We start from the raw sequence: 72,089 nt of genomic DNA, 5'->3' as shown, positions 1-72,089 counted from the left end.
CAAAGCCTAACTTTCAGGTTTATTCTGTCTCCCGTACCACGGTATAGGTGATCCGTATTCATCAAACGCGATATAGAAGATACCAATCCACACTTATCTAAATGAATAGGGCGTAAGAATAACTTAGGTTAATGCATTGATCATCCCGACACCCTAAGTTTCATCGAGCATGGATCATTGCCACAAAATGGGCACGCCTTTTTGCCCTAGTGCTTCGTACTTATCATATTTCATTCCAAAGACGTCATCAGAGTGGGACCAGCTTCCAGCAGCTGTAGTTGATACTAACAAGTTAAAAGAATTCAAAAAGTGACTGCGCGCCAACTTCGAAGTAGAGGCTGCTGACTAGTTCCTTGCTTTGCACTGTTCTCGTTGTGTATATCTTTAGAGTTTTTTGTACGGTTGGAGTGCCTGACTGCTGTATGCTGGTTATGAAAAGTTGTTACCTTCTATCTTGTCCTTGAATAATGTTAGATAACGCCGCTACCTTTCTTGCGTTTAATTCGTATCTATAAAGAAACCCGCTAAACATGGTTCTCTGCTAAGAATGTACGCTGTACCACTGCCTTCTCGAAGCGCCTTTGGGTTATGAGGGTACTGAAATAAATAAATAAATAAGAGACAGCAAAGAATTCACTTTGGAAAATAAAACTTGACAACTGCTCGGACTTGAACCAAGGGTGTTTGTGCCATAAACCAAGACTCTACCCCTGCGTGCGCCACGAACAGGGTTATGTTCACAGGGCTATGTTCAGTTTGAGGCATAACCGCAGGGTTATGTTCAAAGACAACATAACCCAGTGGAATGTCCCACAGAATAAACCTTTACGTTATTCTGTGGTATGATCCACAGTATAAGGCAGTGCGATTTTTCATTACGCAAGTGCGCCCTTCTCCACAAACTAAATGAAATTGAGGAATCCGGTCTCCACATTAAAGTTCAGGAGGGCCGGTATGGGGAACCGTGGACGCAGCGCCGAAGGTCAGGCGGTCGTCCTGTGGGGTACCCGAGGGCAGTCATGTGGCGAACTCGTCGCTTCAGTGGCAGGGGCTGTAAAAAAGGAGTTGTTTCTGAATGTACTTGTGTCCTCCATGACTTTTAAATCCCCGAAGCGGGAACCCCTCGCGGCGGAATCAGTGCAGCATCAGGCCGCGCGCTGAGAAAAAGCTGAAGCAGCGGCAGCAGCGTCCTTACAAGAGCCATCGAAACACACGTCCGCTCTGTTGCCCGTCCGTGGTACTCGATACCGCTGTTCAAGTATAACGCTTTGGCACAGACGACTGCGCCACCCAAACATAGACTCTGGACTCCGCAGCAAGCCACAGCCGACTGCTGTCGCCAACCGACATCGCCCCATTTTGAGAATGTGTAAGTCGCACCCTTCCGTCCGACTGTTGATGTGTCGCCGCTTAATGCACACTCTTGTCGCTCGCATCAAGGATTCCTATTTTCATCCGGGCTACCATATACAGTTTTGAAGCGTTTTATTTGCGTAGAATATCTGCCCAGCAAGCACGAGGCAGTACCGATTACCGTAGGTAATTTTACGTTGATTGGCACTGCGTATTGGTTTGAGAATATTTATTGTTTTGAAATATTATCTCTACAGTGCCACTGTCCTTTGAATAGAGAAAAAATACCAACTTACGTCTCGTCTCCTGAGTTTCAGTCCAAAAGTGTTATCCTTTTGTTTCGTGTTAGCAGAAAATTTAACTCAAATATGCAAAATATATGCAGGTCAGATAATTTTCTAGCATTTTGCAAGAATTTTAGCGGCTCACCTTTATAACGAGTTTCGGATGGGCAGATTCCGATACGAGTACCCAAATATGTTGGGCTGCTTTAGAGTTTTTGATAAGTGTCCTTTATTTTTCTTGCCTTATATGTGTGAAAACATTAGTGATTACGCTTTTTCATGATCGCACAATGATTACACTATGAGAACACACATCGCATAGCTAATAATATGGACTCGCACATTCGTCTTTTCGCCGATGACTGTGTGGTCTACAGAAAAAAAATTAATCCGGGGCACGTGGTTAACACACTAATATCGCATAAAGTTAACAGACTGGTATCGCACATGGCCAGCGAAAATTAATACAGGTAAGATGAAATACGTAAAAGTTTGTACAAGTAGTGATCAGTCTCCTCTTAGATATACAATCAACCACCCGTTAGTTGAAACAGTTTTTCATTGAAGTGTTTAAGTAATATTTTCAATAGGAACTGTGTGGGAATTCTCATATCGAACTTATAACAAGGAAAGAACGGAAAATATTGAAGCCCTAAAGCATCGTTTCCGGCAGACTAGCTTCGTTACCAGATTTCGTGCTTATGTTTCATTAACTAGACTTTCATCAGAGTATGCGTCGCTAATATAACACCCCTGTCATATTAATCTTGAGAAGGTATTAGAGTCCGTCTAAAATAAAACTGCAAGGTTAATTTCATAGTATTACTGTCGGCAGAAAGTGTGTCTTTACTAAAAAATCCCCTTAACTTCCGCCCCTCGCCATGCGCAGAATGTTTTCCAGACTATCATACTTCCACTTCGTAGCACCCTCTCGTTTGCACGATCTCGCATACGCACCGCCCCCGATGTTTCATCTCGCCTTGAGCATGCACATAAATGTAACCCGATATTCGCCAGAACAGACAGTTATCAAAATTCAAAATTCCCCGCTCCAGTCCAGTATCGCCGAACGGATTTTGCTGCCATCACACGTAGCCACTTAACCGAGACGTCCTCATTTCAAACTGCCCTCTTGTCCTTCCTTGGAAATGAACTCTTTAGAAGCTTATTGACGTATTGCGGCTGTCTGTTTGTCTATTTTTGGTGTTTAAACCCTTGTCGGCTGTGTTGTTTTCCTTTTTTCTTTTTAATGTCATTTTCCGTGTTCGTATGACTTGTTTCTCAAGATATTGCGCGGAAGAAGTTTCTTTATTTATGCGTTTTAAGCTAATACCCGTTGAATTATGTACCCGGGCCTGCGGGGTACGTATATAAATAAATTTACGTAAGTAAAAGTGACCTGACTTCGCCAATTAAGTATTTTCCTGGGACGAAAGCCATATATTGTCGTACTTAATTTTCTCGGGACGGCGTGTGAGATATATATTTTTTTTCAGGGGCTTCATTCTGCTCTGTAATTTCTCCGATTTCAGGCAAATTGTGGTTTTGAAATTTCACCCGGATATTTATCTCAATGTGCCCGTCCGCTAGTAAGATGGGGTAAACTCGCCAATTCAAACTCTTTAGTGAAAAATGCAAAGCGGTACATGGTTGGCTCGTTTTTACGATATTGATTTTCTTATTTCCTTCAATCTTTTCTTTGCGGGAATTCGTTATTTTTGTCTTCGTTTTGTGGTGCACTTTAGTTATTTAGTTGGTTTATATTTTCACCGTATTACCTCCATTTTTTACAACATCGATTTTTAAAAAAAATTTCTGCGAACAACAACCTTTGTTCACGCATTATAATTCGGCTAAATGTTTTACTACGCAAATAATTAATTTTTGAGCAAATTCAGGGGGACTGGGTTGATCCTTCTTCCCGATTCCTCTCTATTTTCGCCGTTCTTGTTGCGCCTCTGTTTTTGCGTCAGCCTTGGTTGGGGGTGCGGGGTTATTGTTGAACAAACAGATCAGTTATTGTTTTATTTTATGTTTCGCTTTACAGTTTTTCACTTGTACTTTCTCGTTTTTAAATTGCCTTCGACCGGTTATTTCTATTGACGCTATTCAACAAAGAAATCTATTACTGAGCCAAGTAGGGATTTTTTTGCAAATCTTAGTCGTTGCCCGCTTGGTCAATGATCACTATTTTTCTTCGTTGTCCGGACGCTCACTCAGTCTGCTCGGCGTCGTAGATGCCCGCGCGGTAAGAAGCTGATTCGAGTGAAATACAGATGATACTTTCGCATGGAACTAGGCCAACAAAGACAGTCCTAGTTAAAGACGACTGAACGCAATTGTGCTCGCACGTTGCAAAGTTCTTAAGGAGTAATATGTTTGGCAAGATACTGCCAGCCAATACCGTAGGAGGATTGAAGCGCATTCAGCAATTTCTATTTACACCACCATTGGGAACTGACTTTCTGCATGACGTGATATTCTTCAATAAAATTCAATTGCTTTAAGGAATTTCAGCCTTTATCCTGCAGCATCGGCAGCCACAGCAGGTACGAGCCACCATGGTGTCCACAGCATGGCGCGCAGACTTAGTTTGGCATCGCTAGCTACGCCGGCGTATACAGAAGCGGAACGCGGCCTAATCAGGAGAAAAGTAAAAGGCGCGGATAATATTGTTAGCACATGCCATTCAACCAATGTTCTAATCGTTGTTGTCTTCGGGGTCCTCAACATAACCACTACCATCTTCTTCGTAATTACATTGGTCCCAGTCATCATTTTCATTGTCGCCATCACCCTCATTTTTATCATCATCGTCATCAACATTGTTATCATCATGAGTGTCATCGCCACGTGGAGCGAAAGAACAGAGGGAAGAGTGATTGTGGCACCTGGCCACGCGTTAAGACGAAGCTGAAGCAGCAGCAGCAGCACCGTCCTTTGAGGAGCCACCCGAAACCTCGGCCGCTGTGTTACCAGTCCTTTGGACTCGCCACCGCGGTTTACGTATCCTTCGTGTACACCCACCACTGCCGTAATCTTTCTTGACCCAGGACTCCCCAGCGAGTCACAGCCGACCACTGTTGCCAACCGAAATCGGCCCACTTGAGAAAGTGCCACCCACCTACCAGATGGTTCTACTGTCGCAGCTTATTGCACCCGCATTGCAGTATCAGTCGCATTAATGGAACCTTGCAACAGTTTTTTCAACTTTTTCCGAAATCCTAAATGCTTGCGGAACGTAGTCCCCCAACAAACCCAGTACTTACATTAGGGGGTCGCAAAGTACCTCAGCCAAAAATTACTGCTCTATGCGCATCAGATAACTTGTAAACTCGCTCAAAGCATTTCGACGGGCCGAATCACTAAGGCCACGTAGCGGTTGTTGGTCGGTTTTCCTTCAGTTGCAGCAATGAACGCTTTTCCAGCAACTTAAAAAAGCCTCAAAAAGAAAGCAGAAATGGAAGGCGTATCTCGTGCGACGAGCAAATGACGCAGTGCAGCTCGGTGCTGGCAATAAATATATAGCGTTCGTAGTGGTTCTAGACCCAAAGGAAACAGTGAAAACGTTTATCAGAAGTGTTGCAGGGTCCCTTTAATAACTATTGGTTTTCTATGGCCCACCGCAAGCGATTTCTTACGTAATGGTTATTTGAGGTCTCGGGCCAGGAGCGTGAGGCAATACCCTATAATTTAGCCCGGAACAGATGTTTTGCGCTGATTCCCACTAGGTGGTTTCTTCAGAATATTTATCCTGTTTTAACTAATACGTGGAAGGTATAGGCACCATTCTATGCAACAAACAAACTCTAATTCACGGTCAGTCAGCTGATTGGCAGTTATGAAATGAGAGCACTTTTTTCATGTAGGCATAGCACGATTGAGCACAGTAAAAATTCACGAAAGGTAGGCGAATTGTCTTGAGTAAGCATTTGTTGTGTAGGTTGCGGATTTTGCTAGCCAAATTTTCATACCAGTCCCCAAATACATTGGGTTACTTTATTATTTTATGATCGTCCTTCGTTTATTCTCTTCATACATGTCTGTTTGCACTATTACAATCATTATGTGCCTTAACTTCACCAAATTGGTATTTTCTGCAGAAGCAAGTCACTTATTTTCTTTTCCGTGTGCTCAGGGCCGCGTAAGGGGGGTATTTTGATTTGTTTAGTTCTGTCCTGTAATTTCTCGTATTTTCTGGGTAAGGATGTTTTAAAAATTCATCCAACTAATGATTGGATGAATTATCGTGGGCGATAATTATCGCCCGCTATAATTCATTATCGCGGGCGATAATGAAGAGATATGTTAACCACGCGGAATAATAAATTTTTTTTGTTCCTGCAGAACGTTGCACGCTGAATCCGTTGTCACGTTTTTTTTGTTTCCGTCGATCTGTGCGGGCATTCGCTACTTTTGCCTCCGTTATGGGGGGGCGATATTTAAAACTGATATTCTTAATTTTAAGTGCAGAGCACTTAGGGGCTCGCCTTGTCGTCGTAGCTCGCTCCCTGGACCCAAGTAGAGCTAGACGGCGTTCTTTCGCCGCGGCGTCCCTTAGAGGCTTCGAAAGCCAAGCGCTTTATACAGCCATAAGCGTTCGAAACTCGTGAACCCCAGTTTATTCAGGCAGTATTCTGTTTGGAGTAGAAATGCCATAGTGTCAAAATATTGGAACAGCAGTTTCGTGTCATCTACGTATATAAAAAATGTTGGTGTCACCCTAGTGATGTCAGTCAGATAAATGTTAAAGAGGAGAAGACCAAGGGTGCTTCATTGGGGAACACCACAACTCACTTCTTTAAATAATTAAATGAAACCACCTATCACTTTTTTGACATTGTAGATAAGTGGAGATAAGTTGTAGTGGTGTGCCCCTTATTTCATTCAGACCAAGTTTTCTTGGCTGTGTCTCGTGGTTCAGACAGTCGAAAGCCTCTGAAAAACCGACGTATACACCAGCTATCATTTGTTTGTCCTTAATGGCTTTTAAAATATCTTTGGTTTAATAAACAAGTTTCGCTGATTTGTCCTCACAAAAACAATGCGAATGACTATTATCTCCATAAATGTGCCGTAATTTTTTATCTGCTCCGCAATATAATACTTTTCTAAGCTTTTTTCGAACACTGGAAGGATGAAAATAGGGCGATAGTTAGAAACATTTCTGTTAACCCCTCCTTTGCACAAAAAAAAACGCTCTTACCTAGCTGCTCGCTTTAGTAAAGTTTCCAGTAGTAAAAACTAGGCCATAAAAATTTGAGCGGCATTTATATCGAGGGTGTACTTAAAGGAATCTAATAATTTCATTCGCATCCTAGCCGTTACTGTGTCTAGCTCGTTAACTGTCATTCTGACTTCAGTCTCTCTAGTACGGTTCGGAAATGTAGCATCTTGAGGCCTGTGGATTTCATCACCCGTGGCAGGATAATGGAAAAGCTTTAGTGGAAGAAAGGTATCACGCAAAGCTTCTGCCACCCCACGGCTATTCAGAAGCACATCTTTCACAGTTATTTCTGCTGCTCTGTGATCCATGAAAGAACAATTCAATAATATATTTATTCGTTTATGTCCTATGCCGGCCCTTGTTCTACATTTGCAGATGAAAAAGGCTACAGAAGTAGGTATTCCTTTTCGCAGTACGAAGGATGGCGTTTGATTTATTTCTGTGAAGTGTGGATAAATTCCAGTCATCAGGGCAAAAGTGTATGTAGGGTTGCTTAAAAGGATGTATATGTTTATATATATGAAGTAAACGTCCCAAATCCAAGATTTTGATAATCAGCTGGCCTTTTTGATAGCAAATAAATGGAAGCGCTCAAGGTAGGCCCTTATTAAACATAAAACATTATCATACGCCTGAGCAGAGGTGTCCGCATGACATATCGGGTCCCCATTTATCTTCTTCAGCATAAAGCGAAATGCTTCGAGTGTCGCTTGAATATTATAAATATTCCGCTTATGGGGAAGTTGGGCGCCATTTCTCTGGTGAGGGGACTTACTCAGTAGGATAATGGCGAAGGCGGCACTCACATGCGAGGCGAGAACACATTATATATTATATCATTATCATGCGTAGCCAAATTAGTAATAACAGGTAGAATAATGTGTATTTGTCCAACGCATTGCGTGTTGCCGTTCGGATTACTTAATGACAACCAGTCCTATTTAAAATCGTCCGGAACGTACACCGTAATATGGATGCCTCTGACTAATCAACCATAGCATGGCGGACGGGCTGAAAGGGCTTGCAACGACGGCGTATGCTGCAGCGGAAGGCTGGTTAATAATGTGTAAATCAAAACTCGCGGATATCCTCGTCCGCATATGGCGCTAAATGAATGTCGTAATTGTCGCCGTCGTCATCATCGTCATCATCCTCCCCACCTTCATCATCATCATCCTCAACGCCGCTGAGATCATTGTCATTGTTGCAACAACTTCAACTTTATCATCATCGCTTTTATTGTCATCGCCGCCACGAGTAGCATTAGAGGACAAAGAAGAACCATAGCAGCATCCGGCCGCGCGCTGAAGCAGCATCAGCGTCCGTAGAAGAGCCATCGAAACATCCGGCTCCTTTATTACCGGCCCACCCCACTCCGACAAGGCCTGAAGTATCGCGCGTCCACAGCGACGACTGCCATTCCCTCCGCCGACACAGGAGTCCGCAACGAGCCACAGCTGACTACCGTTGCCAAACGACATCGGCCCACTTGAGAATGTGTAAGCCGCACACTTCTGGCAGACGCTCGGTCGGTCGCTGCGTCTTGCGCCCGCGTTAAACTCGCATTAACAGTGCTTCATTTTCTTTGGCCTACCGTAGGCCATTTCCAACTTTTAAGTGCGAATGCACTTTATAAGCGACCCCAAACCTTCCACCGCCGGCGGCGGCGGCGGCGGCGGCGGCGTCCGCAGTCCTCCCCTCCCTAGCAACGGCGTGGAGCGGAGAGGAGCGTCGGTAGCAACGGCGCGGTGACGTCACTTCACCACGTGACCGCGCTCGCTCCGCCTCCTCGCCGTGGCTGCGCGGGTGCGCGCCGCTCCCCGCACCGCTCCTCGCGCCGTGACGTCATGGTATGACGTCACAGCGCGCCTCCTCTCCCCAGCAGCTGCCGCGCGCCTCTCTCTCCACCGTGACGTCGCACTCTCTCCTCTCCCCCTCGCTCGGCTGCAGCTGCCGTGCGCCGCTGTCCCTCTCCCCTTGCGCTCTCCTCCTCTCTCAGCCACCTGGCTCGGCGCGGTCGGCGCGGCGTACCCCCCTATATATGCAGCGATAAACTGCCAGACCTCCGTGGGTCGGCTCGCGCGCGCTCACGGGCGAATGCCAACGGATTTTAACTTTACTCCCCCTCATAGCATCACCCCGTGCATTCGCACTTAACCATGTTCACCCTCGGGGAAATGCTTGGGAGTTTTTTCTTGAGCAGGGTCTCCGCCCTGCAAGCTTGAGGCAGCGCCGATTAATGTAGAACTGAAAAGTTGTTTTACGTTGATTAGGTCTACGCAGTTGGTCGAGATCATTTATGCTGCTTTAGAATAGCTGCTCTAAGGTATGATTACCCTTCGAAGAAACACAACACCCCCAAATCGCGATCCGTCATCTATTTTGTACATTAGGGCTAAAAGATTTCTTATACGCAGGTTTCCATGAAATACCCAAAGAAGTTGAAATATTTTAATATTGTATGCTTTTCCATTCTTTCTTGCGCTTGCAGGCGCAAAGCGAGAACGCACGTGTGAGATTTTGGCGCCTGTTAATCCTCTCCGCATTGTCAAAATTACCCCGTAGCCCTCTACTACAACGCGCGCATTAGCCCAGCTGGCGGTTCAGCGAGGTAAACCCTCAGAATGTTTCTTGTTGTCGTATGTTTATTTAAGCAGTTATGGCGACTGCTTGCCTCAGCATCGCCAGTTATGCATTGTGCTTATTCAGGGCATTGTGAGGGCGGCGAATGGGAAAGATAATTTTTAATTTCCGTCATTAGCGTCGTCTGGATTATGGTTTTCTGAAATTTCATCCGAACAATTGCCAGCGTTTACCCATTTGAGGCGTTGCGCTGCTGAGCACGAGGTCGCGGGTTCGATTCCCGGCCGCGGCGGCCGCTTTTCTGATGGAGGCGAAAAGCAAAAACGCCCGTGTGTACGAGATTTCGGCGCACGATAAAAATCCCCAGGTGGTCAAAATTAATCCGGAGCCCTCCACTACGGCGCGCCTCATCGCCTGCGTTGCGTCGGCGCGTTAAACCCCACAATCAATCAATCAATCAATTTACCCATTTGCTCGATGAAATGTGCTTTGTCCGCAAATCTTTTTTTTTTTCGCAAAGGCAGGGCGTTACGTAGTAAGCTTTTCAGATATTTCCTCTGTGTTTATGTAGATCTTTTACTGGATTAGGGGATCTTAAGTTTCGTCTGTGTTTTTGGGGGTGGTGTATAAGATGCACATTTTTATTCATTACAGTTTCTTAATCCCTTTTTCTTTTTTTCTGTTGTTTGCTGTTTACCTCTTTTTTGTCTGGAGGCGAAAAAAAACACTATTTAAGCGACCAAATGTGTTAGTTTTGTGGATGCGCTGTATCAGTTACATATTTCAATATCCCTAAATTATTGTTATACTTTTCTACTTTACTGTTTTTCTTTTTAAAATCAGTGTGATTAATTATTCGCATCTACACTTTTCCAGCGATTAAGTGGGTTACGCCCATAAAAATTCCTTTCTACAAATATTCGAGTTACACAGTTCGTTTTTTTTACAGTTACTTTTTTTTGCGTCCGTCGCTCTTGTCAGGTTTTTGTCATTTCGCTATCGTTCTTTTAGGTGAGGGGAGCGTATGTATACGATGTAATTTTTTATTGCGTTCGTGATTATCATCATCAGCCTGCCTACGCCGCCTGTAGAGTGAAGGCTTCTCCCATAGATCTCCAATTATTCCGGTCCTGTGCTAACAGCGACCAATTTATCGCCGCCACTTTCTTGATGACATCTGCTCACCAAGTTTCTTCCGCCCCCTGCCACGCTTACCTTCTCTGGGGATCCACTCTGTTACCCCCAATGACCAACTGTTACTTCGCCTTCGCATTACATGCCCTGCCCACGTCTATTTCTTCTCCATAATTTCTATGTCCTTTGCACGCGTTTGTTCCCTGGCGCACTCCGCTGTCTTCGAGTCCTTTAATGTTACACCTATCATCTTCCGTTCCATTGCTCGCTGAGTCGTCCTCAATTCGAAGCTTCCAGCCTCTCACCGATGATGTCCGTACGAAAACGCACTGCAGAAACGCCAGCATTCTCTGACGATGATAGTGATCGTAGGTGAAGAATAGAAAGAGTAAAACACTTCCCTGCGAAGCTTGGTGGCACCTCAGGTAGGTCTCTCCGCTAAAGGTTGATGTGCAGCAGAAGGTGCCGCAGGCGTGCGACGGGCCGACGTATGTACGCCTAACGACATGTTCAGAACTTAACGACGGAAGTCGTTACGCACAGCTCAAGGTAGGATGAGAACGACGTTGCTCTATGCGGTAGGGCTGTTAGCGGCTGGACGTTAGGCGAACGTTCCATTTTGAGGTCTTACTTCATGACCCGGCACCCACTTGAAAAAGTACTCACTGTACGCCAAGCCGCACGGGCCGATTCACGACCTAGACTCAGAAACTCAAACATTATGTCTACGGAGCGCATATCTGAGAGTTGCTGCGATTATTCTTAAAAATTAGTGCGTGCCTCCTGAATAGCACATACTCAGTGTGGGATTGGCCAACTAAGGAATTGATAACCAGAAGGCTTAGTGTTCAACCATCGTCGTCATTAGATGGAGGGTGTGCTCGATTTTGGTATTCTCAGTTTTACGTACGGAGTACTTTATGGGCCATCGTATTCGAAAAGATACCCGCTTGTTCCTCGATTCAGCCGTCCGGCTGAAAGTTAAGCGGATACCTGAAAAAAGGTTTATATTGGAAGAACCGTTCGAAACTTGTGTAACGAGTGGCACTGGTCATGCATATCTCCATTATTGAACGAAAACTGCAGTTACATTTGAGGACGTCGCCAGGTTCATTTATTTAGGAATGCTCGTTGAGTTGGTTGTTACAAAATAAAGCGAAACAAAGTGGCCGGGGAAGAAAAAAAAGGACGCGTTCAAAACCGTACTGAGGTGCTCCACCACGTGCGAGATGAAAGCCAGTACCAAAAAATTCAGTACCAGTAAATTCAGTACCAGATGAAAATTCAGTACCAAAATATTCAGCACCAGATGAAAGCCAGTACCAAAATCTGCTCCTTTCGTTGCAAATGCCGTCAAAAGACGATAGCCTTTATCGGCTTTTGCGAAGTAAATGCCTCCCTTCGTTTTCCCGCTCACCTCTCATGTTCATCTTGCGTTGCGCTCCTCCCAAAGTGAAGACGCCAAAGGTTTGCTTAAATTTTATATTCCCCGCGTTCCACTGCACCAGACCGGGCGTCTCGATGCGAACGCTGCCGTACGGCGAATACGCGCGTTAATCGAGGCGCCCTACTTCAACGTTTACTGATCCGCCTTTCCCTACTCCACGTGCGTTGCAAGCAGAACGTGGAACCTATCTAGTGGAACCTTGCGAAACTGTTGCCGGTTGATTTCTTAAAATGGCGCCAGAAGCTATAGTGACGCAGGCGACAGCAGGCGACGGCGGACTGAATTCTTTTTCTGCAGTTGATGAAGTATTTAATTTCCGAAAAGTTCAGCATGTTTGATTTTTTTATAAAGGAACACTGCAAATATCACTTCTGCATTGATTTGTTGTCTCATATTTGTGTAATGTCTTGTTCTTCTTCAACAATGTTGTCAAGTATGAACATTACACCGGACATAGACGGGTAGATTTAGCTGTGACTATATAAGACTATTGCGCAGGCATTGTTTTGCTTTGGCTGGGTGGCTGAATCGAGTCACAGACAGACAGAGGGACAGATAGACAGACATACAGACAGACCAAAATTTCTTGGTGTAAGTAGCCCAAGAAAGACTATCGTCTTTAAAAGAACAGAACTCTCACTCGTGCTGCGCCAGGCAGAGCAACGAATAAAACATAAAGAATTCGATGTGAGCTACCCCAGGAGAAGGCGCGCGAGCACTGCGAAGGCGGGAAAATTGAAATTCATTGAACAAACCTCTGTTCAATTCATCAAAAGAGAGGAGTGAGACAGGGAGGGGAAGAGGGTGAGGGGTGGTCGCATAGAGCCGGAGAACGGGTACACTGTCGCTCTGGCGAATCCCTGCTCCGCACTTGACAGCACTCACGTTGCGTAAAGCTGCTTAAGTTTTAGATGCGCAGCATCTTGTGCTCGGGGCTGTGTTTCTCCCCCCTTGTCGTTGTCGTTGTTGTCCGCCGTCCGCACCCCACTGCGCATGCCTGGCCAGGCACCGCTGATGATGATCATGGTAGGATGTCCCTTGGGATTGGCCAACCAACGAATGCATCGCGAGATAGCTTCGCGTTCAACCACCGTCGTCATCTTCCCGTAGGGTAACCGCTGAAGAAGAAGGAGAAGAAGACAGCTGCGAAGAGGAGGGCGTGTACGTTGCTCTCAACCGGTGCACCAACGTCAACAACCTTTACCTCACCAACACTGACGGAGACTAGTGATTCTACCACAGAGACAACAACATCGACCAGAACATGATGAACGAGTTTCGGCGCCTCGCGAACCACTGCCTACTCACCGTCAAACAATAGTACTTGTGTGCCTTTGCCACCAGTGTTGACCCGGACGCGGAATACACTCAGGCACTACTAAACACCCCATCACTCAACATAACGGCAACACAATGGAACCACACGGAACCCCCATGATGCTTCGCATCCTCATCAGGATTCCCCACGGGAAGATGGTGTAATTTTTTGTCTTTGTTCTTGAGTATCTGCATTCACATTCGACTAATTGTCCCATTTTACTCTATTCCAGCCATTAAGTTAGATAAATCCGCCAAGTAGGAATATGTTAGCAGTTGTAGGTCTCTGAAGGGTTCTTTCGTTTCACGATATTTTATTAAAACGAGGTTAACAGGTTTTCACTCTCAATGTCCGCACGCGAAAACGCACCGTAGGAATGCCTACTTATTTGACGATGATGATGATCGTGGGTGAAGTGTACAAAGTGTGCAGCAGGTGAGGAGGTGGCGCAGGCATGCGACGGTAGTCGTATATAGGCCTAAAGTCATGTTTTCAAGTGAACCCACAGCTTTACGTACGATCAGAATGACTTTTTTCTGCACGCGGTACGGCTATTAGCTCGAGAACGTTAGGCCTAACGTTGAAATTGCAGTTGAGGATGTTAGGCATAACGTCACATTTTCAAGGGTAACACCTTGAACGCGCGCACTCAAAAATGTACTTACTGGATGCCAAGCAGCAGGTACTCACGTCATACACCCCAAAAGGCTACCGTTAGGTCTCGGGAATGCATACCCGAGTGTTTCAGCAATTTTTGTAAAAGAGTGGTGCATACCTTAGCGCATACTCGTTGTGTAAGATTGGCAACCAAGGAATCGCTCACGAGAAAGCTTCGCCTTAGATTCGTCGTCGTTAGACGAACGGGTGCATGCTTCTTTCTGTTTCCGTTATTTTTTATGGCTTCTCAACTTTCGTTTTGCTTTGGGTGAACACTGCATAAAATGCGTATTGTAAATTTCATTTGTTTCGTTTTACAGGTTTTTTTCATTGCGTACAATTTGAAATCTATGGGACCAGTTATCTGCCTTTAAGCAATCAGAGCTAAAAATGAGTGGCCTTCTACCTTTCCCTTACCGTGTGTACAAATGTTCCGTTTTGTACTAATGATGGCCGTACATAGTCGGTCCACTTTCAGAATTCTTTTTCTCTCTCCTTCCATCCCCGTTGTCGGGCCTTTTGTAAATTTGCCTTCGTTGTTTCTTGGTGGCAGGCTATACAACAAGTTGTTTTTTATTTCTTTGGAAAATTTGGTATTCGTATTTTTTTGTTTCTCGTTCTTTTTATTGCTTGCGAATAATTATCTCTATTTACTTTCCGACAGCTACTGATTGTGCCCAACACGCGACGCAGTATTTTTTGAGCCACCCGCCGCGGTGGCTCAGTGGCTAAGGCGTTGCGCTGCTGAGCACGAGGTCGCGGGTTCGATTCCCGGCCGCGGCGGCCGCTTTTCTGATGGAGGCGAAAAGCAAAAACGCCCGTGTGTACGAGATTTCGGCGCACGATAAAGATCCCCAGGTGGTCAAAATTAATCCGGAGCCCTCCACTACGGCGCGCCTCATCGCCTGCGTTGCGTCGGCGCGTTAAACCCTACAATCAATCAATTTTTTGAGGCAATCCGGGCTTCTGAGGATTGTTTCATTTCCACCATATTTCCTGCTCCGCAACAATATTTTATTTTTGTTTTCGGGCTTTTGCGGGGTTCTTTATTGTGCATTTGTTTTGTGGGGATGCTGAAGAAGAAGATGCATAGTTGTAATTTGAGTAGGTCATTTGGTAGTACTATTGCTTCTTGTTTTTTTAATATATTTTTTTTCCTCATTCAAATATAGCAATTTAGGCTATCATTACGATGAGACCACCGTTATAATCATATATCGATTTGTAATTGCAGGGTGTAACGCGGTTATGTTCGGAAGGTAATAGACAACAAACCCTGCGCTATATAAACAAAGCTACGTCGACCGCCCGGGACAGTTGCAGCGGTGATAATATTATCCCTTGTGTGGTCCGGTTATCTGTGTCAGAGGTATCGATCTGACTCATTCAAAAAAGAACTAAAAAAGAAGAGAAACTGCCGCGTTGCTGAAGCGTACTAGGCAGCACTGCGCATTTCACTAACCCCCTTGGCTGCGTCATCCTCTTAGGGGCTTTGAAAAAGCTTGTCTTGCGACAGCGCTTGTTGAGCGCTCGTCCCGTCGTTCTTCATTTGGGTCGTTGTCCAAGTCGCGCTCTATTTGAAGTTTGAAGTTTCTTGAAGGGTAAGCATACATATAAATGAACAGATAAGCGAAGTACATAATGCACCATAATGCACATAATGCAACATAATGCACCAACTTGGCCAACAGCTGGGTTCTCTTGCGACGTTCTACTCTACTGTGCTTGCCATGCGTCAACATTTGCATGTACCAGGGGTGCCAACTCGTAGAAATAGTGCTACCTATTTCGTCATAGAGACTCGTATGCATTAAAATGTCGAACGGATTTTACTCCTACATTTAATCCGTACAAAGTTCTTTTAAGTACCCAGCCCGTATGGGGAATGTGGATCTAAGAGGAAGTTGGGAAAGCATAGGAATTCCTTGCTATTTGTTGTACCCTTCGATTTATTTTTGTTGGCGAGTGTTTCGAGTACAAACGTGGTAAAACAATTGTTATGCCCTAAGATGCCCATGAAAATCGAGAGAGATTATTTGAAATCAGAGCACTAACAGATGGAAATTGGATAACCGGTAATATGAACGCCGAGCGTAACTGCTTGTTTTGGAGGCTTGAATAAATATTCACTATCTAGGTACTATATTGTGTACAACCTTTGCACTAACAGGAATTCTATCTAGTTTTAGGAGGTCAATATCCGTGAAAGTTTTTATAATACGTCCTTGAGAGTATGAAAAGTGCTAAACTTTTTTAGTGGTTCCCCATTACGTCGGAGGCTGGCTAGAATATTGAAGTATTTTTTCTCAAATTAGGTAAATATTTCGAATTTTATTAGCCTCTTTACGGGGTTTAAACCAACCCCAACAAATGGGAAATCCGGATTGCGAACACATTACATATCAGTACAGATTTTTGATAAGTACTCTACCCGATATCGTTATTTGGTTTGTGGTTACAAATTTTACACATTCAACAGTCCAACCTCAATTTTAGCATTTCTTCTAAAAAAACGTAAACTTAAAAACAGGATGTTTGACAGCCACTCCTCGCGAATTCATAATGGCTAAGGCGTAATACCAACACACAGTCTGAAGTTCCGGACCTAAATACTAGAATTATGGGAGCACATTTTCACCATGGCGTGGGAGCTCACTTCTGCACCGCGGTTCAATACAGCCATAACAGAGGAAAAACATTGCCTGGTACCCGCTTGCTTCGCTGAAAGTCTTAGCTACTATGGCCACATAACTCCCTCTCATTCATCTCCTTCCTACCACTCACGACCTTCCCTCGGAACTCGCTACTCACGTGATGAACAGACTTCGGGTATGTTTCATTCAATTGTAGATTCCCGCGTTAGCATAACCATGGCGCTATTTTGTGTGGCAGCACGCTTATAATTGGGGCTGTTTTTTTTGCGCGTTGGTTTTTGTGCTATCTTAAAACAAATCTACCGTGCAATGGTTTTTAAAGAACAGTGGTTCTTTCTCTCCTCTGGGTAGACAAAGGCAGACTATTCTTAAAACTTGCCCCCGATCCGTGGTGTGAACGTGATCGTAATGTGAGCCGAAAGAATGTGCGACACAAAACCTGACTGACATGGGTGCAGCACACACCGTTTCAAGAAACAAAATTCCAGAGTTTTTCATTTGGGATTTTCGTTTATTTTTCTGAATTGATTATCTAAAAGAAATGTGTAAACATAGCAGCGTTATCGTCACCAAATAACAACCTGCTGTTTTTTCGACGGTGGCATAGTGAAGCGGGTGGGATGGTTTAGAAGTGTGGTTTTCAGTTATTTGTTATAAACTTGACTGATAGACACAGTTTTTGTTGTGTCCCCCTCCCCCCCGGTGCAGTAGCCCCGATCCCGGCGATAGTATACGCCGTCCTGGCAAGACAACCGAAGCATCCTGTTTATGTGTTTATTTGCACTTATTTGTTTTGGGGCTATGGCAGGAGTAAGCATTCAAGGGAACAAATTACAATAGTAAATTAACAGAACAACGGAACAATACAACGAAACCACAGTTAAGACAAATCAGAAACGGCAAGTAGAAACGGCAAGGTTTCATCCGGTAAAGAAACCGGACTGCGTGCTATCGCACCCTAACCTAAATTGCGCTTGAACATCCCGCTGCATGCACACACTCCCAACAAGGGATCCCCTGAGTCGCGGGGGGCGTGATCCCGTTCGAGGCAAACAGTTATCGAACGATAAATGAGCCGAATACAGAGACATACCTTTCGCGGGCTTCGTTTAGACAAGAATGCGAGCATGCAATCACCGGCCGCCTGTGGCTGTTTGAAGGCGTATTCTTCAGGAAACAGTTCGCATTTCCCCGACCCGATCAGAGCAATTTTGTTTATGGGGGCTAACGGTTGATTTCTGTGGATCCTTACTGCTAGGATTTACAGTTGTATTAAATGCTTGCCAATTTTTTGCAGCCTCCTCCCCCGCGTCGTCCAGGAGCAGCAGTAAGTAATATTTCAGTTAAACGCTGCCATGGACGGGGGTGGGCTGTCGCAGTTTGCGAGGCGAGGTCTTCTTCAAAACACGTCTAAGAAGAATCTTGTTCTACAGACCGAAGCTGCGCAGATTCACGCAGACGAATGCCAACCGCTTGCCTAATATATATAGTGACTTTATATTGCCACACGTAGTCAAGACAGAAGAGGAGCCATGATGGATAAGGCGATGCTTTGATGGGCGGCCATGACTGCGCGTACACCTAGAGTATGTGCAGTACGGTTTCTCGTCTTCTGTGTATACCGGGAAGCATAGCGCACAAAATACTCTAGCTGTAACTCTAACAATGATGACTGACCACCTCCGCAGACCGATGTTCTTTATTCTTCTAGTTGCAAGAGATGGTCACAAACTAAACACCTTCCGACCTCCGGTGTATTGAAGGGCTATATGCTTACGAGCCATGTTAGTCGCTGAACATACCTGAAGAAATCCGTTGACCTTATTGAAATCTGTGCTTCTTTTCAGGCAGCAGCGGGCAAACGGCGGTAAGTGCAGCTCGGAGGGTGGGTTTTTGCTTTTGCATCGCAACGACCTCACAATACTGCCGTCTGCCTGAATTCGCTTCGCTGTGGAAAATCTGCTTTCCAACAAAAAAGTCGATTTGCCTGATTCTCACAGTACTAAAAAATTACCTCATGTTCACAATGAAAAGAATCATGATGGTGTAAATGTGACCATGTTAAATTCCCGTGGGATCTGTAATTAAGCACGCGTGTTAGTATTTTCAAAAATGATCTCTTCGGCACTTTAGGTGAAAAACTGGCAGACAAGATTGATGCCATGGGGTTTAATTGTGCGAGTATATTTATACTGTGTGCTTAAATGATCGGGAGGTGAGCCGTCTTACTGGATAACAACCAGCCCAAACTGTTCTTTACTTTGCTCTTCAAATGCCACGTGTTTAACCTTACTGAATTGAGGAATTCCAATGCACTTCTTAAGACACTACCGGGAAAGGGGAAACAAAATGTCTTCTCGCCAGCTCTTGTTCCTAGTCATGAGTGAAGATGCATTCTCATTGCACACGCAAGCAATTGAAAAGGCGAATGTTTCCTTCTATATCGTGTAACATCAGCGCAATAGTGTTCGTAAGCGCAGCTTTAAATGGTAATAAGCTGCGGGGGACCACTATGGCAACAGAGCGGCTACTGAGAGACAGGCCCGCAAAAAGGGGAAGGTCAATAACTCGATGGAGGGGCGAAACAGGGAAACAGCGGGTCGAGGTGAATGAGAGGCCTTCGTCCAACAGTGGATCTTAAAAGGCTAATGATGTGTAACGGGGCGTCACAATGGCATGCGAAATAAAGTATGTACGTTCTTATATAATGCATTTCCAGGCAAAGCGAAACCACATAAATGGTCTCAGTAGGTTCCTTTTCTCGAAAGACGGCCATTTAGCTAGGATTAACAGAACTTTGTGAAATATATTTTACAGTGTGGCTTTCGCGACATCTTTGTTGCGCAGCGCACAAAATTTGTTTTCGTGAAAAAAATTCAGCAATACCAGGTTAGAGCGGGCAACAAAGGTAATGAAATTACAAGCATTTTTTCAGGTCCGCTTGTTTTATCAGTACCGTGGGTTTTCAGTAATTTCAAATTTAAGTTGCGTCGTTGTCAAAAATACATACTAAATGTTTGCAACACGAAGTTTAAATAAAAAGAGGGAGCATAACGACTGGAGAACACGGGTGAAATCTAAGTTTGGTCATTGCCAAAAATGCATACAAAATGTTTGCAGCATGAAGTCTCTCTTATCGCAGCTGACGGGACAAGTGTATAAAACGCAAGTTATATCTGGGTTGACCGGACGAAATTGGGGTCACGCCTTCCCTTGATGGGCGCTGTTTGATTGGTCACGTTGCCACGAGCGAACACCGAAGTTACGCCTCATTCAGGACGTCGTCGTCTTCGGTCGGGCTTGCACGTCTCAGCGCGCCATTGCCCACATCTTTCTTGTCTTGCAACAATATTATCATATGTGCTCTTACATGTCCAACAAAATACTGCCAGGTTTGCGCAAGGAAGCACCGCCACGCTTCTGCCTTATTGTGCTTTTAAACCGTGGAAAAACAAACAGAACACCAGTTCCCTCTGTTCTCGCAGAGTTCGACCGCAAGCATCGGCGGCCCAAACAGGTCGAACAGTACTGACGTCCGACAGCCTCCGTACAATGACGCTGATGAGTCCCAACAGCCAGCGGAAGACGTTGAACATCCGCTTCCTCTGGGAAGACAGTAAGAGCTGTCGGTTGCGCTCTGTAAAGCAAAGTGGGAGCAGATGTTTTGGCAAATCACTCTTTCCTCTAGCCACCAAACATATTCCAAGCCCCGTTGCATGCCAAGTATAATATGCAAGATGTACGCCACAAGGACACAAGTTGTAGCAGCCGCCATTAAACGCTCCAATAACCTTTACCTTCTCTTAAACTGTGAAGGCGGATGATTAGTAAAGACACATCTGGCAAATGGTTGGAGGGAACCAATCTATCGAGCAAGACAGTCTTTGATGGTTTAAGACCTTCGATGATGTATAACATACACAGCAAGAATGATTACATGAGGTACACGTATTTATTTCTGTCATCATTTGGTAATGGCTGCAAGTGCGATTTTTTGATTGTTTGATAAAACTACACAGATCTGGAGTTTTTTCGTCTGAGACAAGCATTGGTCTTCCCATTCTTCTCGCGTACGAGCCTATTGGTTGACAGCAGTTAAAATTCCACAAATACTTCCAAATTCCCCGTGAACTGCATAATCACAAAAAATAATGACGCGTCCGGTAATGGCACAGTCGTCATAGCGCGCAGCTAGCCTGTATTTGTTTTTGGGAAAGTTTTATGAGATTATTTACAACCATTTTCTGTTTATAAATCGCGAGGAAGTTGGCTTTGCTGCAAACAGATGTTTTTCATAAAACGAAATGCTCGAACCATTTCGTCGCGTCAATTCAGAAGCACGAGCTGAAATTATTTCTCGCAGTTTTCTTGAGACTTTGTAGGCACTGTAGTAAGAAATTGCTTGCCAGAAGTAGTCGGAGATAGTGCTACGTTCAAGCCCAATTTGGAACCTCCTTCAGGGAGGAATTGAAACACCTATGTCTGTGCAACAACTCCGCGGTCACCACAAGTATTTGAGCCAATTGAAACGTAATACGCGCTCTGAAAAGGTAACAGTTAAAAACTGTAAAGGAGGTTAAGGCTGCCTACTGCCGCCTTCTTTCTCAAAGTAGAAGGCACCCTGTGTACTTGTGGATTCACCGTAAGTATGCACGGAACCCTAGCCAATTAAAGCAATGAATGTGCATATAGGTAATAGTAACAATTGTTGGCCAATGCGTCACTATGTCGGTCACTGCGTAGGACGGTCTGCCAGTAAGTTATTCAGTCAGTTAGTCAGTCAGTCGTTCATTTATTCGGTGAGTCGGTCGGTGGGGTGCTATCTTGTCTGGTCTGCTCTGGTCCTGTCTGTCAAGTCAGCAGGGTGCGCTATAAGATATCGGCACAGTTTGCCTTCAACCCAACCTTCCGGAATAGCCAATCAGCTTGACTGAATGTACGAATTTGGCGAAAGGCAAGTCCCAGAATGAGATCAAAGTATGAAAGGTTGAAATGAACAAGATTTTGAATGATTAAAAATAATAAAGTAAAACAAACTTACTAAAATAAACTGATGAAATAAAAAAATACGCATCTTTTATATGTCCAGGAAACAAAGGCCAAAATGAAACGCCTAGGAAAGAACGCCGGGAATACGCAAAAATTAGGAAAAATGAGCCAAGCGCTCTAATGCCTTCTCAAATGAGGCAAATCCGGTTTTACATGATGGGAATTTCCCTTGCGAATGCGCAGTTGTGGGGCCGTTCGTGCGGCGAACGGAAATACTATGTACTGCTGACCATTCCCACATGTAGGGTTGCCAACTGGTCAGTTTCCGGTTAACCTTCCTTCCTTCCTTCCTTCCTTCCTTCCTTCCTTCCTTCCTTCCTTCCTTCCTTCCTTCCTTCCCTCCATCCTCCATTTTTCCTTACCCCTCCCTCCCTCCCTCCCTCCCTCCCTCTTTCCTTGCTTTCTTGTTTCCTTGCTTGCTTCCTTCCTTCTTTCCTTCCTTCCTTCCTTCGTCCCTTCATTCTTTCCTTCGTTCCTTCTAAACAAGTGCTTTAACTTGATGAATTGGCCCCAGGAAGCCTTTAAACAACACTGTGTCCACAGTGGCGCACTTCGTTTTGCGCTCTACACCGAAGTGAAGCACCGCTTCGTTTGATCACTAAACGCGCGTTTTCGACCCCGTTCTCTCTTAATGTCTTTCGATCAGCTAATTTAAACGTGCCTCATATACCCCACCGTAACGTAATATAACCAATTGTGACCCGACGCAGCGTAATCTGAACTAACAAACCAAACCAACCATTTATATGTTTAAAATACACTACCAACAGTAGTAAAATTAGCCCAGCTTTATTTGAAACGTTGCGATCGCTGATGTGAACACTATACTGCCAGGAGTACCCTAATTATAGGGCTAAGAACTCCTCAAAGCCAGCAAATAGCTTCCCGCTAACGCCAATTTATTTTTGACGTGGTCCATCATCTAATCGCGCCCTCTACTCGAACCTTTTTTTACTTTTGTACATGAACAGTTTCCCGAGGATGACAGCCAGGGCTTTTTTTTTTCACGGCATGTATTTCTATTTCCTATCGCAAAAATTACTCAGCCTTGTAAGTTTATAACACTACAAAGCAAACATCACTTAGGTATTGGTGTCTTGCTTCAAATATTCCGAATGTTTTCATTTTGAGGAGCATAACATTGTTGAGGAGTATAAGAATTGCCACCATATTCAGTAATTTAGGTAATCTTTGCTCGTATAAACGTTCGGAAGGAGTATTCTTTCATTTGCGACAGGTGTGCTTGACGTTGCTCTCCTTTTCGCTACCCTATGCCTTCTCCACATTGCCGTGACCGTGCTACCCCATTTCGTCCCAAGAAAGCGTCGACCAAGAACAGCTTCGCTGTTAAAATGTTCGCCAATGCTACAGCAGAAATGAAGGAAGTTCACACTAACGTGCAACACTTAAAGGTATACCGAAGCTATACGCAACCTTCACGACCATCACGCCGGTTTTAGTTCCACGGTTGCAGCCGTTCTGCTGCTTCTTCGCTGCCGCAACGGCATTTACTCCAACGTGGTTGGTTTAAGCGTGAGCTTCCTTCATTTATTTGAAAGTGGTAATCATTGGACAGCACCTCAGAGGGGCGTGCGCTATGACATGTCTTCGTAGTTCCGGGCAAGTGTGGCCAGGATTACGGCGAACGCTCGAGTTGTTTTTTTGGGGGGGAGGTGGCAATCTTGACCATGTCTCGAAAAGTGGGTTTGCGTGGCTTGCCAATGTGCACGTAAAACACTGGGCGGTCGCTGCGAGGCACGCACGGACGAGCGCTCGGCATTTCCTTGGTCTTTTAACTACCGGGTGGTTGCCGCAATCTTTGCCGCTCTTCCGATATGCGTACGCTTGGCTTGCAAACATACGCCGGGGACGCTGGGCGGTCGTCGCGAGGTACCCGCAATAGAGCGCTTGCCATTTTCTTGGTTTCGTTAACTGCCGAGTGGTCGCCGCAATCTTCGCCAATCATCCTAAGTGGGTATGCTTCGTTTGAAGGGCATGCGCCCGGACTCTGTGCGGTCTTCGCGAGATACGCGCACAAGAGCACTCGGGATTTTCTTGGCTTGGTTAACCGCTCAGCGGTCGCCGTGAGGCCCTTGTTAACGCACGCGTGGTCCGCAATTTATTGATATTTTGACTGCGGACATAAAATTACAAATGGCTAGAAAGCTTCCCTGTTAGATAACCTACAATCTCCAGTTGTAAAATACCGTCCTTTGAATAGCGACTGCAAGATGCTATTCAAAGGATGCTATTCAACTGCAAGACGCTATTCAACCGCAACGTCACTTTGCCAGACTAACTCAACACGCAACCCAGCCTTAAAATATACGCGTGGCATCAGCCGGCACACTAGCTGTCATTTTAGCACTGAGCTGGAGCGGCCGAACACTGCATGCTAGACACTTCGTGTTACAAATAGGTAAATATTAACACGAAAGTGTTTTATTCCCGTATACACGAACATTTCGCTGACGTCATATCCGTCACGGAAGGGACGCCAGTACAAGTAAGTAAGGGTGCGTTCCAATTTACCGTTTAGACAGCTTCGTTGCCGTCTTCGCGGACAGTACGCCATGTTAAGCCCCGTTCCAATTCGAACGAAGCAGTCAACGAAGACTGCTTCGAGGAGACAGCATCGAAGTCAGCAACGATGCAGGCTACCTTCCTGTCTAAACTGAAAAGCGACGCCAGCGCCACCTTTTTGCGTTTTTATGTTGAACCAAAAGCACTTGTTCCTTTATTTAAATATTTAGTAAAATTTACTAGTCATGAAGGTGACTTTGCCTAGTTTTTAAATTGCGTAACGTTTGTAATAACAACGGTAATATTAGTTACGAAACTTGCGGCTTGCTCATCTCAACATGTCTGCAACGACGCTGTCGTCTGCTGGTCGTCTGCGCTGGTGTTGCGTTTGCGACCGAGGCGCCGTTCCAATTTCATTCCTTCAGACGTCTAGTTAGACTGCTTCGTAGACTGTCTACCAAGCTGTCTGCGAATTGGAACGCAGCATAAGCGGCCTGTGAAAGGTGCACACCTGCACACAGTGTGTTCTTGCGGGGAAGCAACCTTTAGTACTATAGAGTACGGTATACTTACGGTATACTTATGGTTGTTCGTTTTCGGGTTTAACATTTTTAACACCAAAGTGTTTTATGCCGCGATACCCCAAGATTTCACTGACGTCATATCCGTCACGGAAATGATGCCAGTACACCTTTGCCGAAGCGACCCGCCAGCAGGACGTCGCTCCCTGAGCACACCCACACGACAGCCGCCTACCCGCAAATGGTGCTCAGCTGCAGATTTCGCTGCACATTTCACTCTCGTCTTTTACCGATTCCTTTGACAGAGGAATCAACCAGTTTTTTTGTAAATGTAGCAGCAGATAAGGAAATTTGTTTAATTCTTTACCCCCCCCCCTATCTGATACTCGTAAGGGCCGTTAGGATAAAAGAATAAATAGGTAGTATATTTACGAATGCAATTTTGCTTAAATCATGATTGCGGTAGTCTAGGAACAGAAGAAGTGCTTTTGTACTTGCTCGGCAGAGTGGTACAGCGGTTGGACGTGGATGTAAGGATGATTACTGTTGGTTCTAGTCTCTTTAGTGAGGTTGTTTCACCGCCAAGAGGGGCTTTCATTTCAAGCCGCAATTTCAGCCACGCCTACTAAGCTTCTTTGGTTTTCTTGAAAGCCCTGATAAACATCACATGAGTTTTTGCGAACATGTGTACTATGACAAAAAGTCTGACCGCTCTTTAAAGGAGCCATGAGGACAAAATGCAAGTTGGTTTTATTCGAAAGATTTTGCGTTTTATAATTCTCCTAGCGCTTGTACAGCAACAAATGTTGTCGTATTCACTGAGAAATTAATCAATTTAGGTTTAAATTTTGATTCAACCGCCAAATTGTGCGTTTTCGGGCGGTCATCAATGACGCCATAAGCGCGCGTATACGAACGAACCTCCAACTGCGGGATTCGTCTGCAGGGTTGCTTTCCGTCAGTCTTCCCAGATGGCGTTACCATAACCATGCACGGGCAGTTGTCTGCTGTTGCTTTGCTTTTTCACCGTATTGACACGCGGCTTGTTTTTGTTACTGTAGAAAGTAATCTTCTCGTCAAAAATGGACTATCCTCGACAAATAGGGTCTCGTAAGGCAACGTCGCTTGCACCAATCTGCCAGTGCGTGTAAGACAACTCTAAAGCGGCGGTGTGCTAGGCAGCTAAAAGAAGCATAGTGCGCGCAGTACAAACAACCGTTCGCTTCGGTACTTGTATGTTGAAATGTGCTTTCGTAATTTCCACTGCCTATCCCACCAGTGTTACTGCTATAAAAAGAATGTGCCCTAAATTTAAGCGCAAATATCTTGTTCTGGAAGCTGATAAGCTTTGCATAATTTGCGGTTGCTTTCGCCGGCCTCGACAATCGCAGAGCTGGCTGGTATGACATCATAGGTTCTGTGGCGGGAAATGAGCTAGTGGGTCCCATGGCCATTCCCTTTTTTCCCAATTGCATATCTTGCGTGAGCGAAGAGTGTGTTAAAAGTGGTATCAGTATGATCCTAACGAGACGATCTTTCGAATGAACCAGACATGTATTTTGTCTTCATGGCTCCTTTAAAAAGTGCGCCTACAACTTCGTACTGAAGTTATTCTGGACAACAAAGCGCGGTGCTTTGATGTTGCGATCTAGTATGCAAATTGTTGGTTGCACATGGGTATGATAAAATGTTGACCGGTTAACTTTCTCGCAGGAGAGGATGGTCGCGGTGTATGCGCTGCGTCTGCGGCATACTACTCCTGGTTGTCATTGCCGCAGCAGTGGTAGCCTTCTACTTCCTCAACAAGATATGTGAGTCTATGCACATACATCTTTAAAATATCTACGAGGTACATGCGTTTTATTTAGCGTAAGGCGTCTTTTCCTGACAACCATTTCTGAAAGTAACCCGTGCACGTACTACAGGCAAACATAAACCGCTTTTTCAAAACCACGATGAATTGGGTTGGGCTACAACCGGTGATATTTTACCGAGCAGCGGACGGTGCTTGATACAATAAACAATACCATCACCTATATCCGTCCGCCAAATTTAGATGATAAAGGTTAAAAATTTGACCAATGGAAGGCAAGTTTACAGAGCAGCTGTAGCCCTTGCAGACACTTTCGTTGCATAAAAACCTGTGTATACATTTTACGGACCCTCCGTTCAGAAGCGACCAATATTTTTCTGTAAAACAGGTTTTCTGTTATTATTAGCACAGGGTTAAAATATGGCTAAGACAAGGACTGCTTTGGACAACAACCTGCTTCCCATCTTGTGCATCAGTGTTTGGAAAAACCAGTCTCCCTGGAATATTATAACTCTCGCGATACGAACCCCACTTACGGTGTTCCACTTAAAAGCACCAATAGAATCACTAACATTCTACGCAACCGTAGGATGCACAATGCGTCTGATAAGGCGGTAGCCCGCCGCTGTCTGCTCCAAAAACGCAAATACCAGAGCAATCCACGACATTTTTTTGACTGAAACCGATCTTCAGTTGTTTATCGTATTGGCTACGAAAATATTTGCCGCGTGAAGCTGCTCCGGTCCCCTTATGTGGCATATGAAAATGTTATTGTTCTGAGCATGACTGGTTCAGCAGGTGTCGATTCCAGATCTATTTGCACGTTCCAGTCATTCGCCTTCCAGCTTCGACGTTAGGTTTTTGGGATCCTAATACTCTGTCTTAAGGAACATATACAGTGGAATCCCAATAAACGGAAATTGATTAAACCGAACAAAGGCTTCACATTTAGTTGTTTTAGTATTAGGCATTGTACAAAAATTTCGTCAATCCGAACTCATATTTTCCGACCATCGCGAAAACGGAACCGAAAACAGACTCGAAATTGCAACTATTTGCGCAAGCGCAGCGCAATGGTTGTACGCATCACGATTCCCCCCCCCCCTCTCATCCCGGATATTTTCGGGTTTCCGTCTCCGGCAGTTCCTGATTTTCTTTGACTCTGGTTGTACCTCCATCTTCCTGGAAAACGCAAGCGCATCATGCGCTTGCGTTGTTCAGGAAGATGGAAGTAATCAACGGCTTCGAGAGTGGTCGCTTCACAAAAACCGCGCTTGCGACGAAGTATGCCGTCCCCAAGAGTCGTCTGATGAGAATAATACCGGACAAGGACAAGGTCACTGGTTACTTTTGTGCAATAAAGTTTGTGCCCATTATGTACTGTTCTTCTCGTTGCCTAGATTTCGAAAATCGGGATCCGCTTCCGCAGCAGCCAATTACGCGCACGCCCACCGCGTCGGGACCAAGCGGCATGAAGGGGATTGTACGATGCTGAATCTACTCTCTCTCTAAACGAAACTCCTGATAAACGGAACATATTTTCCCAGTCCCTAGAGGTTCCGTTTAACGAGCATCCAATGTATTGAAATACAGCCAGGAGGGGGCATGTAACAATGACAAATAAACTGACGAATACCGCAGGTGAGATTCAACGTGCGGCGAGGCTTCATTTGTATACTGGTCGAACTTTTTCTCCCCCACAAAGTGTCCGTCGGAGCCGCAAATTCGTTCGACGCAGGACCGAAATGCGGTGGGTAACGCTTGCTGCACCTCTCCGAAACGATACGATGCGGTTCTTGACCTTGGCTGAGATGGAAGATCAGAGTAACGCTACGAGGCATTTTAGGGCGTTTCACCTGGAGTACCTGGCTCTTCTTAATATTCAACACAAACAAGCTGTTCCAGATGTGTTGAACCTGAGCGGGTTGCAGGATAACAACCAATCACACGGAAGAGAAACGGTCGGTGGAGTTAAGCTGACCTTCATTATAAACAAGCACTGCCAAAGAGAATGGGGATAAGTGAGATTTGTGGCCTAACTTTACAATATTACGAACTTCGGTACTGCATTTACAACGGCGCAATTTGATTTTGCAGTTAATATCTTTGACCCGGTGACGACGACAACGACAGAGACTTTATCATCTTCTCTAAGGACGACTTCTACCACGGAATTATCAGCAACTACGACCGAAAGAAAAGGTACGGGCTTCCCACGAGCTTTAATATCAGCAGCACCCGACCTGATAGGCGAAAGTAACGGGAGCGTATGAATACTGCGCGCCAATTAGGCGCACGGGTATCGTATGACAAGTGATGCGCAGTAGCGATTTTTCAGACGATTCATGGTCCCGCTAAATGCGAAAAATTTCATTGTGTCTGTCTGTCTGTCTGTCTGTCTGTCTGTCTGTCTGTTTGTCTGTCTGTCCATCCATCCATCTGTCGGTTTCTCTGTCTGTCTGTCTGTCTGTCTGTCTGTCTGTCTGTCTGTCTGTCTGTCGGTGTGTCCGTCCGTCTGTCCGCCTCTCTGTCGTCACTCGACTCAGCCGATCAGCCGAAAATTGAACGAACGCATGATGAAGGAACACACTTTCAATACGTTTGTAAACTACTTAGAGGTACGCGCCGCAGATGTCAAGACTGCGCAGAAAAACAAAAACATAGGTATATTAAAGAAAAACACATGTAAATAGGTGACAGTAGCAGCAGTATTTATTAAAAATGCAAGCGGGATTGGTTTTGTCGCAGCAAAATGAAAAACACCCCTAAAGGCGGTGGCAAAATGAGGTGAGATAATATTAGCACTTAAAAATGCGTCTCACCTGGGTGTTCAAAGGACATTAAAACAAATGAACAACATGTGGGAGAGCAGTGCGATCGCGGTAAATCACTTTAATATTACTACAGGATGAGGAATAAATAAGAAAAACAGCATGAGTGGCGGGAAGATGGAGAGGCCAGAGTGACACTGGTACGGTCGGTCGAAGACTATTGACTCTCGAAGGCCCTTGCAGGAAAGCGAAGCAGATAGTCGGGGAAGTTTTGGTTTCACGGTGTGCTTGCACAAGGTTTTATATCTTGCATGTAACCCTCTTGTTTACTGAGAGGCAAATTTAAAAATAAATTATTTTTGGGCTTCGTGAAGTAGGGCGTCCTAATTTGTACCGTTCACGAGCAGTAGAGACAGCGAATGAAGTTTCCCAAAAAACATCTGTGAGGGAGGAATGGTTCAACTTCATTAGAAAGCGATGCCTTCCTATTAAAAAATGAATGACCTTCTTCAGCACCTTGTAGCTCTGTAGCTCTGACTTCAGTTCAGCCCGTCTTACCCTCTAGCGCTGCTTTTCCCGGTTTGAGCTGAACCGCGCGGATTTTGACAACTGCGTGGTTGGGTCCGGCATTAAGGAAGTCCTGAGGATGTCATAGCAGTCCCATGTATTATGGAGGGATTCCGCTCTTTTGCGAAGGAAGGGCTTTTACTGGGAGAATGAATGGTAGAATATATTGTGTGAAGCTCTCTCAGGTGCGGGTAGGGATTAATTTGAGTTAGGTTGCCAGTCCTGTCGTTATAATGGTGCGGCTTGTCGGGAGAGTTGCTTGTATCTATTAATGGCGCTGTACTGCAAAAAAATAGGCTCGTTTAAATTGAATTCCTTTTGCTGCCTTAAAGAATCACCCCAAGAGAACCATGCGGGGGGGTCCATTTTGTTATGGTCGACAGCGATGGGATAAATTTACAATCAAGAACGTTGGCCGGGCCAGGCGTCGAAGCTGGCTGGTCGTCACTGTCGTAACATCCTCTTCTTCGTCTTCTTGTGTTCAATGCCCACTTTCTACCCTGACAGCACGCCTACTTCTTACTCCACCAGTACCCGCAACATACTCCTACTTCTGGATAAGAGAGGGCGCACTATTCAAAATCGTCCAAAAAATCCCGCCAGTGTCACAGCTGCCCCGCGAACTACAGATGCTTGGCCCCCGCTTTGTTGCACTGACTCAGAGTGGAAGCGTCTTAAGTTGACGGCGTGGGCGGTCTGGGTCTTTCTCAGGTGACATTTGGTCGAGCTAGGTTTAGTGAACATGTACGTTACGTCTCCAAGTTTGTTGATGACGATGAAACGGCATCCGTATCTCGCCAAAAAGCTTTGGTACAACACATGCTTCCTAATTGTAGTCCCCGGTTTTACACAATCTCGCACAGCATTTGTGGCTGAATGGGTGTCGGTCGTACCGTGATTTCATCCGAGACTGGGGTGTGAGTGGGCGAAGGCAAGCCAGTCAGTGAGCTGATTTTGCGCAACAAACATTCTGGGAGACTTAAAATAGCGGTGAACTGAAAATAGCAGGATTTTGTCGCGAAAACCACGTCGGCTTTATCACCATTTGTCGCTGGACATGTAGCAGATACTGCATAGGGGAAACCGATGCGGTGTTAACGAATGCTAATTTGTGGACACCATTGGGGATGTATTGGCATGATGTATCAAGTAGTCAACGCGCAGAGTATCCACCGGTTTCTAGTGGAGAACTTTGGGAATAGGCCAATAAAATCAATTCCCACTTCCCTGAAATGCGCCTAAGTGGGGATGACAAGCAGTGGAGAGCCTGGAGAAGGTAGGGTGGACCATTTACGCTCCCGACACTGGTGACGACTCGCAAGGTACGGCTGGGCATTTTTTTTTCTGAAATTTTGAAATATGTCTTCAGAAGCGCGTACAGGTATGACGCCCTTTGAGAACTTGTGGTGGTAACAAAAATTATCAGGGATGCCGTTGGAGAATGATGCTTTCCCATCCAAGACCATTGGCTGTTTAGGAGTTCTCGCACGATTCAGATTTCAGCATTTCGAGAAAGTTCATACTGACCTTTTCACTGGCACCTTCGAAAAGCTCACTAATACAGCTCCCCGCTTTTTGTATGCTTGAGCACCTCCATTGCGAGAAATACAGCTTTCAAAATTTGCACCCCATCCACCATAAGGCGTAAGACCACGTAAGCAGTACTGTTCACGTCAATCATTAGCCACTCGCTACAACGTTCCCCTTTTACACCGCTTTCATAAATAAATAAATATCAGTAAAATAACGAGACTGCCCATTGAACGGGCATCCTTTTATCAGCTAGATAACACAACCAGCATCAGACACCGATCTGGATTCCGTCTCAACAAACGTTTCTTGCATTTCACTTCATCATTTCATGTTTCAAGACTGTGGTATTGTATGTGTGTGGCTTATACAATGCGCCGTGAAAATGTGTATCAGTTTGTTCTCTGGTTTCTTCTTGCGCTTTTTTTTCCTTGTTTAGTCGATTTATCCAGATTTCGAATTAACACTTGGATGAAGTCCTCACTCTATTATACCAAATTTTGTTGCTAATTTTAGTTCATTGTATACGGTTCGAACTGCTGGTTATAGTGATCTGCATGTTTTCTTTCTGTCGGGATATGGCACAAGTAAATTCATATCATTTTCTTTTGTGTTAATTGAATCATGTTATATTTATATGCACGGGATTTTGTTTGCCCCTTCACCTAATGTCCTAATGAGGTGCACTATTTGTCAATAAATAAATAAATGCGTGTGCAGCAATTTTTATTCACTAGTCGACATACGTACGAATATCAAATCTCCCGACAGATATAAAAATTAAATCAAAAGTGCAATGAAATTGTGGTGTCTCATCACTGCAGCGAAATATGTTAAGGTGCGTTGCTGTATTCTAAAATTGCACCGAAAAAGTAATTAAGTCGCTGCTCTTATGTCCTCACTGTAGTTTCGCTTTGAAGAATTGAAATCGCGAGACATTCTAGACTCGAATTTTGAAATGTCACCTAAATCATTTGGATGATGCTCAAATACATGTCTAAAACTTGAATCTGGTGAATATTTCTGGTTTTGTATCATTCGCAGACAGCACCTCTTCAGGAAGGCCCATGACCTCGCTCAGTTCAAGCAGCGCAATGCCCGCCACTTCAGCCACGACTACCACCAAATCTACCACGCCGACGACTGCCACTACCACTACCACGACGACGACCACTACAAATACTAAATCCCCTACCACACCCACAACTACAACAACCACTAAAGCAAACACTGCAACAACGAGCACTGAAACGACAACTGCTGTTCCATCGAAACGTAAGTACAAGGCAGAATAATGTGACGTAGTCATGTCAGCTTCTTTTTAAATGTGAAAGGCTTGAGGCGTAATATCTTAAGTCGATGCAAGCGATGGACCTAGATTACTACCTTCTCAACCCAATACTTGATACGTGGCGACATTTACGAAATCATACATTTGGTTCCTATCTTCTGTTAAATTTCGAATTAGGCCGGTTCTACATCTTTTCTACACCGTTTTTCCTGCTTGTTACAGGGGGTAGGGATTAAACACCAAAAGTGGCAGCTTCTTGCTGCATTGTGTCAACTCCCGTTAATAAACATTTCCCGTAAACTGACTATTACATTGGCGGCACCGCGTTGGCAGATGTGTGCAAGAGATAGAAATTTATTTCTTTTTTATACCTGACCCACTGCAAACCACTGAAGGAGTTCAAGTAGGAGCGGCATAATCACTGGTGTCACAAATCGGATACACTGGGTGAAATACAGCAATAGAGGAGAAATCAAAAACAAAACACACACGTAGACACATCGCTTCAACTTCCAAAAGATCAATTGCATAAGAGATATGGGCAGGGGATTCCACTCAGATATGGTGCGCGGAAATAAAAGCAAAATTGAACACGTTTGTCATGGCACAGTAGGGGGATAGTGATGCGCTGTGGGATTCGTGCGCCCAGTAGTTCCAAGAGAATTTAGATGAGACCGGATCCAATAGTTTCGCAAAAACTGACCAAAGCTACAATAACGGCCGTCAGTGTGGCCATAAATTTTATAACCAATGCAAAAAAGAGCATCTTCTACGTGTTTTAAACCGGGCTCACTGCCTTCTTCCTTTCAAAAGAAAACGCGACCGTTTGCTGCGTGCAACTGACAAAAACCCGTCGTTAACGCTCAACACGTCACATGTATGCAGCACAAGACCATACACTAGTGAAACACGTTTGCCAGGTATAAGGCTCAAACCCGGGTGACTTGAGTTTCGGTGCAGACGTCTTACTCATCATTCTCGATTTACGATATTCTTAATATTAAAAAGCCCACTGCCGCTACTGGGACAGTCCAGTTAAAATGTTAATGTTGGGCAAAGCACGAGGCAGCAAAAATATGCAAGGTTGGATCAAGATCTGTCTCTCTTACGACTGCGGTTTCAGAAACAATAAAACAGTTGTAGCAATATTAGCATGGATGGTTAATATTAAAGCAATGAGCCCCTTCTAAACGAGCAAGTGTGGTTTACACAGTACAAAGGAAAAATGTACTAAAAACCAAGTCTCCAACCCTAGTGCCAGGTGCACAAAAAGCTTGACACGAAATGACAAATGAGTGTTGCGAGGAGTTAAAAGGAGAGGTTTAATAGTATCAGAACCCCTCCCCCCCCCAAAAGAAATCAACGAGAACTTTTAGCGAAACGGCGCGAATATTTACCATTCCACGTGGCTTCAAGCTATTAGGTTAACTTGCGGATGCATGAAGCAAACCTAAGTTAAATCTCACATAACGACTGGGTACGAAATAACCACATACGTGTACAAAATATTGTTGTATTAGAAATGATGGTGGTAAAAAGAGAAAACAAAATTATGAAATCTCAAAATTCTGGTAACTACATGGTTCTCCAGGGCAACAATATCTCTGTTCTTTATATTTACAGCTTATATTTACCTAAGTTAATTTTCACCAAACGCAGTTAATTTTACTATCTGGTAACTTTTTGAAACCTTCACATAGCGTAAAAGGAAGTTGCTGAGAAACTCACTTTAGAGGGAACTGCCGGTGACGGAAATGTTCGTGTGGACATGATCCGCCGAAACCGGCCCTATAACAGTGATTTGCCAAAAGTTATCATTTCACGTGAGGGGGAAATTGAAACGGCAATAAGGCTGTCTTGAATACCTACATTCGACTTAAGTCTTCGGCACGCCTTCGACGGCTTTACCTGCGCACTTAGATCGTTTAGTATTGGTGTAAAGTTAAGATAAATTTATAAATCCGTCATCATCACCGTGAAAGAATTCGGCACTTTTGCCTAAGTACGCAGTTAAGCACGGAACGCATAATTTACTTATCCACTCCTTCTACAGATGGACTGCACATGTGTAGAAGGAGAATGACCACTAGGGTAACACTCATTTTATGCAGCAGTAGTCAATCTATGTCACGCCCAATCAGTCAATCTTTGTCACGAAATTACGCCTTGAAGGCTGTGATTCCCAATCAAAAAGTTTCTAACACTTTGCCTCTCACTATAAAGCCGCGCCACCGCTCCAACGTTTCCAAACATTACTGCGATCAAACATATCTGAACAATCATACGCCATTTAACTTCCTCTCTGTACATTTTTAAGTGTTAGAGTTCTGGATATTCATTTAAAACTATGTGTGTATTATATTCTGTATTGAAATGTCTTCTCACCTTATTGATAGTGCTAAGCAGTTTTAATGTAACTTCAACATGTGAATTTACCGCCAACTACTGTACGCAATACTTTTTTGACATTTACTCTTCCCGTCGATTTCTCTGTATAACTTCTTTTGTGTAACTTCATTGCGGTCTTTTATACCATCCTGTTCAAAAATTTCGCTATTGCTTAGAAGTTTTCCTCTACTTAATAAATGACAAGGGGCCCCATTAGAGGGCTAAACTCTGGGACTCCTCTCAGTTTGTTCTGCTCACACATTGTATATTTCGTTACGAATACTAAATTGAAACTGAAACTGAAGCTGCAAGAAAACAGGCCGCCGCGCCCCCTCTTTTTTCTATCCGATAGTTTCTCCCATCAATAACTCTTTATTGACAGCCTGTGGCTTTTGACGACTTCAATTCTTGTAAATTCCATCACAGCTCCGTGATTCATCACTTTGAAGCAGGCTGCTCGAGTTGCTGGAATACATATTGATGTCTGTCTTGTACTCATCCGGTAATATAAATATTCGTTTACGTATTCCCACATTCGAATGTCCGTATCAATTTAAAAAAGAAGCAGGTGATTCTCTGATCTATTAGAGGTAATGTAACGTTTCCCTGCCACCCTGACTACTCAGGTGTATAAAAATAATGGGATCTCACACTAACGCGCCAGACTGTAAAGTAGCGAAGCTGTACGTAACCTTCACGACGACAACCACGAAGGTTTAAGTCACCGATTGCAGCCGATTTGCTTCTTCTTCGCTGCCACAACGGCCTTTACTGAGACATTGTTGCTATAAGTGTGAGCTTCCTTAATTTTTTTCGAAGTTATAATCTTTAGACATTACCTTAGAGTGCCGCTGTACGCAGCCTTGACGACAATCACTATGGGTAATGTCCACGATTGAAGCCCATTTTCTCCTTCTTTACTACCGCAACAACATTAAGTTAAACTTTGTTGCTATGAGTGTGAGCTACGTTCATTTTTAGGGAAGTGATCATCATTGTACATCACCTTGGACGGGCGTAAGCTATGAAGTGCCTTTCTCGCTCCGAGCAAGTGTTTCCACGAATACGGCGAACACCGGATTCTTGGGCAATCCCCCTCTGTGGGAATGATCGGCATTTTCATGGTATTTTGAATGGCGGGCTAGAAAAATAACGATGTGCTAAACATCTTCACAGTAAAAAACGCAGTTGTGCTTATACGTCGGTTGAAACACTACTGCTGCGCAGTAAACTGTGAACTACAGAGGTGTGCCACATATGTTCTACAGTATCCAAAGGATGAAATACATACTTCGTACGTTTGCACGTATTTGCATTGTCATCGTATTCACGTATAAGTCCTCAGCGATGATCCAGGAGCATGGTAATGAAGAAACTCCAAACCGGTGTACAAGAGGCAAAATGTGCGTCAGCGGGCTACTCATGCTATTTCCGACAGACTGGGAATATGCTTTCAGCTCTAAAGCAACCCAGCGTCACTTTGTCTTTTCAAAGAAAAATAGTGCATATGCATGCGGCTACAAAATCCGGACGGCGCCTTGCATCGTTTAAAGCGTTCACTACAACATTGCCGGGAGACCCTGGAGCGAGTATTTTGAATAAAGGGGTTGCGTTTCAATTCCAGCGAGGAGGCTTTGTCGCCTAAAAGAACAGCTCTCTCTGCTCATCAAAAATAAATCATGTCCTTTGGATCAGAAATCCAAACAGCATAGCCGCTCACATGGGTGCAGATGTAATCAAAATTACCATCGCTGTCACGTAACTGCCTACCCTCTCTCCCCCGCCAACCGATCGCGTTTTACTTTGTCCTCCAACAATAATCAAGGGAAAGGTATGCTCAAGCCGATTTCGTTTTTCTGCATTCGACTGATTGCGCTCAATTAGTTGGTACTGTTTGTTAGTCCTGAACTTTGAACCAAGTCTCGACTTCTAGGCTCGAACGCGACCTCTTCTGGTATTTTTGAACAAAACATTGCTTTCAACGCATGTTTAGCTTTTATTGCAAAAAATTAAGAGCACCTGTATTTATATTAGAACACTGCTAACACAAAAAAATGTAGATTTGTTCTGCCATAAGTGGGCATATTGTTTTTGTTTTTCATCAATGTACACGAGCACAAATGTGATATCAGATTTATTACTTCGGAATGGTTTGGGCTAAGTAAACTTCTTGTAAAGGAAATATTTTAGGTTAGGTTGGGTGGCGGAATCGAGGGACGTACAGTCGCCAGCAAAAGTTTGCGGGATGTGCAGCGCGTGGCGGAGCGGCGCAAAACTGCATTGCTGCGCCATCTGCAGCCACCAAGCGCCGGGTTGAGGCTCAAGAAACTGGCGTGTTAGGCGCGCTTTGCGCATGCCTGTCCTTTATTTGTTACCGGGAATCTCTGATCGCTCGCTTGCCCGTGACATGCTTCCGATATTTGCGGCAGCCGCGTTGGCGCCGCGTGACCATCGCCGTCGTTGTGCTATCACTGGTGCTACAAAATACGCAGCCCGCGGCCGCCGTTTGCGCGGCGTGCAACGTTGAATAAATCTTAGGCTATGTTCAGACTATCGACGCAAAAGCCATATCGTGATCCATGGACGTAAAAAGACGGCATGTCACGCTGTTCGGTGGATTGAGACGTGAAATGACGTCATTCTTTAAAGTTAATTACGACAGTTGCGGACAGTCTGAACCCGGCCTTATCTTTCAAGAGGCACTGCTGGTTGAATAGGCAATACTTTTATTTTATTTTTAATCTAAGCACCTATAAACTGTCAGCTGGCCCACAATTGCTGTTGTAGTCGTCTCAGGGGCTAATTATCACAAAATTTTCTTTGGGGTAGTTCTAACAAAACAAGAGTTAGAGCCATTTTTTGTAACTGTACCTCCTCCTTAGTCTGTCATGTATTGAATGCAGTATCGTTTACGGCTTCCCTAAAAACTAATTATGGCAAATAAATGTGATTCGGCATAATGCTAACGGTCCTCCCTTGGCCAATTTTAGTATGATGTTTACATGAGACCTACATTAGTTTGCGAGCTAGATCTCTCCCCAGAAAGTTTGCTTAGCCGCTAGATTAAACTGGGCGACGCGACTTTTTTCTAAGCACCGCATAGAGGTACGCAGTTTCCAACAGGTAGCCTTTATTAGCTCCGGTAAAATAAATTTAGTCGTGGACCATTACATCACTTGGAAGATAAGATTTATTGAATACTGCGCGCCGCGCAAACAACGGCCATGGGCTGCGTAATTTGTAGCACCAGTGATAGCAGAACGATAGCGTTGGTCACGCAGCACCACCGCGGCTGGCACCAATATCGAAAGCATGTCACGGGCAAGCAAGTTATCAGAGATGCCCGGTAACAAATAAAGGACAGGCATGCGCAAATCGCGCCTAGCCCGCCAGTTCCTTGAGCCTCGACCCGGCGCTCGCTGGCTACAGATGGCGCAGCAATGCAGTTTTGCGCCGCTCGACCACGCGCCGCACATCCCGCAAACTTTTGCTGGCGACTGTACATACATACATACCTACATACATAAATACATACAGAAGGACAGACAGACAGACAGATTTACATATTTAGAAAGGTTTGGGCTATGGGAGCGTCTTGCACAACAATTCTTTTGCTTTATGCTCATCGGCTCAATTGTGGAACATGCATGCATTCATACATACATACACACATCCAGGCATACATACATACATACATACATACATACATACATACATACATACATACATACATACATACATACATACATACATACATACATACATACATACATACATGCATGCATGCATACAAACATACATACGTAAAGGAAGACATACAAAGTCACAGCAAAATTTTAACATTTACAAGCTCAAGAAAGACAACCGCCCGTGGAAGCGAAGCTGACAAACTAAGAGGCAAATTTCTTGGTTTGAGTAACTCAAGAGACCCTGCCGTCTATGAAAACAAGACAGACAGACAGACAGACAGACAGACAGACAGAGACACAAATGTCCTGGTTTGAGCAGGCCAATTAAGAATACCGTCTATGAAAGCTAGGCAGACAGGGAGACACAGAAGAAAGTTTCCCGCTTTGAGTGATCGAAAAACACTACAGTCTAAAAGCAAGACCGGCATTTGCACAGATACAAAACATTCGTAGTCTGAATAACACAAGAAATACTCCTGTCTCTAAAAGCGAGAGAGAGAGACTAAAATTTTCAGGTTGGAGTAACCCAAGGAAGACTGCCGCCTATAACAGCAAACTGTACAACGAAAGCTGATAATTGAATTTATGTTTAACAGCAATGAGAGTTTTTCATTTTTATTTCCTCGAAGGTCCCTGGGAAGGGGCGTTACATGAGAGTGTGGATACAAATGTTTGAGAAGTACAAAAGGTGACGTGGAAAAAAAGCAGTGAAAACATCAAAACAAATGTCGCAGTAAAGGGCGACAAAAATTTGTGTGAATACGTCCGCAATGTTGCACGACACAGGCAGACTTGACACGGCGGAGGAAAATACGTCCTTGGTGGCTCACATGATTATCAAGCACAAGTTACAATCAGATCAAAAGGCCATTCACGGAAATCAGTACTGTAATTTGTTATACAGTATGTAATACGGTTTGAAACGAAAAAACGGGAACACAAAAGCAATGAACACAAATGGTCCATCGGGAACATATAGTCGAGGTTTTTCACAGATTCTCGAGGTTTTTAGCGCCATATTTATTGTTTCTGTATCTTCGGTATGAACAATGTTACCAGGTAAACCATTCGTTTGTGGCAGTTTGGAGTAAGAACGACTGCGCGAACTGTGTTAGTTTTAGGGGGAAGGTAGAGAGGCTGCTTGGAGTTGCTAGCAAGATCATTATAAAGAGGGAGGGGTGTGATGTAGATGCTCAGTGGGGAGGTGTGGTAGAATTTACAGAACACAGGGAGTCTTAAGATTTTTTGACGGTGGCTGCGGGGCGTGACGGCGGAACGTTTCATGGGTGAAGCACCGTGGGGGCTGGGGTCGTTGGCGTCTCTTTTCGTAGTCGTCGTCTTAATTATCATCGTAATAATTGTCGCATGTAGTCATGGTACTAATACACCGAGAAACTCGTATAAACCTCGCGCTAGAACGGAATGCGTGCTAAAAAATCACCGGGACAATCGTTTACTCCTCGCGCTGGAGCGCTTCGTGCTTCAAGGCAAGAAACGCTTACAGTAAAGCTGTGTACTTCTACCCCCTAAAGGTTTGATCTCCGTTGGAAATTACGCAAAGGCGCCAAGATTACACTTATACACAACATGATTCGCCCCTCCCCAGGCTTCTCGTCAGTACAGATGGGCCAGGATTTTTTTATTCTGTCACACTGGCGAACGATGGGTAATCTGATAACGCGCATTTGGAGCGTAGCTTCAATGGCTTCAACGTTTTCTATTAGACGATTCCGGTGTTGGTCTCAAACTGTGCCGCGTACTGTAGTTTGGGGGGTTGAAGGGGTGAAGGCGTATATTTTCAAGGGAATAAAAGCAAAGTTCAATGTACGCTGCAAACAGTGTAGAAATGTATTAGCTGCAGAAATAATATGGCTAATATGGCCTGACCAAGATTTATTGATTATGTGTACACCAGGCCGTAGTTGTAGTAGAATGGGTTTGTGCGTCTATAGAAGGAACGTTATTTACATTTACACACAGTTAAACACATCTGGCACATCTGGCACCTGTGTTGTACGGCTCTGACGTCGGTGTGTAAGCATAGGTGATGGGCTTGGCTTGGCTGGTTATGGTTAAATAAAGAAGGCAGTCTTCTGCAAATGCTCGGATTTTGTTAGTAATGTATTGCGAAAGATCATTACGTATATTTGTGAGGGGAGGGGCGAAGTACGGTGCCTTGAGGAGGACCGAAAAGAATGGGTGAACATCTAGATAGGGCGTTGTTTAGAGTGAAGAGCTATTTGAAGATTACCGCCGAGATTGGTATTTTAAATCTAAATGAAGGCAGCAAGTGGCGTTTCACAGGCGATACCTTTCCGGGAACCATGTTGTTACTGATATATGAAGTCGGGCTGATCAAAAAAAATTATGGTGGGCGTTAATAAGACATTATCTATAATGTTTGTTGAAACGCTTGCTAGCGATATCAGCCCATAGATTTATGGGGATGATTTTTTGATATTCCTAAACAATGAAGTGGTTTCGACCAGTTTCCGATCGTCCAATATGTCACCAGATTGAAGTGGCTGGGAGAATATAGTAATTCTGGTGCGGAACTTATAAGATTCATATTTCTTTTATATTTTGCCGTTTTTTATCAGTTTTACCTGCAAATGAAATGTTGACGGTCTTGAAGCGGTGGGCCGCAAGGAAGTTGCGCTGTAGCCCTAAATTATTACACCATCGCAACACCTACCGCTTACCTACCAATTCGACATCTAAGATAAAGATCCCTACATGCAAAAAGGTGCATACGCAAAAAACTGAGTATTATGCAATAACATAGTCATGCATTCGGAGCTCTCGCAGAAAACGTTTTATTTTGATCTACATTTTGTGCGTGAATTTTAATTTAAAAAAAAACATGGAAACATGTTGGATAAACTTTGCAACCAGTAACCCGTGCGACAAGTAGGCACCTGCAAGTTTTGCGCGTTTCTGCTGTCGTAAGCAGGTTCCTCAACAGATAGGCCGACAAGTGTGCGTGCATTATCGCACCTCTTTTAATCTTTTTGTGTATGCGTCGATTAGTTTCACGCGGTACTTATCAAATATATTTGTATTGTTATCCATTTCAAATTTAACAACCGTGCTCGCCGTAGAACCGAGATTGCGTAGCAGCCTTCTGTAACGCAAATTTTTTTTGCTTCTTGACCACTGCGGCTGTCCCCCACACTGAGTGAACGTAATTATGATGGGGCAACTATTAGGAAATACGGAACAGCAATCTAACTTTAGTTATGCGTACAACTTTATGCTTTACTGAATTGTGCCTACACTTGCAGAAAGGGCGGTGAAGGAGGTGGCCTTGTACTGCACCGCATCCGTGTCTGCAGATACAGAGCCAGTTCCAATGGACCTCCCGGACGATGGCGTGTGCGACTACATGTTGTTCGACTCACTGTACCATGGGTCCTCTGGAAAATTTCCCATAAAGGATGTCCATATAAAAGGCGAGCTTGAAGTTTTCTCGATCGCAGCGAAGGGGGGAACGACAAGGAGACAAACCCAGTACGGAGTTGGCTTCAACTTTGCGTAAGTAGGCCCGCAGTTTCTATGCTATCTGAAGCGTCTCTTCGGCCCAGCTTTCGCTCAGTGCAATTGGTGCCTTGAGCTAGCTCAAGCAGGAAGTCTTACAGGAGTGCCTTTACGAATAAATAAATAGCTTTCGATTCTCGCCGTTTAAGAGTTATTATAAGCCTTGGCTGCATTCCGCGTGATTACATTGAAAGAGTAGGAACTGTTTTCATATATTTGCTATTGTTTAATAATCCTTGCATGCACATAGTCCCCACGTGGGCTCAAAGTGCGCACAAGAGCTTCGAGACTGCGATAAGCATGCTAATGTCGTTGGCTATACACAACGTAATTTTAAAGATTGCTTAAAAAGTGACTGCAAACGCCTGGAGGTAAATTACCGTAACAACGAACGTCGACTTTTAACGTCGACTTTTACTTCAAGAGATGACGTAAGTCCCCCCCTTTCAACGTTCAATTGACCTTAAAAGGCGTCTAATTCGTGTACGTCAACCAAACCCAATGTCGGTGTAGTTACTCGGCACAGATACATTGCAATAAAGGCATTTTAAGGCCCATATAAGCAGCTAAATAACAAAATATGAGCAATACGGTAATTTAATATGTTTCTTTCAAATTGCTTCACATAGAGCGACCAGAAATTAGTTTAAATAGCGAAACGATGTGTCGGATTGGTTTATTGGTGAGTGGAGAAAACCAGAGTGAATAAAACCAAGCGAGATTCGCCGCTAGTGGGGGATCTACAAGAAATTCGCTGGTTTCTCTGCCTAGCCTTATTTATCAGTCGTAGTGGAAGCCTACGCATTATTTATTCATTTGAAACCTCTACTCTACGCCGACGAGTCGACGCACGGCTGTTTGAGTTTCGCGCTACCATCCGAAAAACGATCGCGCAGCGAAGAGCGCATCTAGGCGCTTAGGCTCAGCCACACAATGCTTAGCCATGGAGACATTGCAGTGGGTGAGAGAGCAATATCGACACCTCTGAAGAGTCCAGCTTATCTTGACTGACGCGTCTGTGCGAGGGTTACTTTTAAGTGGCAGTCGCTCAACAACGTCAGAGAAGGGATGGTGAAGCACAGGTTTTGGGTGCCTGATTGTAGAATGCGGGGCAAGGCCATCACAAAATGTTTGATAAATAAATGAAAGGTTTTTAAATGCCAATAGCCGTTAGCTTCATGTGATTGACACCATGTTTTAAGGGCTACTTTAGGGTTGGGCAACTTCACATAAACGAAGGTTTTGGGATTTCTTCGGGTTGCAGTAAACGTCTTTTTTCGTGCTGTTGAGGTTTTTGCTATCCTGTACTTGTAATTGTTGCATAGTAATTTAGGTATGTCTTGTATCTTCGCTCATATTGTTTATGTTCAGACTCCATTTTTTCTTCGTGATTGGTATAAAGCGTTACTACTATTTCTTATTCATTATACTGTACCTTTAGAAAGAATGTAGATGCACTTCTACCTCTGCACATTTTGTTAACTCACATAACTTGTGCTTCATTGTCCGTGGTGCTTTCTTAAAGTTTGAATGATATGCTTCTTCTGTTACTGTACACGATAAGGAAAACGAAATTTCATTACACTTTACTGTGCTTGTTGCTATTGCCCGGTATGTGGGCTCCAGGGCTTTGTCAAGCTGCTAAGGCAGCTTTTACAAGAGAAAGCAAACAAGTTTCTGGAAAATAAACTGAACTGAACTGAACTGAAACATCCAAGGCGAGTTTAGTGTACAATCTTGGAATTCGACTACAAGGCTGAGAAAAAATGCAACCTCGCCAGATAGCCCCACAGCTACCTTTCTAGCACCATGGCCCCTCTAGTAAACAGGATACAAAGAACTCAGTACCCTTTCACTTGGAGAAAGACGACCAGCTAAGCTGTTCCGCGTAATGTTTGAGTCGCTTTAACAGATAATTGTAATATATAATTTATTTCCGGATAGATCCTGTAAAGGCAGTCATAGCCGTTTTCTACAACTATACTGCCTTTGTAATTGTCCTTGTGTTTCCAGGAGGCAGTAATTCTCTAACATTTACAACTTTAATGTGAATTATTATTACAAGTAAATAAAACTCGGCGTAATAGTGGAGTTTTCTTAGTGTCTTATTACCCTGCAATGCTTTTCAGAATAATTTTGATAACAAGCAACCGGTTTGTGTAATCATACTACCTGCGGCGATGGTCATGTTTCACTGGGCAACCCACAACGTGTAAAATTGAGCTTTGAAAGAACAAGCATACACGATGATGATGATGATGATGATTTCTATTGGTTTCCCCTTTGTATCGGGGTGATGACATGTCATCTTACCAAAAAAGACTAATATACCTATGTTTTACACTTTTGGTTCAATACTAGCGCTGCTTAGGGCAGGCACAAAAAGCTTATTAGGCACAAAATACTTTTTTTTTCTGTTACAAGTGGTAACTGTCCTAGGCAATATTCCCCTCTCTGCTTTTCGTCCACCAGCATTCTAATCTTCTTTTCGTCCCCTCGACAGCCTTGAAGTTAACTTCCTCTGTGATACCCTTAAATCCTAGGGCTTCTGACAGCCCAATATTCCCTTTATGTAGATTTGGATGGATACCCTCACATTCAGCACGATGTGCCGCATAGTTTCTGTTTCTTTACCGCAGACCACGCATACCCCATCATTTTCTGAATACTTCCCCACAAAACTCTTAGTTCGCAGGCAACCTGCTCTAGCCTCAAAAAGCAAAGCACTGCCCTGGGAATTATCGTAGAAATTTTCCTTTTTGATGTTCATCTTCTCAGCCCTGTACATCTCTAACGACGTTTTGGCTTCCATTTTTTCCCTCCATTTATTCGTTTCAATCTGCCTTGCCTCTTTTTTGGTTACCTTGGCTGTTTTGGATTCCCCACTGTTCTTTCCGTATTTCATCGTTAGCCTTCTAGTCTTTCTTAACCACTGCGTGTCCACGCTTTTCAAGTATAGGTACCTAAAAACCTTAGCTGCCCACCTTCGTTGATCCATTGCCCTCAACCTCATCTCAAAGCATATTTTACTCTGAGCTTCTCTAACTTCAAACGACGCCCAGCCCATATCTCCCTGAACTGCTTCGTTAGTTGTTTTTCCATGCGCGCCTAAGGCCAGACGTCCTACCGTTCTCTGGTTTACTTCAAGGCGTGATAGAACGTCTGATTGTAAGCAGAGTACAGCATTCGCAAACGTGAGACCCGGAACCATTACTCCTTTCCAGATTCCTCTTACTACTTCATATTTGTTATACCCCCACAGTGCTCTATGCTTCATTATAGCTGCGTTTCGCTTTCCCTTAACCTTAAGTTGCTCCTCGTGAGTTCTTAAGTAGCTATCCCCTTCGTTTATCCACACTCCCAAATATTTATATTCCTTGACTCTAGGTAATTCGCCTTGCTGGATAGACACTACGTCGGTGGTAGCGTCATTGAAAACCATTATTCCTGATTTTTCTGCACCGAAATTTAACCCGAGGTCAGTGGCTTCCTGGCCGCAAATATTTATTAGCCGCTGCATATCGGTTTGGTTATCAGCTAAAAGAACAATGTCGTCTGCGTATAACATTCCCGGAATATGCTGTTGTACCACTTCGCCTTACAGCATATGGGTTAGGCTAAACCCTACACACTTCCGTGTGAAGTCTCCTTCACCTGTTAGCCTGTATTCTTTGCGGGAAAGACATTTTTTGATGAGCAATATAAATGGCCTAATTAAAACTCTGAAGGCCGTATGACATTTTATTAGTAGTGAATTTTGTTTTCCAAAGAGGAAACCTGCCTTTACACAGCAGAGGAAGCTGCTTCATAGGAAGCGTGGCATAATACCATATTGATTAAGAATGGTTTTAACACCCTGACTCTACACAGACGACGAGGCGCACCATAGGGTAGGGCTCTGGATTAATTTTTACCACCTTGGGAACATTGAAAGGCACCCAAATCTAGAACACACGGGGATTCTAGTTTTTAGCGTCCAACATAAAAGCTGAAGCCGTTGCGGGAATACAACTTGCGTCTCACATAATCCTAGAAGAGCTTGTTGCCAAAGACAGCTCTAGAACAACTCCGCTGTCAAATAAATGTATACTCTTGAGCACAGAGCCGCCTTTCTAGTATTTTGAAAGCCCTCGTAGTAAACAACAAACAAAATTACCCCCCAAAACAACATACGCTGCAAAGAAATGTATACTCTAATCGCAATATTATGCTAAGGCAAAATGGCTCATGATTTCTAGACTCCCCACAACGATATTGGTGAGAAGCTGCAACTGCAGTCTTCCGGGTCACGACGCATAACTCCCGCGTCTCAGGAAGTGACCGCATGAGCAGCGAACGCACGGCGGCGCGTGCTACAGGGACGTTATTTCACAACGTGTCGCCGCAGCCAAGCATGTTGTTTTAAATCGTGTTTGCACGTCCTGCGCAAATGGCAGGTGGTTGGGATAAGCCAATTCAGAAACAAAATGTCTACTACCACCCCCTCACATTTTCGCCAAGCGTCGCCGCAGACGAGCGTTTTGTGCAGGATCATCATACTGCCCTCCTCCTCACATGTTTATCACACTCTCCTTGGCCGTTTGATTTTTGTCTTCGCTCGCTTGGTTACGATGCCGTCGCCGGTGCCCCACAGCAGTAGCGGCGACCAAAGTGCTCGTCACTAAAATATTTCAAGAAAATCATCACCCCACTCGCTACTCAAACGTGTCATCATATCATTAGTGTAGAGAGGATAAGGTATTCAGTAAGGTCAAACTGATTTATTTATCTATTCAAAGTACCCCTAGAGATCTCAAGGAAGGACGGTATAACATTGGGGGTAGTGAATGCAGCAGAAACAAAATACGAACAAGCACTTGGAGAAATATAACACGAAAAGGACAGCGCATGCGCGAATAAAAATATCATAAATGTAATATAACCTCAAAATAACCCGTAAAAATAAACCCAGAGGAAGCAACCACAAGCATATCTCTGTAGAAAAAGAACAATCTGTCAGAAGTTATACAATAAAATAGCGATAGCTTTGTTTTCAGTTTACAACTTCTGTGAGTATTATTGATTAAATTTAACAGCCTCAATGATGGTGGCTATGACGGTGGAGACGTTTACGTAAAATTGGAGAAAGAAAATCGGCAATCGCATACTACTAAAGAAAACAATTGACGTACTGCACCGTATCAAAAGATTTCATTAAACAATTTCAGGCTCTTATTGCTGTTATGAATCTTCTTGGAGTAATTTTGTTACTTTGTATTTAGAGCTTTATTCTAGTCAACATTTATGTCTTTTGCACCTTGGAATACTTCTTAAGATTGGGAATGAAAATCGGAAATCGCACAACACTGAAGACAACTATTGACATAGTGCACCGAATGTGAATATTTCATATAACAATTTTGGGCTGCTATTGGTTTTCAGAATCTTCTTAGAGTAATTTCGATACATTGTATGCAGGGCTTTATTCTTGTCATCTTTTATGCCCTTCGCACCTTGGAATACGTCTTGCTTAAATTAAATTGGAGAACGAAAATCGGCAATCACCATACTGTGGACAACTATTGACATAGTGCAGTGTATGTGAATGTGTTATAGAACAATTTGGGCTCTTATTTCTGTTAACAATCTTCTTGCAGTTTTTTTTATACTTTCGATTTAGGGCACTTTTCGAGTCAACATTTACGTCCTTCGCAACTTGGAATAATTCATATTTACTTAAGATCGGACAACGAAAATCGCCAATCGCATAATACTGAAGACAACTCTTAAACATAGTGCACCGTATGAGGAGGTTTCGTACAAAAATTTCAAGCTCCTATTGTTGTTAAGAATCTTCTTGGAGTAGTTTCTTTACTTTGTATTTAGGGCTTTATTCTAGTCAACATTTATGTCCTTCGCACCTTGGAATATTTCTTACTTAAGATCGGATAACGAAAATAGCCAAACACATAATACTGAAGACAACTATTGACATAACATAGTGCGCCGTAAGTGAAAGTTTCATATAACAATTTTGGGCTGCTATAGGTGTTAAGAGTCTTCTTAAAGTAATTTCGATACATTGTATGCAGGGCTTTATTCTTGCCATCTTTTATGCCCTCCGCAACTTGGAATACTACTTACTTACATAGGATTCAAAAACAAAAATCGCCAATCGCAGAATACTGAAGGCAACTATTGATATTGTGCACCGTGTGTGAATGTTTCATATAAACATTTCGGGCTGCTATAGGTGTTAAGAATCTTCTTAGAGTAATTTCGATACATTGTATGCGGAGCTTTATTCCTTTGATCTTTTATGCTATTCGAAACTTGGAATACTTTTAATTACTTAAGATTGCAAATCAAAAATTGCAGTCGCCGAATACTGAAGAACACAATTGATATAGTGCGCCGTATGTGAATGTTTCAAATAACAATTTTTGGCTGCTCTGAATGTTAAGAATCTTCTTAGAGTAATTTCGATAAATTGTACGCAGAGCTTTATTCTTTTCATCTTTTATGTTCTTCGAAACTTGGAATACTTTTAATTACTTAAGATTGCAAAACAAAAATCGCCAATCGCAGAATACTGAAGACAACTAGTGATATAGTGCGCCGTATGTGAATGTTTCATATAAAAATTTTGGTCTGCTATTGGTGTTAAGAATCTTCTTAGAGCAATTTCGATAAATTGTATGTAGGGCTTTATTCTTGTCATCTTTAATTCATTTTGTACATTGGAATACTTCTTACTTACTTTAAATTGGAGAACGAAAATCTGTAATCACCATAGTGAGGACAATTATTGCCATAGTGCAGTGTATATGAATGTTTCATAGAACAATTTGGGCTCTTATTGCTGTTAAGAATCTTCTTGAAGTAATTTTGATACTTTGTATTTAGGGCATTACTCAGGTCAACTGTTATGTCCTTCACAACTTTGAATACTTCTTACTTAAGATCAGATAACAAAAATCGCCAATCGCATAATACTGAAGACAACTCTTAATATAGTGCGCCGTATGTGAACATTTCATATAACAATTCTGGGCTGCAGTTGGTTTTAGGAATCTTCTTAGAGTAATTTTGATACCTTGCATGTAGGGCTTTATTCTTCTTATCTTTTATGGCCTTGGCACATTGGAATACTTCTTACTTACTTTAAATTAGCGAACAAAATTCGGTAATCACCATACTGAGGACAACTATTCGCATAGTGCTGTGTATGTGAATGTTTCATAGAACAATTTGGGCTCTTATTGCTGTTAAGAATCTTCTTGAAGTAATTTTATACTTTGAATTAAAGGCATTATTTTAGTGAACGTTTATGTCGTTCCTAACTTGGAATATTTCTTACTTACTTAAGATTGCAAAACAAAAATCGCCAATCGCATAATACTGAAGACAACTATTGATATAGTGCGCCGTTTATATAATAATTTTGGGTTGCTACTGGTGTTAGAAATCTTCTTAGAGTAATTTCGATACCTTGCATGTAGGGCTTTATTCTTGTCATCTTTTATGCCCTTGGCACATTGGAATACTTCTTACTTACTTTAAATTAGAGAACAAAATTCGGTAATCACCATACTGAGGACAACTATTCGCATAGTGCAGTGTATGTGAATGTTTCATAGAACAATTTGGGCTCTTATTGCTGTTAAGAATCTTCTTGAAGTAATTTTGATACTTTGAATTAAAGGCATTATTTTAGTCAACGTTTATGTCGTTCCTAACTTGGAATATTTCTTACTTACTTAAGATTGCAAAACAAAAATCGCCAATCGCAGAATACTGAAGACAACTCTTAATATAGTGCGCCGTATGTGAACATTTCATATAACAATTCTGGGCTGCAGTTGGTTTTAGGAATCTTCTTAGAGTAATTTTGATACCTTGCATGTAGGGCTTTATTCTTCTTATCTTTTATGCCCTTGGCACATTGGAATACTTCTTACTTACTTTAAATTAGCGAACAAAATTCGGTAATCACCATACTGAGGACAACTATTCGCATAGTGCAGTGTATGTGAATGTTTCATAGAACAATTTGGGCTCTTATTGCTGTTAAGAATCTTCTTGAAGTAATTTTATACTTTGAATTAAAGGCATTATTTTAGTCAACGTTTATGTCGTTCCTAACTTGGAATATTTCTTACTTACTTAAGATTGCAAAACAAAAATCGCCAATCGCATAATACTGAAGACAACTATTGATATAGTGCGCCGTTTATATAATAATTTTGGGCTGCTACTGGTGTTAGAAATCTTCTTAGAGTAATTTCGATACCTTGCATGTAGGGCTTTGTTCTTGTCATCTTTTATGCCCTTGGCACATTGGAATACTTCTTACTTACTTTAAATTAGAGAACAAAATTCGGTAATCACCATACTGAGGACAACTATTCGCATAGTGCAGTGTATGTGAATGTTTCATAGAACAATTTGGGCTCTTATTGCTGTTAAGAATCTTCTTGAAGTAATTTTGATACTTTGAATTAAAGGCATTATTTTAGTCAACGTTTATGTCGTTCCTAACTTGGAATATTTCTTACTTACTTAAGATTGCAAAACAAAAATCGCCAATCGCAGAATACTGAAGACAACTATTGACATAGTGCGCCGTTTATATAATAATTTTGGGCTGCTACTGGTGTTAGAAATCTTCTTAGAGTAATTTCGATACCTTGCATGTAGGGCTTTATTCTTGTCATCTTTTATGCCCTTGACACATTGGAATACTTTTTACTTACTTTAAATTAGCGAACAAAATTCGGTAATCACCATACTGAGGACAACTATTCGCATAGTGCAGTGTATGTGAATGTTTCATAGAACAATTTGGGCTCTTATTGCTGTTAAGAATCTTCTTGAAGTAATTTTGATACTTTGAATTAAAGGCATTATTTTAGTCAACGTTTATGTCGTTCCTAACTTGGAATATTTCTTACTTACTTAAGATTGCAAAACAAAAATCGCCAATCGCAGAATACTGAAGACAACTATTGACATAGTGCGCCGTTTATATAATAATTTTGGGCTGCTACTGGTGTTAGAAATCTTCTTAGAGTAATTTCGATACCTTGCATGTAGGGCTTTATTCTTGTCATCTTTTATGCCCTTGGCACATTGGAATACTTCTTACTTACTTTAAATTAGCGAACAAAATTCGGTAATCACCATACTGAGGACAACTATTCGCATAGTGCAGTGTATGTGAATGTTTCATAGAACAATTTGGGCTCTTATTGCTGTTAAGAATCTTCTTGAAGTAATTTTGATACTTTGAATTAAAGGCATTATTTTAGTCAACGTTTATGTCGTTCCTAACTTGGAATATTTCTTACTTACTTAAGATTGCAAAACAAAAATCGCCAATCGCATAATACTGAAGACAACTATTGATATAGTGCGCCGTTTATATAATAATTTTGGGCTGCTACTGGTGTTAGAAATCTTCTTAGAGTAATTTCAAAACCTTGCATGTAGGGCTTTATTCTTGTCATCTTTTATGCCCTTGGCACAATGGAATACTTCTTACTTACTTTAAATTAGAGAACAAAATTCGGTAATCACCATACTGAGGACAACTATTCGCATAGTGCAGTGTATGTGAATGTTTCATAGAACAATTTGGGCTCTTATTGCTGTTAAGAATCTTCTTGAAGTAATTTTATACTTTGAATTAAAGGCATTATTTTAGTCAACCTTTATGTCGTTCCTAACTTGGAATATTTCTTACTTACTTAAGATTGCAAAACAAAAATCGCCAATCGCAGAATACTGAAGACAACTATTGACATAGTGCGCCGTTTATATAATAATTTTGGGCTGCTACTGGTGTTAGAAATCTTCTTAGAGTAATTTCAATACCTTGCATGTAGGGCTTTATTCTTGTCATCTTTTATGCCCTTGGCACATTGGAATACTTCTTACTTACTTTAAATTAGAGAACAAAATTCGGTTATCACCATACTGAGGACAACTATTCGCATAGTGCAGTGTATGTGAATGTTTCATAGAACAATTTGGGCTCTTATTGCTGTTAAGAATCTTCTTGAAGTAATTTTGATACTTTGAATTAAAGGCATTATTTTAGTCAACGTTTATGTCGTTCCTAACTTGGAATATTTCTTACTTACTTAAGATTGCAAAACAAAAATCGCCAATCGCAGAATACTGAAGACAACTATTGACATAGTGCGCCGTTTATATAATAATTTTGGGCTGCTACTGGTGTTAGAAATCTTCTTAGAGTAATTTCGATACCTTGCATGTAGGGCTTTATTCTTGTCATCTTTTATGCCCTTGGCACATTGGAATACTTCTTACTTACTTTAAATTAGCGAACAAAATTCGGTAATCACCATACTGAGGACAACTATTCGCATAGTGCAGTGTATGTGAATGTTTCATAGAACAATTTGGGCTCTTATTGCTGTTAAGAATCTTCTTGAAGTAATTTTGATACTTTGAATTAAAGGCATTATTTTAGTCAACGTTTATGTCGTTCCTAACTTGGAATATTTCTTACTTACTTAAGATTGCAAAACAAAATTCGCCAATCGCATAATACTGAAGACAACTATTGATATAGTGCGCCGTTTATATAATAATTTTGGGCTGCTACTGGTGTTAGAAATCTTCTTAGAGTAATTTCGATACCTTGCATGTAGGGCTTTATTCTTGTCATCTTTTATGCCCTTGGCACAATGGAATACTTCTTACTTACTTTAAATTAGAGAACAAAATTCGGTAATCACCATACTGAGGACAACTATTCGCATAGTGCAGTGTATGTGAATGTTTCATAGAACAATTTGGGCTCTTATTGCTGTTAAGAATCTTCTTGAAGTAATTTTATACTTTGAATTAAAGGCATTATTTTAGTCAACCTTTATGTCGTTCCTAACTTGGAATATTTCTTACTTACTTAAGATTGCAAAACAAAAATCGCCAATCGCAGAATACTGAAGACAACTATTGACATAGTGCGCCGTTTATATAATAATTTTGGGCTGCTACTGGTGTTAGAAATCTTCTTAGAGTAATTTCAATACCTTGCATGTAGGGCTTTATTCTTGTCATCTTTTATGCCCTTGGCACATTGGAATACTTCTTACTTACTTTAAATTAGAGAACAAAATTCGGTTATCACCATACTGAGGACAACTATTCGCATAGTGCAGTGTATGTGAATGTTTCATAGAACAATTTGGGCTCTTATTGCTGTTAAGAATCTTCTTGAAGTAATTTTATACTTTGAATTAAAGGCATTATTCTAGTCAACGTTTATGTCGTTCCTAACTTGGAATATTTCTTACTTACTTAAGATTGCAAAACAAAAATCGCCAATCGCATAATACTGAAGACAACTATTGATATAGTGCGCCGTTTATATAATAATTTTGGGCTGCTACTGGTGTTAGAAATCTTCTTAGAGTAATTTCGATACCTTGCATGTAGGGCTTTATTCTTGTCATCTTTTATGCCCTTGGCACATTGGAATACTTCTTACTTACTTTAAATTAGAGAACAAAATTCGGTAATCACCATACTGAGGACAACTATTCGCATAGTGCAGTGTATGTGAATGTTTCATAGAACAATTTGGGCTCTAATTGCTGTTAAGATTCTTCTTGAAGTAATTTTGATAATTTTTATTTAGGGCATTATTCTAGTCAACTTTTATGTCCTTCGCAACTTGGAATACTTCTTACTTACTTAAGATTGAATAAAAAAAATCGCCAATCGCATAATACTGAAGACAACTATTGATATAGTGCGCCGTTTATATAATAATTTTGGGCTGCTACTGGTGTTAGAAATCTTCTTAGAGTAATTTCGATACCTTGCATGTAGGGCTTTATTCTTGTCATCTTTTATGCCCTTGGCACAATGGAATACTTCTTACTTACTTTAAATTAGAGAACAAAATCCGTAATCAGCATAGCATAGTGCTGTGTATGTGAATGTTTCATAGAACAAATTGGGCTCTGATTGTTGTTAAGAATCTTCTTGAAGTAATTTTGATATTTTGTATTTAGGGCATTATTGTAGTCAACTTTTATGTCCTTCGCAACTGGGAACACCTCTTACTTATTTAAGATCGGGTAACAAAAAATCGCCAATCGCATAATACTGAAGACAACTATTGATATAGAGCGCCGTATGTGAATGTTTCATATAACAATTTTGGGCTGCTATAGTGTAAGGAATTTTGTTCGAGTAATATCGTTACATTGCATGTAGGGTTTTATTCTTGTCATATTTTAAGCCCTTGGCACCTTGGAATACTTCTTACTTACTCTAAATTGGAGACCAAAAATCGGTTATCACCATACCGAGGACAACTATTGGCATAGTGCAGTGTATGTGAATCTTTCATAGAACAATTTGGGCTCTTATTGCTGTTAAGAATCTTCTTGAAGTAATTTTGATACTTTGTATTTAGGGCATTACTCAGGTCAACTGTTATGTCCTTCACAACTTTGAATACTTCTTACTTAAGATCAGATAACAAAAATCGCCAATCGCATAATACTGAAGACAACTCTTAATATAGTGCGCCGTATGTGAACATTTCATATAACAATTCTGGGCTGCAGTTGGTTTTAGGAATCTTCTTAGAGTAATTTTGATACCTTGCATGTAGGGCTTTATTCTTCTTATCTTTTATGCCCTTGGCACATTGGAATACTTCTTACTTACTTTAAATTAGCGAACAAAATTCGGTAATCACCATACTGAGGACAACTATTGGCATAGTGCAGTGTATGTGAATGTTTCATAGAACAATTTGGGCTCTTATTGCTGTTAAGAATCTTCTTGAAGTAATTTTGATACTTTGAATTAAAGGCATTATTTTAGTCAACGTTTATGTCGTTCTAACTTGGAATATTTCTTACTTACTTAAGATTGCAAAACAAAAATCGCCAATCGCATAATACTGAAGACAACTATTGATATAGTGCGCCGTTTATATAATAATTTTGGGCTGCTTCTGGTGTTAGAAATCTTCTTAGAGTAATTTCGATACCTTGCATGTAGGGCTTTATTCTTGTCATCTTTTATGCCCTTGGCACATTGGAATACTTCTTACTTACTTTAAATTAGAGAACAAAATTCGGTAATCACCATACTGAGGACAACTATTCGCATAGTGCAGTGTATGTGAATGTTTCATAGAACAATTTGGGCTCTTATTGCTGTTACGAATCTTCTTGAAGTAATTTTTATACTTTGAATTAAAGGCATTATTTTAGTCAACGTTTATGTCGTTCCTAACTTGGAATATTTCTTACTTACTTAAGATTGCAAAACAAAAATCGCCAATCGCATAATACTGAAGACAACTATTGATATAGTGCGCCGTTTATATAATAATTTTGGGCTGCTACTGGTGTTAGAAATCTTCTTAGAGTAATTTTGATACCTTGCATGTAGGGCTTTATTCTTATCTTTTATGCCCTTGCACATTGGAATACTTCTTACTTACTTTAAATTAGCGAACAAAATTCGGTAATCACCATACTGAGGACAACTATTGGCACAGTGCAGTGTATGTGAATCTTTCATAGAACAATTTGGGCTCTTATTGCTGTTAAGAATCTTCTTGAAGTAATTTTATACTTTGAATTAAAGGCAATATTTTAGAAAACGTTTATGTCGTTCCTAACTTGGAATATTTCTTACTTACTTAAGATTGCAAAACAAAAATCGCCAATCGCAGAATACTGAAGACAACTATTGACATAGTGCGCCGTATGTGAAGTTTCTTATAACAATTTTGTGCTGCTTTTGGTGTTAGGAATCTTCTTAGAGTAATTTCGATACATTGCATCTAGGGCTTTATCTTTCTCATCTTTTATGCCCTTGGCACATTGGAATACTTCTTACTTACATTAAATTGGAGAACAAAAACTCTAATCACCATACTGAGGACAACTATTGGCATAGTGCAGTGTATGTGAATGTTTCATAGAACAATTTGGGCTCTTATTGCTGTTAAGAATCTTCTTGAAGTAATTTTGATACTTTGAATTAAAGGAATTATTTTAGTCAACGTTTATGTCGTTCCTAACTTGGAATATTTCTTACTTACTTAAGATTGCAAAACAAAAATCGCCAATCGCATAATACTGAAGACAACTATTGATATAGTGCGCCGTTCATATAATAATTTTGGGCTGCTACTGGTGTTAGAAATCTTCTTAGAGTAATTTTGATACCTTGCATGTAGGGCTTTATTCTTCTTATCTTTTATGCCCTTGGCACATTGGAATACTTCTTACTTACTTTAAATTAGCAAACAAAATTCGGTAATCACCATACTGAGGACAACTATTCGCATAGTGCAGTGTATGTGAATGTTTCATAGAACAATTGGGGCTCTTATTGCTGTTAAGAATCTTCTTGAAGTAATTTTGATACTTTGAATTAAAGGCATTATTTTAGTCAACTTTTATGTCCTTCGCAACTTGGAATACTTCTTACTTACTTAAGATTGAATAAAAAAATCGCCAATCGCATAATACTGAAGACAACTATTGATATAGTGCGCCGTTTATATAATAATTTTGGGCTGCTACTGGTGTTAGAAATCTTCTTAGAGTAATTTCGATACCTTGCATGTAGGGCTTTATTCTTGTCATCTTTTATGCCCTTGGCACATTGGAATACTTCTTACTTACTTTAAATTAGAGAACAAAATTCGGTAATCACCATACTGAGGACAACTATTCGCATAGTGCAGTGTATGTGAATGTTTCATAGAACAATTTGGGCTCTTATTGCTGTTAAGAATCTTCTTGAAGTAATTTTGATACTTTGAATTAAAGGCATTATTTTAGTCAACGTTTATGTCGTTCCTAACTTGGAATATTTCTTACTTACTTAAGATTGCAAAACGAAAATCGCCAATCGCAGAATACTGAAGACAACTATTGACATAGTGCGCCGTATGTGAAGTTTCTTATAACAATTTTGTGCTGCTATTGGTGTTAGGAATCTTCTTAGAGTAATTTCGATACATTGCATCTAGGGCTTTATCTTTCTCATCTTTTATGCCCTTGGCACATTGGAATACTTCTTACTTACATTAAATTGGAGAACAAAAACTCTAATCACCATACTGAGGACAACTATTGGCATAGTGCAGTGTATGTGAATGTTTCATATAACAATTTGGGCTCTTATTGCTGTTAAGAATCTTCTTGAAGTAATTTTGATACTTTGAATTAAAGGCATTATTTTAGTCAACGTTTATGTCGTTCCTAACTTGGAATATTTCTTACTTACTTAAGATTGCAAAACAAAAATCGCCAATCGCATAATACTGAAGACAACTATTGATATAGTGCGCCGTTTATATAATAATTTTGGGCTGCTACTGGTGTTAGAAATCTTCTTAGAGTAATTTTGATACCTTGCATGTAGGGATTTATTCTTCTTATCTTTTATGCCCTTGGCACATTGGAATACTTCTTACTTACTTTAAATTAGCAAACAAAATTCGGTAATCACCATACTGAGGACAACTATTCGCATAGTGCAGTGTATGTGAATGTTTCATAGAACAATTGGGGCTCTTATTGCTGTTAAGAATCTTCTTGAAGTAATTTTGATACTTTGAATTAAAGGCATTATTTTAGTCAACTTTTATGTCCTTCGCAACTTGGAATACTTCTTACTTACTTAAGATTGAATAAAAAAATCGCCAATCGCATAATACTGAAGACAACTATTGATATAGTGCGCCGTTTATATAATAATTTTGGGCTGCTACTGGTGTTAGAAATCTTCTTAGAGTAATTTCGATACCTTGCATGTAGGGCTTTATTCTTGTCATCTTTTATGCCCTTGGCACATTGGAATACTTCTTACTTACTTTAAATTAGAGAACAAAATTCGGTAATCACCATACTGAGGACAACTATTAGCATAGTGCAGTGTATGTGAATGTTTCATAGAACAATTTGGGCTCTTATTGCTGTTAAGAGTCTTCTTGAAGTAATTTTGATACTTTGAATTAAAGGCATTATTTTAGTCAACGTTTATGTCGTTCCTAACTTGGAATATTTCTTACTTACTTAAGATTGCAAAACAAAAATCGCCAATCGCAGAATACTGAAGACCACTATTGACATAGTGCGCCGTATGTGAAGTTTCTTATAACAATTTTGTGCTGCTATTGATGTTAGGAATCTTCTTAGAGTAATTTCGATACATTGCATCTAGGGCTTTATCTTTCTCATCTTTTATGCCCTTGGCACATTGGAATACTTCTTACTTACATTAAATTGGAGAACAAAAACTCTAATCACCATACTGAGGACAACTATTGGCACAGTGCAGTGTATGTGAATCTTTCATAGAACAATTTGGGCTCTAATTGCTGTTAAGATTCTTCTTGAAGTAATTTTGATAATTTTTTTAGGGCATTATTCTAGTCAACTTTTATGTCCTTCGCAACTTGGAATACTTCTTACTTACTTAAGATTGAATAAAAAAATCGCCAATCGCATAATACTGAAGACAACTATTGATATAGTGCGCCGTTTATATAATAATTTTGGGCTGCTACTGGTGTTAGAAATCTTCTTAGAGTAATTTCGATACCTTGCATGTAGGGCTTTATTCTTGTCATCTTTTATGCCCTTGGCACATTGGAATACTTCTTACTTACTTTAAATTAGAGAACAAAATCCGTAATCAGCATAGCATAGTGCAGTGTATGTGAATGTTTCATAGAACAAATTGGGCTCTGATTGTTGTTAAGAATCTTCTTGAAGTAATTTTGATATTTTGTATTTAGGGCATTATTGTAGTCTACTTTTATGTCCTTCGCAACTTGGAACACTTCTTACTTATTCAAGATCGGGTAAGAAAAATCGCCAATCGCATAATACTGAAGACAACTATTGATATAGAGCGCCGTATGTGAATGTTTCATATAACAATTTTGGGCTGCTATAGTGTAAGGAATTTTGTTCGAGTAATATCGTTACATTGCATGTAGGGTTTTATTCTTGTCATATTTTAAGCCCTTGGCACCTTGGAATACTTCTTACTTACTCTAAATTGGAGACTAAAAATCGGTTATCACCATACCGAGGACAACTATTCGCATAGTGCAGTGTATGTGAATGTTTCATAGAACAATTTGGGCTCTTATTGCTGTTAAGAATCTTCTTGAAGTAATTTTGATACTTTGAATTAAAGGCATTATTTTAGTCAACGTTTATGTCGTTCCTAACTTGGAATATTTCTTACTTACTTAAGATTGCAAAACAAAAATCGCCAATCGCAGAATACTGAAGACAACTATTGACATAGTGCGCCGTATGTGAAGTTTCTTATAACAATTTTGTGCTGCTATTGGTGTTAGGAATCTTCTTAGAGTAATTTCGATACATTGCATCTAGGGCTTTATCTTTCTCATCTTTTATGCCCTTGGCACATTGGAATACTTCTTACTTACATTAAATTGGAGAACAAAAACTCTAATCACCATACTGAGGACAACTATTGGCACAGTGCAGTGTATGTGAATGTTTCATAGAACAATTTGGGCTCTTATTGCTGTTAAGAATCTTCTTGAAGTAATTTTGATACTTTGAATTAAAGGCATTATTTTAGTCAACGTTTATGTCGTTCCTAACTTGGAATATTTCTTACTTACTTAAGATTGCAAAACAAAAATCGCCAATCGCAGAATACTGAAGACAACTATTGACATAGTGCGCCGTATGTGAAGTTTCTTATAACAATTTTGTGCTGCTATTGGTGTTAGGAATCTTCTTAGAGTAATTTCGATACATTGCATCTAGGGCTTTATCTTTCTCATCTTTTATGCCCTTGGCACATTGGAATACTTCTTACTTACATTAAATTGGAGAACAAAAACTCTAATCACCATACTGAGGACAACTATTGGCATAGTGCAGTGTATGTGAATGTTTCATAGAACAATTTGGGCTCTTATTGCTGTTAAGAATCTTCTTGAAGTAATTTTGATACTTTGAATTAAAGGCATTATTTTAGTCAACGTTTATGTCGTTCCTAACTTGGAATATTTCTTACTTACTTAAGATTGCAAAACAAAAATCGCCAATCGCATAATACTGAAGACAACTATTGATATAGTGCGCCGTTTATATAATAATTTTGGGCTGCTACTGGTGTTAGAAATCTTCTTAGAGTAATTTTGATACCTTGCATGTAGGGCTTTATTCTTATCTTTTATGCCCTTGCACATTGGAATACTTCTTACTTACTTTAAATTAGCGAACAAAATTCGGTAATCACCATACTGAGGACAACTATTGGCACAGTGCAGTGTATGTGAATCTTTCATAGAACAATTTGGGCTCTTATTGCTGTTAAGAATCTTCTTGAAGTAATTTTGATACTTTGAATTAAAGGCATTATTTTAGTCAACGTTTATGTCGTTCCTAACTTGGAATATTTCTTACTTAAGATTGCAAAACAAAAATCGCCAATCGCAGAATACTGAAGACAACTATTGACATAGTGCGCCGTATGTGAAGTTTCTTATAACAATTTTGTGCAGCTATTGGTGTTAGGAATCTTCTTAGAGTAATTTCGATACATTGCATCTAGGGCTTTATCTTTCTCATCTTTTATGCCCTTGGCACATTGGAATACTTCTTACTTACATTAAATTGGAGAACAAAAACTCTAATCACCATACTGAGGACAACTATTCGCATAGTGCAGTGTATGTGAATGTTTCATAGAACAATTTGGGCTCTTATTGCTGTTAAGAATCTTCTTGAAGTGATTTTGATACTTTGAATTAAAGGCATTATTTTAGTCAACGTTTATGTCGTTCCTAACTTGGAATATTTCTTACTTACTTAAGATTGCAAAACAAAAATCGCCAATCGCAGAATACTGAAGACAACTATTGACATAGTGCGCCGTATGTGAAGTTTCTTATAACAATTTTGTGCTGCTATTTGTGTTAGGAATCTTCTTAGAGTAATTTCGATACATTGCATCTAGGGCTTTATCTTTCTCATCTTTTATGCCCTTGGCACATTGGAATACTTCTTACTTACATTAAATTGGAGAACAAAAACTCTAATCACCATACTGAGGACAACTATTCGCATAGTGCAGTGTATGTGAATGTTTCATAGAACAATTTGGGCTCTTATTGCTGTTAAGAATCTTCTTGAAGTAATTTTGATACTTTGAATTAAAGGCATTATTTTAGTCAACGTTTATGTCGTTCCTAACTTGGAATATTTCTTACTTACTTAAGATTGCAAAACAAAAATCGCCAATCGCAGAATACTGAAGACAACTATTGACATAGTGCGCCGTATGTGAAGTTTCTTATAACAATTTTGTGCTGCTATTGGTGTTAGGAATCTTCTTAGAGTAATTTAAATACATTGCATCTAGGGCTTTATCTTTCTCATCTTTTATGCCCTTGGCACATTGGAATACTTCTTACTTACATTAAATTGGAGAACAAAAACTATAATCACCATACTGAGGACAACTATTGGCACAGTGCAGTGTATGTGAATCTTTCATAGAACAATTTGGGCTCTTATTGCTGTTAATAATCTTCTTGAAGTAATTTTTATACTTTGAATTAAAGGCATTATTTTAGTCAACGTTTATGTCGTTCCTAACTTGGAATATTTCTTACTTACTTAAGATTGCAAAACAAAAATCGCCAATCGCAGAATACTGAAGACAACTATTGACATAGTGCGCCGTATGTGAAGTTTCTTATAACAATTTTGTGCTGCTATTGGTGTTAGGAATCTTCTTAGAGTAATTTCGATACATTGCATCTAGGGCTTTATATTTCTCATCTTTTATGCCCTTGGCACATTGGAATACTTCTTACTTACATTAAATTGGAGAACAAAAACTCTAATCACCATACTGAGGACAACTATTGGCACAGTGCAGTGTATGTGAATCTTTCATAGAACAATTTGGGCTCTAATTGCTGTTAAGATTCTTCTTGAAGTAATTTTGATAATTTTTATTTAGGGCATTATTCTAGTCAACTTTTATGTCCTTCGCAACTTGGAATACTTCTTACTTACTTAAGATTGAATAAAAAAAATCGCCAATCGCATAATACTGAAGACAACTATTGATATAGTGCGCCGTTTATATAATAATTTTGGGCTGCTACTGGTGTTAGAAATCTTCTTAGAGTAATTTCGATACATTGCATGTAGGGCTTTATTCTTGTCATCTTTTATGCCCTTGGCACATTGGAATACTTCTTACTTACTTTAAATTAGAGAACAAAATTCGGTAATCACCATACTGAGGACAACTATTCGCATAGTGTAGTGTATGTGAATGTTTCATAGAACAATTTGGGCTCTTATTGCTGTTAAGAATCTTCTTGAAGTAATTTTATACTTTGAATTAAAGGCATTATTTTAGTCAACGTTTATGTCGTTCCTAACTTGGAATATTTCTTACTTACTTAGGATTGCAAAACAAAAATCGCCAATCGCATAATACTGAAGACAACTATTGATATAGTGCGCCGTTTATATAATAATTTTGGGCTGCTACTGGTGTTAGAAATCTTCTTAGAGTAATTTCGATACCTTGCATGTAGGGCTTTATTCTTGTCATCTTTTATGCCCTTGGCAAATTGGAATACTTCTTACTTACTTTAAATTAGAGAACAAAATTCGGTAATCACCATACTGAGGACAACTATTCGCATAGTGCAGTGTATGTGAATGTTTCATAGAACAATTTGGGCTCTTATTGCTGTTAAGAATCTTCTTGAAGTAATTTTGATACTTTGAATTAAAGGCATTATTTTAGTCAACGTTTATGTCGTTCCTAACTTGGAATATTTCTTACTTACTTAAGATTGCAAAACAAAAATCGCCAATCGCAGAATACTGAAGACAACTATTGACATAGTGCGCCGTATGTGAAGTTTCTTATAACAATTTTGTGCTGCTATTGGTGTTAGGAATCTTCTTAGAGTAATTTCGATACATTGCATCTAGGGCTTTATCTTTCTCATCTTTTATGCCCTTGGCACATTGGAATACTTCTTACTTACATTAAATTGGAGAACAAAAACTCTAATCACCATACTGAGGACAACTATTGGCACAGTGCAGTGTATGTGAATCTTTCATAGAACAATTTGGGCTCTTATTGCTGTTAAGAATCTTCTTGAAGTAATTTTGATACTTTGAATTAAAGGCATTATTTTAGTCAACGTTTATGTCGTTCCTAACTTGGAATATTTCTTACTTACTTAAGATTGCAAAACAAAAATTGCCAATCGCAGAATACTGAAGACAACTATTGACATAGTGCGCCGTATGTGAAGTTTCTTATAACAATTTTGTGCTGCTATTGGTGTTAGGAATCTTCTTAGAGTAATTTCGATACATTGCATCTAGGGCTTTATATTTCTCATCTTTTATGCCCTTGGCACATTGGAATACTTCTTACTTACATTAAATTGGAGAACAAAAACTCTAATCACCATACTGAGGACAACTATTGGCACAGTGCAGTGTATGTGAATCTTTCATAGAACAATTTGGGCTCTAATTGTTGTTAAGATTCTTCTTGAAGTAGTTTTGATAATTTTTATTTAGGCATTATTCTAGTCAACTTTTATGTCCTTCGCAACTTGGAATACTTCTTACTTACTTAAGATTGAATAAAAAAAATCGCCAATCGCATAATACTGAAGACAACTATTGATATAGTGCGCCGTTTATATAATAATTTTGGGCTGCTACTGGTGTTAGAAATCTTCTTAGAGTAATTTCGATACCTTGCATGTAGGGCTTTATTCTTGTCATCTTTTATGCCCTTGGCACATTGGAATACTTCTTACTTACTTTAAATTAGAGAACAAAATTCGGTAATCACCATACTGAGGACAACTATTCGCATAGTGTAGTGTATGTGAATGTTTCATAGAACAATTTGGGCTCTTATTGCTGTTAAGAATCTTCTTGAAGTAATTTTATACTTTGAATTAAAGGCATTATTTTAGTCAACGTTTATGTCGTTCCTAACTTGGAATATTTCTTACTTACTTAGGATTGCAAAACAAAAATCGCCAATCGCATAATACTGAAGACAACTATTGATATAGTGCGCCGTTTATATAATAATTTTGGGCTGCTACTGGTGTTAGAAATCTTCTTAGAGTAATTTCGATACCTTGCATGTAGGGCTTTATTCTTGTCATCTTTTATGCCCTTGGCAAATTGGAATACTTCTTACTTACTTTAAATTAGAGAACAAAATTCGGTAATCACCATACTGAGGACAACTATTCGCATAGTGCAGTGTATGTGAATGTTTCATAGAACAATTTGGGCTCTTATTGCTGTTAAGAATCTTCTTGAAGTAATTTTGATACTTTGAATTAAAGGCATTATTTTAGTCAACGTTTATGTCGTTCCTAACTTGGAATATTTCTTACTTACTTAAGATTGCAAAACAAAAATCGCCAATCGCAGAATACTGAAGACAACTATTGACATAGTGCACCGTATGTGAAGTTTCTTATAACAATTTTGTGCTGCTTTTGGTGTTAGGAATCTTCTTAGAGTAATTTCGATACATTGCATCTAGGGCTTTATCTTTCTCATCTTTTATGCCCTTGGCACATTGGAATACTTCTTACTTACATTAAATTGGAGAACAAAAACTCTAATCACCATACTGAGGACAACTATTGGCATAGTGCAGTGTATGTGAATGTTTCATAGAACAATTTGGGCTCTTATTGCTGTTAAGAATCTTCTTGAAGTAATTTTGATACTTTGAATTAAAGGCATTATTTTAGCCAACGTTTATGTCGTTCCTAACTTGGAATATTTCTTACTTACTTAAGTTTGCAAAACAAAAATCGCCAATCGCATAATACTGAAGACAACTATTGATATAGTGCGCCGTTTATATAATAATTTTGGGCTGCTACTGGTGTTAGAAATCTTCTTAGAGTAATTTTGATACCTTGCATGTAGGGCTTTATTCTTCTTATCTTTTATGCCCTTGGCACATTGGAATACTTCTTACTTACTTTAAATTAGCGAACAAAATTCGGTAATCACCATACTGAGGACAACTATTGGCACAGTGCAGTGTATGTGAATCTTTCATAGAACAATTTGGGCTCTTATTGCTGTTAAGAATCTTCTTGAAGTAATTTTATACTTTGAATTAAAGGCATTATTTTAGTCAACGTTTATGTCGTTCCTAACTTGGAATATTTCTTACTTACTTAAGATTGCAAAACAAAAATCGCCAATCGCATAATACTGAAGACAACTATTGATATAGTGCGCCGTTTATATAATTTTGGGCTGCTACTGGTGTTAGAAATCTTCTTAGAGTAATTTCGATACATTGCATCTAGGGCTTTATCTTTCTCATCTTTTATGCCCTTGGCACATTGGAATACTTCTTACTTACATTAAATTGGAGAACAAAAACTCTAATCACCATACTGAGGACAACTATTCGCATAGTGCAGTGTATGTGAATGTTTCATAGAACAATTTGGGCTCTTATTGCTGTTAAGAATCTTCTTGAAGTAATTTTGATACTTTGAATTAAAGGCATTATTTTAGTCAACGTTTATGTCGTTCCTAACTTGGAATATTTCTTACTTACTTAAGATTGCAAAACAAAAATCGCCAATCGCAGAATACTGAAGACAACTATTGACATAGTGCGCCGTATGTGAAGTTTCTTATAACAATTTTGTGCTGCTATTGGTGTTAGGAATCTTCTTAGAGTAATTTCGATACATTGCATCTAGGGCTTTATCTTTCTCATCTTTTATGCCCTTGGCACATTGGAATACTTCTTACTTACATTAAATTGGAGAACAAAAACTCTAATCACCATACTGAGGACAACTATTCGCATAGTGCAGTGTATGTGAATGTTTCATAGAACAATTTGGGCTCTTGTTGCTGTTAAGAATCTTCTTGAAGTAATTTTGATACTTTGAATTAAAGGCATTATTTTAGTCAACGTTTATGTCGTTCCTAACTTGGAATATTTCTTACTTACTTAAGATTGCAACACAAAAATCGCCAATCGCAGAATACTGAAGACAACTATTGACATAGTGCGCCGTATGTGAAGTTTCTTATAACAATTTTGTGCTGCTATTGGTGTTAGGAATCTTCTTAGAGTAATTTCGATACATTGCATCTAGGGCTTTATATTTCTCATCTTTTATGCCCTTGGCACATTGGAATACTTCTTACTTACATTAAATTGGAGAACAAAAACTCTAATCACCATACTGAGGACAACTATTGGCACAGTGCAGTGTATGTGAATCTTTCATAGAACAATTTGGGCTCTAATTGTTGTTAAGATTCTTCTTGAAGTAGTTTTGATAATTTTTATTTAGGCATTATTCTAGTCAACTTTTATGTCCTTCGCAACTTGGAATACTTCTTACTTACTTAAGATTGAATAAAAAAAATCGCCAATCGCATAATACTGAAGACAACTATTGATATAGTGCGCCGTTTATATAATAATTTTGGGCTGCTACTGGTGTTAGAAATCTTCTTAGAGTAATTTCGATACCTTGCATGTAGGGCTTTATTCTTGTCATCTTTTATGCCCTTGGCACATTGGAATACTTCTTACTTACTTTAAATTAGAGAACAAAAACTCTAATCACCATACTGAGGACAACTATTCGCATAGTGCAGTGTATGTGAATGTTTCATAGAACAATTTGGGCTCTTATTGCTGTTAAGAATCTTCTTGAAGTAATTTTGATACTTTGAATTAAAGGCATTATTTTAGTCAACGTTTACGTCGTTCCTAACTTGGAATATTTCTTACTTACTTAAGATTGCAAAACAAAAATCGCCAATCGCAGAATACTGAAGACAACTATTGACATAGTGCGCCGTATGTGAAGTTTCTTATAACAATTTTGTGCTGCTATTGGTGTTAGGAATCTTCTTAGAGTAATTTCGATACATTGCATCTAGGGCTTTATCTTTCTCATCTTTTATGCCCTTGGCACATTGGAATACTTCTTACTTACATTAAATTGGAGAACAAAAACTCTAATCACCATACTGAGGACAACTATTCGCATAGTGCAGTGTATGTGAATGTTTCATAGAACAATTTGGGCTCTTATTGCTGTTAAGAATCTTCTTGAAGTAATTTTGATACTTTGAATTAAAGGCATTATTTTAGTCAACGTTTATGTCGTTCCTAACTTGGAATATTTCTTACTTACTTAAGATTGCAAAACAAAAATCGCCAATCGCAGAATACTGAAGACAACTATTGACATAGTGCGCCGTATGTGAAGTTTCTTATAACAATTTTGTGCTGCTATTGGTGTTAGGAATCTTCTTAGAGTAATTTCGATACATTGCATCTAGGGCTTTATCTTTCTCATCTTTTATGCCCTTGGCACATTGGAATACTTCTTACTTACATTAAATTGGAGAACAAAAACTCCAATCACCATACTGAGGACAACTATTCGCATAGTGCAGTGTATGTGAATGTTTCATAGAACAATTTGGGCTCTTATTGCTGTTAAGAATCTTCTTGAAGTAATTTTGATACTTTGAATTAAAGGCATTATTTTAGTCAACGTTTATGTCGTTCCTAACTTGGAATATTTCTTACTTACTTAAGATTGCAAAACAAAAATCGCCAATCGCAGAATACTGAAGACAACTATTGACATAGTGCGCCGTATGTGAAGTTTCTTATAACAATTTTGTGCTGCTATTGGTGTTAGGAATCTTCTTAGAGTAATTTCGATACATTGCATCTAGGGCTTTATCTTTCTCATCTTTTATGCCCTTGGCACATTGGAATACTTCTTACTTACATTAAATTGGAGAACAAAAACTCCAATCACCATACTGAGGACAACTATTCGCATAGTGCAGTGTATGTGAATGTTTCATAGAACAATTTGGGCTCTTATTGCTGTTAAGAATCTTCTTGAAGTAATTTTGATACTTTGAATTAAAGGCATTATTTTAGTCAACGTTTATGTCGTTCCTAACTTGGAATATTTCTTACTTACTTAAGATTGCAAAACAAAAATCGCCAATCGCAGAATACTGAAGACAACTATTGACATAGTGCGCCGTATGTGAAGTTTCTTATAACAATTTTGTGCTGCTATTGGTGTTAGGAATCTTCTTAGAGTAATTTCGATACATTGCATCTAGGGCTTTATCTTTCTCATCTTTTATGCCCTTGGCACATTGGAATACTTCTTACTTACATTAAATTGGAGAACAAAAACTCTAATCACCATACTGAGGACAACTATTGGCACAGTGCAGTGTATGTGAATCTTTCATAGAACAATTTGGGCTCTTATTGCTGTTAAGAATCTTCTTGAAGTAATTTTGATACTTTGAAATAAAGGCATTATTTTAGTCAACGTTTATGTCGTTCCTAACTTGGAATATTTCTTACTTACTTAAGATTGCAAAACAAAAATCGCCAATCGCAGAATACTGAAGACAACTATTGACATAGTGCGCCGTATGTGAAGTTTCTTATAACAATTTTGTGCTGCTATTGGTGTTAGGAATCTTCTTAGAGTAATTTCGATACATTGCATCTAGGGCTTTATCTTTCTCATCTTTTATGCCCTTGGCACATTGGAATACTTCTTACTTACATTAAATTGGAGAACAAAAACTCTAATCACCATACTGAGGACAACTATTGGCACAGTGCAGTGTATGTGAATCTTTCATAGAACAATTTGGGCTCTAATTGCTGTTAAGATTCTTCTTGAAGTAATTTTGATAATTTTTATTTAGGGCATTGTTCTAGTCAACTTTTATGTCCTTCGCAACTTGGAATACTTCTTACTTACTTAAGATTGAATAAAAAAAATCGCCAATCGCATAATACTGAAGACAACTATTGATATAGTGCGCCGTTTATATAATAATTTTGGGCTGCTACTGGTGTTAGAAATCTTCTTAGAGTAATTTCGATACCTTGCATGTAGGGCTTTATTCTTGTCATCTTTTATGCCCTTGGCACATTGGAATCCTTCTTACTTACTTTAAATTAGAGAACAAAATCCGTAATCAGCATAGCATAGTGCAGTGTATGTGAATGTTTCATAGAACAAATTGGGCTCTGATTGTTGTTAAGAATCTTCTTGAAGTAATTTTGATATTTTGTATTTAGGGCATTATTGTAGTCTACTTTTATGTCCTTCGCAACTTGGAACACTTCTTACTTATTTAAGATCGGGTAAGAAAAATCGCCAATCGCATAATACTGAAGACAACTATTGATATAGAGCGCCGTATGTGAATGTTTCATATAACAATTTTGGGCTGCTATAGTGTAAAGAATTTTGTTCGAGTAATATCGTTACATTGCATGTAGGGTTTTATTCTTGTCATATTTTAAGCCCTTGGCACCTTGGAATACTTCTTACTTACTCTAAATTGGAGACCAAAAATCGGTTATCACCATACCGAGGACAACTATTGGCATAGTGCAGTGTATGTGAATGTTTCATAGAACAATTTGGGCTCTTATTGCTGTTAAGAATCTTCGTGAAGTAATTTTGAAACTTTGTATTTAGGGCATTATTCTAGTCAACTTTTATGTCCTTCACAACTTGGAATACTTCTTACATAAGATCGGATAACAAAAATCGTCAATCGCATAATACGGAAGACAACTATTGATATAGAGCGCCGTATGTGAATGTTTCATATAACAATTTTGGACTGCTATTGGTGTTAGGAATCTTCTTAGAGTGATTTCGATACATTGCAAGTAGGGCGTTAATCTTGTCATCTTTTATGCCCTTGGCACCTTGGAATACTTGTTACCTACTTTAATTTGGAGAACAAAAATCGGCAATCACCATACTGAGGACAAGTATTGGCATAGTGCAGTGTATGCGAATGTTTCATAGAACAATATGGGCTCGTATTGCTGTTAAGAATCTTTCTGAAGTAATCTTGATAGTTTCTATTTAGGGCAATATTCTAGTCAACTTTTATGTCCTTCGAAACTTGGAATACATCTTACTTACTTAAGATCGGATAATAAAAATCGGCAATCGCATAATACCGAAGACAACTACTGATATAGTGCGCCGTATGTGAAACTTTCATTTAAAAATTTGGGCTGCTATTGGTGTTAGGAATCTTCTTAGAGTAATTTAGATACATTGCATGTAGGGCTTTATTCTTGTCATCTTTTAGGCCCTTGGCACCTTGGAATACTTCTTACTTACTTTAAATTGGAGAACGAAAATCGGTAATCACCATAATGAGGACAACTATTGGCATAGTGCAGTGTATGCGAATGTTTCATAGAACAATTTGGGCTCCTATTGCTGTTAAAAATCTTCTTGGAGTAACATTGATACTTTGTATTTAGGGCATTATTCTAGTCAACTTTTATGTCCTTCGCAACTTGGAATACTCCTTACTTACTTAAGATTGCAAAACAAAAATCGCCAATCGCAGAATACTAAGACAACTATTGACATAGTGCGCCGTATGTGAATGTTTCCTTTAAAAATTTTGGGCTGCTATTGGTGTAAGGAATCTTCTTAGAGTAATTTCGATACCTTGCATGTAGGGCTTTATTCTTGTCATCTTTTATGCCCTTGGAACATTGGAATACTTCTTAATTACTTTAAATTGGAGACCGAAAATCGGTAATCACCATAATAAGGACAACTATTGGCCTAGTGCAGTGTATGCGAATGTTTCTTAGAACAATTTGGGCTCTTATTGCTGTTAAAAATATTTTTCAAGTAATTTTGATACTTTGTATTTAGGGCATTATTCTACTCAACTTTTATGTCGTTCGCAATTTAGAATACTTCTTGCTTACTTAAGATCGGATAACAAAAATCGCCAATCGCATAATGCTCAAGACAACTATATATAGTGCGCCGTATGTGAAAGTTTCATTTAAAAAGTTTGGGCTGCTATTGGTGAAAGGAATCTTCTTAGAGTAATTTCGATACATTGCATGTAGGGATTTTTTCTTGTCATCCTTTAAGCCCTTGGCACATTGGCATACTTCTTACTTTAAATTGGAGAACAAAAATCGGTACTCACCATACTGAGGACATCTATTGGCATCGTGCAGTGTGTGTGAATGTTTCATTGAACAATTTGGGCTCTTATTGCGGTTAAAGGGACACTGAAGTGATATGTAAACATTGCGGGATTACTAGCGCAAATTGTAGTCCGGAGTCCCCAGGCCATGTTTCGACCACTCTAGGCGCGTTTACGGGATTTTATTTAGTAGAAAAACTAATTCGAAAATGCTGTTCTCCTCTCTTTACGCTCGCCCATTTTCTGTGGCGTTTTCGTGTGACGTCAGGAGGGGATCAGCTGGCAATTGGCTGCGCTATTGCACGGCTCCCAGGCCTTCAGACAGAGTCAGTCGGCCCAGCGTTTCGTCCGCCGGCCGCCGGCGGGTCGTCGCAATCAAGGAGGTTAAAAAAAATAACTTGGTCGCAATTCGTTCGCTTAGTTGAAACGAAGCCAGGACACGTTTGTGAATGGAAGAATGTGCCTTTCTTTACTTGGTTTGTTTGTACACTGTATCTAGCTCCAAGTCATGGTCGCTTCACACAAGCGCTGCACAAGCGCACATGCGACGCTTCGCTGACTGGTACGCCAGTAGGAAAATATAAGGCCTCTTGAAGGCGGGAGAAGAGTCAGCGAAGTCAATATAGGTACTAA

Source organism: Haemaphysalis longicornis, unplaced genomic scaffold, assembly GCF_048455015.1.
Source record: "Haemaphysalis longicornis isolate Haplotype H1 unplaced genomic scaffold, Haemaphysalis longicornis Haplotype H1 scaffold_5, whole genome shotgun sequence".
NCBI lineage: Eukaryota > Metazoa > Arthropoda > Arachnida > Ixodida > Ixodidae > Haemaphysalis > Haemaphysalis longicornis.
Note: the sequence above shows the minus strand (reverse complement) of the source record.